We start from the raw sequence: 70,067 nt of genomic DNA, 5'->3' as shown, positions 1-70,067 counted from the left end.
GCAAACCCAGAGTGCAGGTCGCGGATTTTATGGAGTATAAATATACCTTTTTAACACACACACAGACACACACACACACACACTCTCACTGGAGCAGCAAAGCCTTAGGCATGCTTTGCTGTCTAGGAATAAAATTCAGAGCACGCGAGGATTCACTTACACCAACACAGAGACCCTCTCCCAGCAATCTGGACTTTAAAACACCTTCATGTCAGGGTCACAACATGTTAAAACCGTTGAGCCGTCATGGTATTTGCAATTCCGCCGGTGGCAGGCAGATGAGAAGGTGGGTCCCTGTCCAGATTCTGGACTAACACAGTTCTTTCTCTGCATTCCTCACCAGCGCGCTCTAAAAAACCCACGTCTGTCTGTCTGTCTGTCTGTCTGTGGGGATAAAAGGCTCCACTGTCCAGGCTGCATCCTTCTAGAAATATTTTAAAAATCAAGTCAACTTGAAGGTTTTTCAGGGGGTTGGAGGTGGACAGACAAAAGGGGGAGTCCCTGTAGTTTCTCCGTGTCTATATACAGCAAAGTGAGGTGCAGCTGGACTGGGTGGTGCTGAATGTGCACACAATCACCTTTTAACACATGGGACTCCTTCATTAGGCAGGGGATGGGGGAAGGGAAGGGGAACTCCTAAGCCCTGCTCTCTCCAGGGTGTTACCTGATTCTTCTGTTGTTCTTAAATCAGAATTGCCCTCGCTGGCCAGCATTAGATGTCTCCGAACTGAGCCCTCCTTACTGCTAAGCCAGCTTCCCCACCGGTCCCCCTTCCTTCTCCACTCTGAGCACTCTTAAGTTTTTTCCTTCCTGTGAATGCTGAGGATTGAACCTCAAGTCACACTAGCTTCAAGCAGGAATCAATGCTGATAGGCAAAGACTGCCCCATGCCTGAGGCTGCTACTTGGGGCTGTGTCTCTCTGTCCTTCCAAACATGGTAACTAGAATCACAATTGGACCAGACAGGTATGGGCTCAGGAAAGAGGAAAAAAATAATTTCCCACTCTTTAGAATGTTGTTACAATACAAAAACATCCCCCCCCCCTCACTTTGTAGGCCTGACTGGTCTTGAGCTCACAAGAGATCTGCCTGCCTCTGTCCTCGGAGTACTGGGATTAAGGGCATGGGCTACAGTACTTGACCTCATTTGCAAAATTTTTTAGAACACTGGAAAAGCTGGATATAGTGGTTCAGTTTGTGATCCCAGCACTTGGCAGAAACAGGAGGGCTGAGGCAAGCGGATCCAGCCTGGGCTATGGTGAGCAAGATCCTGTATTGAACAAATAACCAGACAAGAAACAAATACACAGAACAACAACCAACAAAGACCCACAGTGGAGAAAGGGGGACGTCCTGTTTAAATGAGCTAGCAAGGCCAGCCTTACACTCAGTGCGAGGCTTTCACAGTGAGGTAGAGTCATTTGCTCCAGACCACTCACTCATCCTTTGGTCGTGTTTCAGAAATTAAAAAACAAAAACAAACAAACAAACAAAAACATCTCTTGTCTTTTGGATATAGTGGTGGTGGAAGCCTGTACTCCCAGCACTCCAGGGGGTGAGGCTGGAAAACCCTGAGTTTGAGGTCACCAAGTCTACACACCTAGAGTTCCAGGTTAGCCTAGCAGGGCTATATAACAAGCCTTGTGTTCTCAAACATCAATCTCAATCTCTCCCCTTCCCCTCCCTCCCTCTCTACCCGTCTCCCCCTAACCACCTCTTTCTGCCTCTCACCCTTGAGGACTTAGAAAGGACATTTAGTACATTTTCTCAGCTAGAACCTGTGTTGCTTTTACTTTCAGAAGAATTTCACCATTCCTTTCAAGACCTCTGTTGAACACAGAAAGGCAGGATGGAGTGGCAGGCGATCCAGACTGTGCAACGGGATCCAAAGCATCCCCCTATGGTCTAGGGACTCAGGGGATAGGACCCTAGATCAGCCACCCCACCTACGGCAGCTGAGCAGGACAAGAGGCAACAAGAGCTAGCTAGCGCTGAAGGCGCCACTAGAGAGGCACTAACCACAGCCAGGATCACACAGCCACCCAGAGTGCGCGCTTTAAGCGCGCTTATTTGCGTACGGGGGATGGTATAGAGAGGGAACAGGGGTAGGGTTTTTTCCTGAGCCCAGAACCAGTAAGGCACACAAACCTCCCGTGACACACCCTGCAACGAAAGCGCGCCCGCTATAGCGGGCTAAGGGTTGGAAGGGATACCGGAGAAGGAAGGAAGGAGGTGCGGTCTCTGCGGCCTCACCCTGCACTTGCGTCCGTCCACTGTCTCCTCCTCGAAGCCCTCTCCGACCTTGAAGTTGATCTCCGTGGTGCGCACCGTGGTGGATGTCTTGATGTAGAACTGATCCCCATCCTGGCGGATCTCCACGTGAGGCTTAGACGCAGCCGCCACTGCCACCTTCCTCAGCATGGCGTTCACACCTGCACGAGGAAGCACGGGCTCGGGTCTCAGGTCCTTACCCCTGGCCCCCCAGATTTGTTTGGCATTGCCCAAATCCTATGACTTTAGTCAGGGCTCTTGAATTAGTTCCACTTGTCTCTGTCCTCTCCTGGGCTTTCAAGAAGAGAAACTGAGGTTCAGAGATGGCAAGTGGCATTCCTGAGCTACCCAGCGCTTTCATGGCGAGATCTGGTCTCAAACAGTCCCCAGCTTAAAGTTCCTGCTCCTCACTGTGGTCTAGCATGAGATAAAGATGGAACCGTCGAGAAAAGCACCAAATGTCCAGCAAACGTTAGTTGAACCGGCTGGTTCCAGAGCCAACGCTCCTCTGCGATTCCGGGGACGCAGAGGAAACAGAGAGTTTTATTACTCCACAGACTCCCCCCTGCCTGAACCTCCCCGGACCACCCTCTTTGGGGCAGGGGTACCTCGCGGCTGCCTTCTGGCAGACCGGGCACGCTCTCCGCACCAGCTTACCCAGTGCCTTGAGGAGTTCGTCGAAATTCTCGCTGCTGCGCATCTTCCAGGTACCGGCGAAGTTGGGCATGGTGGCTGTGGCGGGGGCGGCGGCGCGAAGGCAGCGGCAGGCACGGGGACCTCTGCTGAGGAGCGGCAACACACTGCGCTGCAGGGAGAGACTGGCGTTCTGTGCCCAGCCGCACGCGCCTTGAGTCACTAGGGGTAGCGCCCACCCCCCCCCCTTCTGGGGCCCCGCCCTCAGGTCCCGCCCCTGCTCTGCGCGGGAGCGGGGAGGGGTGGCCCCACGAAGGGTGAGCACGACTCCCTGCCCTATGGTGCCCCTCATCATTCATTTCGCATCTTTCCAGCCGCCGGTAAGGCAGCTAGGAACCTGCTCTCCCCGGGTGCCTCCTCCACCACGCCGCCCACATCCTACTTTAAAGTGGGTGGTGGGAGAGGATTAATGAAGCCAGGTCGTCCTGGAGGAGATATATGAAGCTAGCTAGGTAGTGGGGTTTCAGGGATCATGATACCATTTCTCTACTTTTGGCTATGTTTGCAAATGTGCTTTCTGTGAGGTTGCAGTAACTAGTAAGGCCATCGGGATGGGAACCACTTTCTTCCCACCCAGCAGTACTTTCTGGCTGCCACTAGCCAGACCATGGGGTCCCCTCTGCTCTGGCTTTTGAGTTAGCACATACTCTGAGGCCCAATTAGAACAAGTGGCAGGAAAGGCCCAACCCCCACCCCTGCCAGTCGTGGACTCACTGAACTCGGGCTAGCGACTAAGGCTCGCGGGTCTTCTGCTTAAGACCGAAGGAAGTCCAGGCCAACATGGTCCCTTTGTTGTTGGCTTAAGACAGGGTAGCTGTAGAAGAGATTGAACAAGCAAAATGCAGGGAAATGCAGCCGTTTGTTTCGCCTAAAATTGCGGGGTTTGCGCTCTGCAGGCCAACTGGGAAGGCCTAGTGAGGAAGCCTAGCTCCTGCCTTTGCTTTGACAGGGGCAGATCTGAAAAGGAACGCCTGGCCCCAGAGTCTCCACTGAGGGGGTCCACACACTTCAGCCGTGCCTTTCCAGCTTTTCCTTCATACCTCAAAATTTCATTGCAACCTCTCTCTCCTTCCCCTGTTTCACCATTGGTACTCCTCAGCCAAAATGTCCAGGTCAGCACCCTAGAACCAGCCGCACACGGCCCCATCTCAGCCTTTTGAGCGTGGTGTGCTCTCTCCCTGAGTGTGTATGTGGTGGGGAAAGCTCTCCTATTCATCAAAGTGCTGTTGTCATGCTGTATATGTGTAAAATTGTTTCCTAACCAGATCACTTTTCTCTGAACACACAGGGTCCTTTGGGGCCTGCTCTTATTCCTGTCTTGACTGCTGAGCATTGACCATTTAGAGCGTGGTGATCAGCACTGATCAATGCATCCTCATTTCCTCAGGCTCAGCCAGGTGCGGCTCACATGTGAATCGATGTTCAAAAGATGCAAATGTCCCACGGCCTCCAGGAGCTGTGGGGGTGAGCTTGCCCCAAAGACCTGGAGGTGATGAGCACTGGGTGCTCACTGAAGAGGGGGCCCGCACTTCTGGAAGTGGCTGAGACCGGTCTGCCCAGGGACCCTGAGAGGCCATCTAAGACAGCTGAGGACAAGGGGGGCATGGGAGGGGGCAGCTCGGTACATGTGCCATCTGTGCCCTTGTAGGGGTCATAATGCTTAGAAGGACTTGGTAGCTGGATTGGAAAATGGACAGCACTTCTAGCATTGGCATCTTGAAATATTTTATTCTATGTCTTTATGTGTGTGTGGCACGTGCATGTGCACCTATGTGTAGAGGTCAAAGGTGAACATCAGGGGTCATCCTCTAATGCTCATCACCTTGTTCTTTTCAGCAGGGTCTCACTGAATCTGGAGCTCACCAACCGGGCAAGACTGGCCAGCATGCCCCGATGCTGGCCCTAGTGATCCCATCTCCATCTCCCCAGCACCGGGATTCCATGACATTATGCTTGGATTTTCATGAGGACTCGGGCCCTCATATTTGTCTGACAAACACTTTACCACCGGAGCCAGTTTCTCCATCTTGAAATTCTTCATCTTTCAACAAGGGGCTCTGCATTTACATTGTGCTCTGGGATCTACCAGCTAGGTATCCTGTCCTGGCTGTGTCAGCAGAGAAGAAGCTGCCACAGAATCAAACGTGACAAAAAATTTAGTGTCTCTACAGCGATGGGACCGAAAGGAGGATGTCATGAAACGAATGCAGACCTTCACCTCCGTTCAACAAAGATAAGGATGGAGCTGAGGCTGAAGGAGCAGAAGCTGGAGCCAATACCATAGTTTATAGCCCAGGGAAAGTTAGCAAAGACAGCGCTGTGGATGAGGCAGAACAGCAATGGGCAGGTTTTGCAGCAGAGGCATTTCATGGACTAAAGGGAAAGGAGAAAGAGAAAGAAGGAAAGATCCATGATAAAGAGATGGGCGGGGAGGTGGCTCTATTGGTGAAGTGCTTGGTGTGCAAGCATGAGGACCTGAGCTCAGATCCCTAGCACCCATGTAAAAAGTCAGGCGTGGTGGGCATGCTTGTAATGGTAGTGCTGGGGAGGGGTAGATCCCTGGTGCCTACTGGCTGGTCAGTCAGGCTGGCTGTGCTGGTCATCTCCAGGTTCAGTTTGTCGTAAAATAAAACGGAGAGCAAGTGAAGAAGACACTTAACATCAGTCTCTAGCTTCCATGTGCATGTGAACACACGTGCAAATACACATGAACACACACATACACAACACACACACACACACCAAAAAACAGAGAAAGGGAAGCCAGAGTGGGCATAAGGAGTTAAGAGGTGTATGCTCCCAGATTGGCTTTGTCGCAGCTGAAGATCTGGGGCCTGTGCTGAGGGCTTCTTTTCCACCGCAGAGAACCTGGGAATTGTACTTACTGTGTAAGCTAACAGTGCCTGCTGGCAGGGGTGTGGTCCAGTCAGCGGGGAGCATGAAGAGCAGGTCTGAAGGGAATGAGAGTGTAAGTGGTCTGATTATGCAAACCAGAACTCCGTGTTTTCCAGTATGGTTGAACTATATAACCAGAAAGGGGTGAGGCGGAGACCTGAGAAGTAGGCAAAAGTCTTCCACCAAGGACAAAAGGCCACAAATGTAGTAGGGAGTTGTCTGTCTTCTCCTTTCCCCGAAGGACATGATGGGTGTTTTGTAGAAAATGAGGGATAGGTTGCACGATGGGGCACCCCTTGGCAGAGCCTCAGAAGAGCCCCCCTCTATGAATACTAAAAGTAACTGCATACAGAGACCGGACACTGGGTACCATGGAGGCTCCAGCTTAATGAAGAGTATGCTTGTCTCTAACCTCCTTGAGACTCTAACACTTAGGGACATCATGGTGGATGTGCAGCCTGAAGCCCAAAGACAGAAAAGTAGGGCAGCTGAGAATGGTAGCAAGGAAAGTTTAAGGTGGCTGACAAGATAACTCAGCTGGTAAAGTCACTTGTGGACAAGCCCAATAACCTGAATTCAAACTCCAGAGCCCACATAGTAGAAAGAGAGGGCTGGCCCTCACAGGTTACCCTTTGACCTCCACAAGCACACTAGCAATACACCCCACACACCAAACAAATGACCTAATTAAATCTTAAAAATTCCTTTTTAAAAGAGAAAGTATTGAGTTGAAGGGCCAGGAGGCCTGGACAGAAGATGGAAGGCCATGAAGGTGAGATGGGGCATGGGGGCTGGGGAGAAAACAGAGCAGCTGCTAGATATGTGTGTGCTTTGAGGTTGAAGGCCTCTCAGTCGGGGCAGGTGGGCAGTCAGAGCCAGAGATGCTGGGGTCCGTGGCTGGTGATGGTGAACCATCTGCAGGATGCTGAGTGACCTAGGAATCATGAAGCAGAGCAGATGGCATCCTCTAAACGTCTCCATCCTGCAGAGAACCATTTCTGCTAAGGCCACTCAAGAATAGTGAGGGCCGTGTGTGTGTGTGTGTGTGTGTGTGTGTGTGTGTGTGTGTGTTGAGGGGACCAAACTGAGGCTAGGCTATGAAGGCAGAGAGACAAAGAAAGTCACCATTCTGGGCCGTCAAAGTTAGGGACTGGAGCAGGTGACCATCCCTGAGGACCTAGGACTCCAGTTATTCCCCTCGTGCCTCACCCAAGAAATCTTCCCAGCACTGGGGTGCCTGTGACGATGTCTATCTCTCAGGGGCTGGAGCTCAGGCCTGCATCCTTTCTCCAAGGCCTCTTTGTTCCTCGACTGGCCGTTTAGCTGACTTCTGTTGCCAGCCTCTCCCGGGCCACTGACCTGCATCTCTGCGGGGACATTTCTGTTGAGCTTTGCTATTCTTACTTGGAGGCCTGCCAGGCCCCCTGCAACCCCCCTCACTTCCCTATCCCCCACCCCCATCGCTGTCCTGGCCCCTGCCTTCAGGCAGACCCAATTCATGCTGAAAGAATGGGGGTCAGAGTTCAGTCCCCGAAAGCTAGGGGCTCTGGAGCGGCCCCAGGAGGAATCTTCGAGGCAGCTCTCCATAGTGGGGGCTGGGGCCACTATGCTCTGCCCAGGATAGTCTGGGAGTCAGCAAAACAGGACAAAGGGCCGGATTCTGAGGAAGAGTGGCATGCAGGCTGCACACCCTACATGCACAGGGATGCACACCCTACATGCACAGGGCTGCACATCCTGCATGCACAGGACTGCACACCCTGCGTGCACAAGGTTGCACACCCTGTGAGGGGGCTGAAAGGGACACTGCGCTGGGAGGTACAAGGCAGGCAGCTCCAGGGTGAGAGCATCTGGGGACCACGGCATCTGCAGGCAGCATTTACTGAGCTTTTACTTCATGCCAGGCAGCACAGCAAAGATTTCACATGCACTCACATGTTTGTCCAATGAGATGCGCTGGAGAGAAAACCAAGGCAGAGTGGCATGCCATGCCCAAGACCCCTCAGCTAAGAGGCAGAGCTGGAAGAGAAACTGGAGGGCGACAGGGAGCTGACCCCAGATTCACGCTAGTTTACTGCACAGATGGGGTCCTGAAGCCCACATGCCTATTCCTAGGTCACACGGGGAAGCAGGGGGCAGTCTTCACCCCTTCCCTGTCATCCATGATCTCAGGAAATCCTGGGAGATTTCTGGCCAGCTGAATGCTAATGAGAGCATCTCTTCTTAGGGTCAGAAGAGAGTGTGGTACTTCTCTGTCTGGCTGAGACCGCTTCTGGAGCTGACGTGAATTAATAAATGTGAAAACAGGTGGCAATCATCAGTCGCTGTGCTCAACACCACTCTCATTCTTGGCCTGCCCACTAGTGGAAATGGGAGCCAGAAATTCTTTGAGCTCTCATTGATTCATTGAACACTTTTCTTCTGGATGCGCTCTCATCTGAGCCTGCAATCCTCAGGAATTTTGATATCCATCATATACATTAAGAAACTGAGGATTGAGAAAAATTGACCCACGTAAGACCACAGAGAAACAATCAACAAAGTCAGGGCTGGAATCTATGGTAGTCTCAAAGCAGGGTTCATAGGTGAGGTTGGGTCCAGCCTCCACCATGATGGGGACAGAGAGAAAGAAGGAAGGCAGGGCAGCAAGAGACAGAACACAAATCAGTGCAGTGTGGAAAGAGAGATAGAAGACAAGCTGTAGGCCAGCAAGGAGGAGCCCCGGGAAGCCACGACGCCTGCTGGAGGGTGCTGCCTCTCATTGCAAGGCAAGGTCACCTCAGGGATGGCAAACCACCTGGGTACAGACATAACTTTGCAGGGACAATACATGATGTCCACACTGCAGGGACAATGCATGACATCCACGTTGCAGGGACATTGCATGATGTCCACATTATAGGGACAATGCATGACATCCACGTTGCAGGGACAATGTGTGACTTCAATGTTGCAGGGACAGTGCGTGACTTCCACGTTGCAGGAACATTGTGTGATGTCCACGTTGCAGGGACAGTGCGTGACTTCCACGTTGCAGGGACATTGCGTGATGTCCACATTGCAGGGACAATGCGTGATGTCCACGTTGCAGGGACATTGCATGATGTCCACACAGGGGTTCGCTAAAATTGCATACATTGCTGATGTCAAGATGTTAGATTTCAGGGGCTTTGGATATAGCTCACATGTAGAGTGCCTGTCTGTCATGCAGAGGGTTCTGAGCTCCATCTTCAACAGTGCAAAATTAATCCTATTTCAACTCAGACTTTCAACTCCTCTTGGAAATGATTTGATGACCCAGGACCATCTCCAAGCTAATAACCTTTGATGGATTAAATTCTGGCTTTGGGGGCATATGTTGATGTCCTAATCCCTTAGTTTTACAGAATGTAAGCTTAACTTAGAGACAAGCCCTTTAAAGAGGTAATCAGAATCAGATGAGGTATTTGCCATGGGCCCTAATGGTTACTGTTGGTGTCCTTATGAGATGGGAAAACTGGGGTCTAGGAAGATGGCCCAGCTGATAAAGTGCTTGCCACGTGAGTGTGAGACCCCAGTTTGAATCCCCAGCACCCACATTAAAACAATGAAAACAAAAGCTATACATGGTGCCACATGCTTGTAATCCCAGTGCTCAGAGTTGAAGACAGGTGGATCCTTGGGGCTTCTTTACTGGTCAGCCTCGCAGAGTGGGTAAGATCCAATCAATGAGAGATCCTGCTTCAGAAAAATAACATAGTGAGCAATTGGCAAAGTGATCCTAACACACACACACATACAAATACTCCTGTACACACCCATATACATACTGAGAGGAGCAGAGGAAGGGAGAAAGGGGGAGAGGAGAAAGGAAGGAAAGGAGGAAATTTGAACACATAGAGAGCCCAGTTACAGGTCCTGTTCAGAAGGAGCCAGTCCTGCCACTCCCTGATCTCAGACTTCAGCCTCCAGAATTAAGTGCAAGTCTTTCAGGTCATGGTATTTCCTTAGACAGCCCTAGCCAATCAATATACCACCCTTAGCAAGCCAGTCTGGATGCCAGTCAAGGGAGTCCTCTAGATATCCCCTCCTCCAAGCTTTGATCATCCCTCCTGCCGCTAGCTTGTAAAGCCGTAGAGGTAGAACTGCCTTTTCAGGCAGTAGAACTATCCCACTGTGAGGCAGGAATTCTGAGGACCTGCTCCACAAAACCCGGTTAACTGAAGCTACAGAAGGGTGGGAAGAATTCAAGTCCCCTTGGTTGATGGGCTGGTAGCAGGCCGGCCATGGTGGTGAGGTTTGAACTGTCTGCCGTGCAGGGAAAAGAAATGCTCTTCAGTCTGAACTGGGAAAGATGCCTGATGGCTTGCACCCTGTGGGCTATAGCCAGGTGGCATCAACATCGCCTGAGACCATGTTAGAAACATAGAAGTTCGGGTCCCAGCCAGAGCTGCCGTCTGAGAATCCACAGGTACCATACTCGCCAGGATATCTGGATCGTATTCAAGTGACCACATGGCTACACCATGGGATTGCACGGGGCTAGCAATACCTAGATGACTCCCCCAGGAACTCCACTGAAATTATTCTAGGGTTTGATTTAGACACCAGATTTTGAAACATCTTCCAATGATTGTGATGCCAAGGCACGTCTGAGAGCTCGCTCTGCTGTAGGCATTGACAACTTCTGATGGCTGAGCCATAGCCCACAAATACTGGAATAAGGGAGCTCAGAAAGCGAGTGAAGCCGGAAGACACCTGCTTGACCAAGATCCAGTGACTGTTCTTGGCAGAGATGGGACACACGGGTAGGAGCTTGGATGCTCTGTTACTGCTCAAAGTTTTTTCTATCTCTTGGGTCTAGAAAATGCTTCATGGGAGGAGTTTTGTCCTGAAGAATCCAGCTGATTTGAGTCCTTCTTGTGAAATCCAAGATGTGCCCAGTTTCTGAGAAAGCTGGGGAAGGCAACCAGGCTGCTGCTGGTTCTCATGAAGGCTGAAGGGAAAACATTCCTTCCTGGAAACCAGCAAGGGACCTCAGGAAGATGCGGGGGGGCGGGGGGGGGCACGACCCTGCTCCCATGTACTAGTCTTCCTGCCATGCTGTGGTCATCACTCAGTGATCCTTAACTGGGACTTTCAGGACTCAAATGTCGCCTCCCACAGAACTTCTACCCTCATTTTTTCACAGTGACTGGGAAGGTAGAGGATAAGAAAGTGTAAGGACATGATGCCTGGAGTTCTGGAGCCCCATATTTGAGATTCAGCTCCTCATTAACTGACTGTGAACTTTGGGTTAGGTATAAAAGCCCTCTGAGCCTGAGCACATCTGTGGATTGGGGGGATACTGATAGCCATGGATGCACGGATCTGGGACAGTCACAAGGAAGAAGGTATGCGAAAGTGTACCTGGGAACACTGCCCACGCTGGAGAGATGTTCCTGTTCTGTATCCTGGTAAGGGCGGTGCTTGTGTGATACACTCCATGCACACACATGTAACCATGAAATATTAGCCTATAAATGCATGTATGTGCTCACATGTCCACCTTTCCCTACTCAAGTCTGTCAGGGCCAGGTGTGCCTCAGAAACCTAAATTTTGCAGATTCTCCAAGCCAGTATGATATCTCACAGTCAAACACTTTACTATTATAATAGGAAATTCTGTGAACAGTCACATGAGATTGGGTACAGAAAGGCTCCATGTCTGTTCTGATCTGATTTCATTTTCAGAATATTTTTGACTTCAGAGCAAGGAAAGGGACTGTATGCATACCTGTAACCATAATACTTGGGAAGCTGAAGCAGGGGGATCACTGTTCAAGGCACAGCAAGACTCTGTCTCCAAAAAATAAGAGAAGGGTTGGTATGATGGCTCATCAGATAAAGGTGCTTACTGCTAAATCTCATGAGCTGAGTTCAAGATTACCAGAATCTACCTGGTAGATGAGTTGCCCTCTGACCTCCACATGAGTGCTATCACATGCAACACACACACAATTCATACACAAATAAGTATTAAACTAATCTCCTTGTTGGGGAGATGGCTCAGCGGGTACAGTGCTTGCTCTGCAAGGATGAGGACTGAGTTCCACCCTTAGCATCCATTCCTAATCCTGCTTCAGCCTCCCAAGTGCTGGAATACAGACTGGTACCATTATTTCTGGTCCACGTGTGATTTTATATGTTTTGGTACTGAGTTAGAGTGCCCGACTATCTCAGTATGCCTGGGACTAAGGAAAGTTGTAAGGACATAGGATTTCCGTAGTAACATGAGAATGTCATGGGTAAACTGGGGCAAGGAGCTGTCCTGTTTGAATTGTCAGTGCAACTATCTGGTTGTATTCTGTGATTCTCTTTAGTGGGTACCTCCTCTGCGTACCCTGGTATGCACATCTGTGGGTGTGTGATATTTACTGAGTGTGTCTGTGTGTCAGCCTCTGCACCTGTCACATGCTTCTCCTGTGTCATTCTGGTCATGTGTCTATCTGTGTGTCCCATGCCTCCTGCCCTGATTGTATATCTCAGATTCTGCATATTTATGTCTGCAGGATGTAGAATTGTCTCTCTTTGTGTGTTTCTGCATATCACTGCTATTTCTTTGTATGTGTATGTATGAGTATGTATGTGTATGTGTATGTATCCATATGTGTATGTATGAGTATGCATGTGTGTTATGTGTGTGTACATATGTGTTTATGTATGTATGTGTATATGTGTGTGTCTGCAGTACTGAGGACACATCTTCTACCTCTGCCTGTGAGTCTGTATTTAGGTGGCAGAAGCTGTCCAGGGCAGCCCCAGGGTGGTCCTGGGCAGTTTAGCATGTCCTTGATTTCTTCTCTTTCCACAGCTCTCATGTCCACCTCTTTCTGAACCCAGGCCCTGCTCAGCCCCATGCCAGAGCCACTTCACGGTACCCACGCACCCTTTAGGACTCCACAGCATCTTCCTTTACCTCAGCTCTTCACATAACCGTACACCCCAGGTTCTCCTCACTCCACACCTTCCCCTCTCAGCACCCTCTTTGAGAGCTTGCCCCACCTGTCTTTCCGGTGTCCTTATCTTTTTCCTGCTCACCTCCATCTCATTTGCACTGTAAAGCCTCACCCCAACTCCCAGAATCAAGCATCTGTGGCCTCCTGAAACCCTAGATGGGCAGAGGCAGGGAAATAAACAGGGAAGGCTCTGTTTATTGAGTCACCCAGCTACCAGAAACTAGACTGCCTTGTCATACAGTCTGTGTTCTCGTGGCTGCTTGGCGAATGAGGGAATTAAAGCTCAGAGGGGCCGGGATACCAGCCCAAGGTCTCCCAGCTGAGAGGTAAGGAAGCTGGTTCCACAGTCTGAACTCTTTCACCAGGATATCATATCACTCTCTCTTTTGGGTGCCTGCCTGCCTCCTGGGCCTATGGATCCTTTGCGGCCTGAAACTGCCTTCCCAGTGCTCAGCGCCAGCTGGGTACCTCGTAGACACTCCATAAAGGTTTCCTGAATGAATTTCTGCTCTTGGAAACATCCTTAGCTTTCATTAGTGTGATTTACACAAGTGCTGGGATTCTCTAGGCCGCAAGACTGGAGATCGGTTGGCCATAATTTATCAGAAAACGTGGCAGCAGCTCCAGCTCTCCTTTCAGTGCAAAGGGAGAAGGTAAATTGATGGCCAGCAGCCCAGCATGGCAGGCCTGTGCAGTGGCACCCACCCCAGCTAACGCTGTGAAGCTCCAACAGGGATGACCCTCCATCAGTCCCCCATGTGGCTCTGATCACGCAGGCCCTTCCACCTGCTGCCTAAGGGTGGCCACAGTGGGGTCAGCTGCCTCTCATCGATCGCGCTGCTCAGATCGACAAATGGTGCCTTTGAAAGTCCATAAAAAAAGAGAGACACTCATCCGTCCCTGATCGATCACCTCTTGCTGCCCCCTGTGCGGCACGTGCGGATGTGGCACAATGCAAGCTTGTCACGGGTGCTTGATCTCCCCAGCAGGATTAATGGCTTCTCCCATGTGACTCCTACCCACCTCCTTCCCCTCACCCTGAGCCAGGCATTTCCAGACAATACTCAGTGGCTGAAGAAGCCCCAAGCTCCCCGAGGCCCTCCTTAATCAAGATTGACAGATATGGGACACAGCATCTATAGATACCCCCAGGCTTCGGGAGAAGCCTGAGCCTACTCCTCCTGGGGCAGGCAGGCAGGACAGCTGCCTCAGCCTTCCCAGATGTCCAGGGGAATCCATTCTCTTCTGATCTCGGACGCAGCTGGCGGAGCCCTAAGAGGCCTACCTGAAGGGCCTTGGGCCATGCCAGAGCAGGCCATCAGATCAAAGGGCTCCAGCTCCGACAGGCTTTTGAGCATGGAGCTGAGGACACTGGCTTGCTTCTCACTCCAGTCCTGGTGACAAGCTAGCTCAGTGCCCTTTTCCTCCCAAGGCTGCCTCTGCTTGGCCTGTGAGTGATGAAGGAGGTTTCCTGGGCTATGACGGTGATTGCATTAGTGCTGATAACTTCAAAATTAATCATTATAATAAGACCTGCCGGGCTGCTGATGGAGACGGATGGCTGCTCCACCTTCTGGTGGCACCGTGCTCCCTGCCGAGCAGCGAGATCATGTCCCCATCTTCACAGCTCCCCGGGGCCCTGCAGGACGCGAATATTGAATTAACATCCCTCTCTTACTCTCTGGAGCGCTTGTGAATATGATTCCTGGGCTGTACTGTTACCTCAGCAGGACACCCCACAAACCCTTCTGCTTGAGGGCAAACACAGGGAACGGCATGGCAGTTCAGCACCTCATGTCTCACCAGTGCCCACCTATGACTCAGGCCATCTAGGGGCATTGAGTCTGGGCACCGCCCATGGTCCCTTCCATAGGACCCAAAGTAGAAATCAGAGGGCTACCTTGCCTTTAGACCCACCATAGGGCAGGCAGGCAGTGAAGAGACCTTGAAAACGCCCCTTAGGACAGCCCTGTAGTAACTCAGCAGCCCTGTAGGAGAAGGGAAAGACCCCAGGAAAAGGCCTGACTTCTCCCCACCTCCACCTAGAGACAAATTCACATAGCAACGAGGCACCTTGCCCTAGTGTGAACAAGGCACACGCAGGGATCTGAGGGAAAGGCACTAGAGTGGGGGTCAGGATGCAGTTCTTGTCCCTGCGCTGTTGCTATAGTATTTGGGGAGGTGAGCTGGCCTCAGCTTTAACACCTACTTTGTGGATATGCTGATGTCACATCTACTATAGTCCACCATGCACACTGAAGACAGTGCTGGTCTGAACGTGGGCGCAGTTGAGGGGATAAACTGAACTCTCTCACAGTACAGGTGAGGAAACTGAGTCCCTGAGATGAAAAGAACCCTGCTCAGAAGCTCAGCCTAGAAGATAGCTTGTCTAGACATTCTTCTCCAGCAGAAGTTGAAAAGGAGCTATTCTCGGCCAGCAAGGTCACTCAGCAGTGTTTGCCACTGAGCCTGACTTCCTAAGTTCGATCCCCATGGCCCACAGAGGGGAAGGAGGATGCTGATGACTGAGAGCTGTCTCTGGGCACCATGTACACATGCGCTTGTGCATACTTCCAAGCACACACGCTCTCTCTCTCTTAATTAATTGATCGATGAATAAAACATGTTTTTAAAACGAGCTATTAAATCATTTTTGTTTGCTCAGTGGTTATCACCACAGGGAGCCACGAGAGGGCTTTCCTCCCTCTGATAAAGTGCGAGCTGGGGCCAAGAGTAGATTTTACCAGGAGCCTAGAGCCATGCTGTTGTCACCGGTGATCAAGCCACTGGGCCATCCTCCATGCAGGGAGTTTTCTGCAGGAGACCATGTCCAGCTGCCCTGCATCCCCCACGCAACCCAGGCAAGCCTGGTCTTGGAAAGCATCCACCTGAAGTCCACCACAGGCCCTGAGAGACCTGCAGGGGACTGGACCTTTTGGGGCCTCTCAGTTTCAACACCAGCCTTCATAAGGCAGCTCACAGCCTTGACTACAGCCTCCCCTGCCTAGCTAGGCTCTTGTGCAGAGCTCCAGTATCTGTGTCTCACTCTCTCCGGCTTCAAAGGCGGTGATGATCTATTTCCCCTTCGGCTTCCTCCTTAGACCACAGACAGCATCTACTTCTTTTGCTTGGCACCGCTCTTCCCTCTGCGCCTGGCAAAGCTCCCTTCCTACAATCCAGAATCCAGCTCACAGATCTTCAACCCTGGAAGTGTTCCCCACCTTCTTGTGGCTCCACCCCACAACATTCACCCTAGGTGGGGGTTCACCTGCCACATGCACAAAACTAGGCTCGGGGTCAAGTCTGTGCATCTCTGTGTTCAGGGGGTGGCACAGGGTGGGCACAGTGACGTCAATGGCTAGATGGTGAGTGGCGAGATTTTCCAGACAAGCTTGCCAGCTGGCCCTACACGTATGCACGTCCCTCCACACAGCAGCTGGTCTAGGAGGGCTGCGCTCGTTCTCCCTCCCCCAGGCCTTTGTCTGCACTACTCCGCAGGGCCAGGAGCCAGGAGTCCCTGGCAGATGGAGTAGATGGGAGTGGGAAGGAGAAGGAGAGGTTGAGGCTGAAGCCACCACGCATCTGTAGCCTGTCTAAAAAATGGAGCTCCTTGGGGGTCCAATGGGAGGCCCTGTGATCTGACCAGCTTAGCAGGCCCTTTATCTTCCTCTCCCCTGAGGGCAGGGCAGGGGCTTTTGTCTGAAGTCTTTGATCAGACTGTGTGTCCTTCCCCCACCATGAAAGGAAGCAAAAAATATGATCCCATGATGGTCCTGTGAGGAAGCAGCTGGCTTTGGGAGGTGAGGTAGATATGGAGGGTGTGCCTGCCTTCGCTGGAAGGCTCTTCTGGGCCTAGGTAACTCCATAACTGTCCCTGCCTTTTGCCTGCTTTGTGATGTCACCATTATCGGCTCTACCTTTACCTTACTGGAGAAGCTCCGAGAACTCTTCCTACCTGGCATGAGCTCCTCAAGACGGGAAGAGTCACTGTCCAAGGGGAGGGGGTCTCCCTGCCACACTCATTTGAGGAACACAGATGAAAGATAGCCATGGTAGGGCTGCCAGTCTTTAGGGAGGTCAAACCCAGTGGTCATTAGCACCCTCCGCTCCAGCCAAGGAGGAGGGTTCAGACTTTCTTAACCCATTAACGAAGGTCCATCCGTCTTGTCTCTCTGTGCTGACACGTCCATTGCCCCAGCAGCTGACACATTACCCTCTGCGAAGGGGTGGGGGTCGGTGAGCTAGAGAAGGAAGAATCTGGAAAATTTCCTTATTGTTTCACCCGCTTTGAAATCCCAGAATGCTCTGGGCTGGGTTTGATGTGAATTGCAACACTTCCCTCTGTAGGACCTTAGGCAAGCCACTTCTCCTCTTGTGGGACTTCAGCTTCTGCCCGTGTATAATTGGGACACCAATCTAATCCCTTGATCGGGTGTTTTTAAGGTAAGGTAAGACAATGGAAGGGAACTGTCTACCCTCAAGACACCAGGATTATTACTTGTGTGTATAATTGGTGTATGTGTGTGTCCATGTTTCTGTGTGTGCATATGTGCATGGCTCTCAATACTGGAATTACAGACTCACCACCATGCCTGGTTTTGATATGGATGCTGAAGATCCAGCTCTAGCTCAGGCTGACCTGGAATTCACTTGTAATCCAATCTGCCCTCAGTCTGGGCCACTCTCTACCTCCGCCTCCTAAGTGCTGGCCTTATAGGTGTGAGCCATCATGCCCAACATAAGCACGTATTTTTAAGTAAAAACATGTTGTAGAAAATTAAACAAAGGAAGAACCCACTATTTGCATGTTTATATTTCCCTCTGGCTTCCTCCACATCTGTTCCAGATGCTCACACGGCGACATATTTCTGAAGATTTTTCCTCCGTTTAATGACATAAACAGTTTCTATGCTGCTGTATAATATTCACTTCACCTTTTTTTCATCTGTTTATTTTACACCCTGGCTGGAGCCTCCCCCAACTTTACTTTTTAAAATAAAATTTCAAAACTCATACGTTGAGACTGGCTGTGGTAGTACACAGCTCTTCTTCCAGCTGCTCTTGGAATGCAGTTTAAGAATCTTGTTAGCCCAAGAGTTTGAAGCAGTTTGGGCAACAGTGGTGAGTCTTCATTTCAATAACAATAACACATTATGATGATTAGGAAAACTCGCTATTGTGAAACTTCACATTCTCTCCTAAAACACTCTATTAATTCAATTCAAAACCAATCAAAATGCTAATAAGATTTTTCTATTTGGCAGATTGGCACTAAAATTTTTATGGGTGAATAAATGCATAAGGATAGCTAAGGCAATTATGAAAAGGAAGAATAAAGAGAAGGAAATTGCCTCAAGATGTGGAAAACTGTGTTAATGGTTTAGCGGCTTATTTTTTATTTATTTATTTTTGAATCAGGGGCTCTCTGTTATGTTCTGGATGTCCTGGAACTCACTATGTAGACCAGGCTGGCCCTTAACTCACAGAGATCCATCTGTTCTGCCTCTCAAGTGCTGGGATCAAGGGTGTGTGCCACCATGCCCAGCACTTTAGTAGTTTAAAGCCATAGGAATTGACACATAACAAAACAGATCAATAAAATAAAGAGTTCAGAGATGTATCGTGCAAACATATGTAAAAATGAAGTGTATAAAAAGGAGTTCTTCAGAAATAGTCTGTTTAGAGGCTAGAGAGACGGCTCTAGGGGTAAATGGATTGCTGTGTGAGTGATGAGGGCCAGAGTTTAGATCCCCAGCTCCCACATGATCCTCTATCATCCACGATGGCCCTCCTGTAATCTCAGGTTCAGACAGGATCCCTGGAGTGAGATGGCTAGCTGGACTAGCCAAGTCAGGATGCTCTGGGGTCAAGTGAGAGACTTTGCCTCAATAGAGGAGGTGGAGAGAGATTGAGGAAGACACCTTACATGTACATGCATGCTCATGCACATGTGCACATATATGCAAACACACACATGCATTCAGCACCACGTATACATGCAAAAATTAATAATGTGTTTATACAATGGCCAAATATTCTAGAACTACACTAATTCCTCTGCCTCTCCTGCTGGCTTAGGTGTGGACCATGACATTATTATGAATGGGTACAAAGCCATTGTTCCCTGCTATGGTATGTTCAGGAGTCTCCCATTTATTTATTTGTGTGTGTGTGTGTGTGTGTGTGTGTGTGTGTGTGAGAGAGAGAGAGAGAGAGAGAGAGAGAGAGAGAGAGATGGAGGTGGGAATGCATATGTCATACCATGCATTTAGAGGTCAGAGGATAGATTTGTAGAGCCATTCCTCTTTTTCCACTTTTACATGTGTTCTGGGATCAAATCAGGTCATCAGGTTTCAAGGCAAGTGCTCTGATCTGCTGAGCCATCTCACCAGCCCAATTTACCTATAAAACAAAATAAAAAAAACTATTAAAGACCTTGCATAGAGCAGCTATGCCTCTAAATAACTCCCCACCACACTCCCTCATTACACACACACACACACACCACCTGATTTTAGATTGTCTCCTTAAGACTGGGATTGCTGGGCCGGAGGGTATGGCCATGAAAAGGCTCTTAGCAAGTAACCCTGAACTGTTTCCCCAAAGGCACGGCTAGGAGCCCCCCCCCCCCTTCATCATTCCCTGCCTCCCTCTTTCCTTCCTTCCATTGAACGCATGTGCTAGGCTGCATTTTAGAGGTAGGGATCAAGGTCAGGAGTAGAACTTCAAATTGATCAGCGGAGAGACCTGGAAATGATGATCCTAATGTCAGCAGAGTCCCAAGGAAGGCATCTGAGGGTCAGGGACATTTCCACTGGCTTGCCTTTCAGAGTTGGGCATGGAAAGTGGGCAGAGGCAGATCACAGAGGGCCTTGAATGCCAGACCAAGGAACTAGAACTGCGCCTGTGGCCATGGAGAGCCACAGAGGGTGGAGGAGCTGCTGAATGAATTCTCACCACATCATAGGACACCAACTGGGGCTGCCGGGAGCAGCTCCTCTAAATGGAGGGCCTGCCTGGCATGTGTGCGTACCACTGTACCTACCTGACACTCTGCAGCAAGACATCCTCCTGCACCCAGAGGCCAGCTTGGCTTCAGGCTCAACTCTGCAAGTCTAGAAAAGGACAAGAGCCCTCTCTGGCCCTTTCTTACACCCTGCCCCTACCTCTGAACCTTGTCTCAGAGTCATCATTGTGTTTGGCTGGATGTGTGCCAGGAGAGTATGGTGTCCGTGGGGTTCATCACGTCAGTTCTCAGCCTAGTCCTGCTACTATTTGGAACTGGCCGTATCATGGGCTGAGTCTGAATGAACCAGTCTGAGCAGCATTTGCCTGCATTTACACCCTAAATCCGAGCATCATCTTTAGCGGGGCAGCCACTGCCATGGGGCAGGCTGAGACCCACCTGACTTGTACCACTTTCTGGGACTCCTCATCCCCACTGCTTCCTCCCAGCTGCTCTGGAGCTATCTGCGCAGGTGGGCACAGGCTGCTTTCTTCCCAACACCCGGCCCGAAGTCTGTTCTGGGGCCCACATGTCCCCCAGGCTGCAGAGGCCTAACGACAAGCCTCATTCATCTTCCCCACTCACCCCATAGACAAAGGGCCCGATGTGTGTGCAGATGGGCCTGCCCCTCCATCATCCCTTACAACCAGGAGTCGATAATGTGCCTTCAATGAGTCCCACGTGGCCACTGGCTGACCAAGGGTTGGCCAGGCAACGAGGCATGCAAACTCAGGGACTGGATGACAAAGCGAGCCTCCAGGGGAGGGGAGGGGAGGGAAGGGGAGGGAAGGAGAAGGAGGATCACAACCCCATGGCTGATCCCATAACTCATTTCTGACTTGGATACATTAGGCCTCTCAAAGACCACTTGCCCCTGGACACTTAGCTGCCAAATTAATTGACAAGGAACCCTTGGAGGCAGCGCTTACAGAGCAGGAACCCCTGTGCCCAGAGGCCTGGCTCAAGCAGCCATCATTTCCTGGGAAGGCCAGATTATGACTTGCCAGGCCAAAGCCCATGGCCCTCCTAAGCTAACTGAGACCATGGTCACTGCAGGGGCCTCACACATGTGATCAAGAAAACTGGATCTCAGGGACCGCAATGCACTTCAAGTGCACAGGGCTTGGACGCTGGAGCTGAGGCCGGAGCCCAAGGCTTTTTCACCCCCTGGTGGCCAAGCTGGCCAGGCCTCTCCGTCCTCTGAGGCGGTACCACCGTGTTCAGCCCATTCCATCCCGCAAAGGCAGCGAGTCCCTGGTCTTGGTGCAGACATGGGGTGGCCTCTTAAAAGATGTATATTCGGGGAGGATAGGTAGGGAAACCATGGATGTGTTCCAGAGTTTTAGGGTCAGGGCCTGGGCCCTAACAACTGGTGCCCAATTAAAACATAGTTGTGAATCAGAAAGAATGGAGGTTCATTCACTGGGAGGAGAAACAGTTTAAAATGTCTAAATATTAGCTTCATTTGAGTCTGTTTTTGGGGTTCTGACATGATGGTTAGCTTTAAATAGAGAGCAAGTGGTGTACCTAGCTAAGCTGTCCTGGTGAAGGTGTGGTCTCAGCCATGGGGACCCATCCTTATCTCTGCTCCAGTCTTTCCTGCAAGTGGTCTGGGAAGTGGTCAGAACTGTATAAATCCTCTCCCTGGGGAACAAGCTAGTCCTGTTTGACACCAGGGTCCTGGTGTTTCTTTCCCAGCATAAGATTCTTGGGGGAATTTTAAGAAACCCCTGAGGTCCATTGTCTCAATATCTGAAGGCTGCAGAGACGTGAGTACCTCTTTCTGGAGACTCTCCACTCCTGCCAGGATGCTTGCAGAGGGAATGCCAAAAACTGGGAAATCACAGCTTGAAGGTCACTGAGCCAGGGCCCAGGCTGGAGGGTGAAGAGGGAAGGAGAGATGCTTGGTCACATTCCTGCCCTGTTGTTGGCAGGCTCTCCCATCAGCCACACCTTCTCTTTAGAACTGGGTTTGCATTTAGCAAAATGAAAGATCCCAGACAGGAGCCAGAGACGCCACCACTAAGCCTCCTCTCATGGAGTACTTTCTGTGACCCAAGTGCTGAGCAACATACTATGGATTCTGGGGAACGAAATCTCACCAGCACCCCTGGGAAAGGAGCTCTCCATTATACAGTGGAGGGAACAGGCTCAAAGAGGTGAAACCACCTGTAAGAGGGCAGGTCAGAAGGCAGCTTTTCTTCCGGCTTATGGACAAAGGTAAGAGAAGACCAGAGAAGAGGGGCCCAGGTCCAGCAAGAGAAGGAAAAGTCAGGTGAGTTCCAGAGTGGGGATGCTATTTGGTTAGCCGGCTGTGGAATACAGCGCAAAGAGGAAGCTCATAGCTTCACCAATTCAGAACTGCCAAACTCACTTCCTGCTGGGACACATAGCCCCCCCCCCCCATTGCAAGCTCCTCCTATAGGGCTACACTTTCCCAGGTAGCCTCTGTCTGGTTGCCATAGAAAACTGAACAGAGCTGGGCCCAGAGACCAGCTTTTTCCGGCCCTGCTCTACTTTCCCCATGAGTCCTTTCCTAGTTGCTTGTTTTGGATCCATGTCATGAGGCCAGGTTGCCTACCTTAGGGATCTTCTTCACCCAAAGCCCTTGTTGGTTATCATATGAGGGCTTCAAATGGAAGACTGGGGCTAGGGATTCAAGGATTCCTGGCACTACCTGAGCAGAATAGCAGCCTGGATTTGGAGGCTCGGAAGGAAGGCCAAGCATGAAGGGGCCGTGTTAGGAAGTCTGAGCCAGAGAGAAGGGCCTCATTCCAGACCATAGTCTCGGCTCTGGAATGTTGTCCTCTGAACAGTCAGACTACCTCCTTTGGCAGAGCAACTAGGACTACATGCAAGGGAGCCTCAAGATTGATCTGACCTGTTGACCTCCCCTCATAGAAGGAGGGGCTAGGGAGGGTCATTAGCCCCTACCCGAAGTTCCAGCTCTTTCTTCCTATGCCTCTCTGCAGGCTGCATATAATTCTGCCCAGTTACAAGTCTTGTGGTCTCAGTACTGAAGTATATGAAGTGTGGTAGGAAAACTGAGGGGAACCCTATTTATGCAGCTATAGCAAGAGCCTCATCCACACTGGGATGAGACTTCTTGATGATGCAGCTATTTTGGGGTCACTCACATTCATGTATAACCATTCTCCCATGCTCGTGTAAGTAAGCCAAACAAACTCTTTGGTTCACCAAGTGTCACTGGGGTGGAGCTGTTCTTTTGATTTGTTGCTGGTGTCTGTTTGTGGGGACAAGGGACAGACATGCATCTCCGAGGATATATATGCCACCGTCCTCACGCTCCAGGGGTAGCTCCCTGATTTTAACAGTAGTGCCCAGCAGGAGGCCCCAGGGCTGGTTGCCGATGGGGAAGGTTATAGGCGAGAGCCTGGTGTGGGCTTGGCGACTGTTCTAAGATGGAATCCAAAGCCCAGAGCCTGTCTGATTCTGAGGCTCCTGCTGTCTTTTGCAGTCCTCATGACAACAGCTTAGCAATGGGAGCAATCTGAAAGCCATGGCAGGAAGTGGTGCCGTGGCAGGAAGGCCATCTGTACTAGTGTCCACCCTGCTGGTCCTGTGCTTAAGTGTTCAGACACTGCACATACATTCATCAGGACAAAGTACGGATGAGGCAGCCCCACCCTGGGTAATGCTCCCGCCTGTATTCCTGCACGCCAACGACCTGCTGTGGCTGGTCCCTTGGTCTTGGCCTGCACTGAAGTCAGAGCCCTTATGTCCCACATCCCTCCAGCTAGGATCTCTGTGAGGAGGCTCAACCCCCATTCAGTCCTGCTTCCTAGGCTCCTGCAAGCAGAGACACTGTAGCTGGTTGGTCTTGGTTTTTCAGTCATTTCTTGGGACTCAACTGTCTTGCCCACATACTGACTTTCTTCTGGGCATACATAGACAGGTTCTTATCTCCTTGTTGAGCAGTCTGGACAGATGCCTGCAGGCTGGGGGCCTCTCTCCCTATTCCCTGGTCCCCATAAACTCTGCAGAGGTCTAGAACAAGGTCAGTGGAGGACGTAGGTCCGTCCCTTCACATCCAGCTCTGTTCAGGAGAACTTGTTCAGCAGGTCCCCAGTGACAGCAGGGAAAACCAGGGTCAGCCTGCCCCACTTGATCTGCTTTCCCACCTCAGTTAATCCAAAGCAGAAAATCCCTCGCAGGCGTGCCCGGCAGTCTGGGCAACTAAAACAGCTGATTCCAAATGGAGTCAGGTTGATGACCAAGATCAGCCATCACAGATACAGAGGCTGCCACTGAGCCAAGAAGTGAAGCTGAAAGGCCACAGAAAGCATCCTGTACCGTGAAGAATAATTAATTGACTATCAGGTGACATGGTCCAGGTGACTATTCTAGTTTGGTTTATATTGCTGTGAAAAGACTGATCAAAAGTAACTTGTGGAGAAAAGCGTGTATTTGGCTTATGTCCGGTCACAATCACTGAGGGAAGTCAGGCAGGAACTGAAGTAGAAACCATGCTGCTAGTTGGTTTGTTCACAGGCTCATGCTCAGCTTTCTTCCTTTTTCTTTTCCTTCTCTTCCCTTCCTTCCCCTTCCCTTCCCTTCCCTCCCTCTGCCCCCAGCCCTTTTTTGGTTTTCAAGACAGGATTTCCCCATGTGTAGTTCTGACTGTCCTGGAGACCAGGCTGGTCTAGAACTCAGAGATCTGCCTGTTTTTGCCAGCCAAGCGCTAGGATTAAGGTGTACACCACCACTGTTCTTCCCAGCCAGCTTTCTTATATAACCAAACCCACCTGCCGAGGGATGGTGCTGCCCACAGTGGGCTGGGCCCTCTCTCACCCACATCCTTCACTCATCAAGACAATCTATCACAGATGTGGCCACAGGCTAATCTGATCTGAGCAATTCCTCAACTGAGGTTCTTTCTTCCCAGGTGACTCTAAGTTGTGTCAAACTGACAAAAAAATAAAGCCGAGTGGGGGGTGGCATATGCAGGGGGATCTCTGTGACTTTGAGGACAGCCTGGTCTACAAAGCAAGTTCCAGAACAGCCAGGGCTACATAGAGAGCCCCGGTTTCAAAATAATAATAATGATAATGATAATAATAAATTAGAAAACCACTATTCAGGCTATTGACATACCAGTGGAAACATACAGCTCAGGTGAATTGGATGAAAACCAGAAAGAGCTCAGAGCCCAGGGCCTCTCACTAGACAAAGAACTGAGGAAGCTGAGGCCCACAGAGGGCTCACGTTAAGGCTATCTGCTCCCTTCCAAATCCATGCAGGGCTCACAGTTAGGGCTCAGAAGTGGAGTGATAGGTGACAGCTCTTACAGTTGACTGGCTGCCCTGCCACACAGCCTCCTGGGCTAGCTGGGTGTCACTGAGTCACAGGATTCCCTGGCCCCATGGCAGCCCAGGAGGGAGGGGGAGGGGCTTTCAGCTCGTGGCACCAGCTAAGCTCACCTGCCACCAGCCTCCCCTGGGTTAGGGTGGGGCTGGGGGGAGCTTTGTGCGGCTCTTTTAAAGCTACCTTTGGTGTCTTAAATTCCCTTTGTCTTTCAGGAGTGCATTTGATATGGTGCTGTGGAACTTTCCCAGGCTTGTTGGCTTGGGGCTGGCAGGAAGGACTACTCAGGAGACGGATTCTCTTCCCAGAGCTTGCTTTGGCCACGGTTGCTTGTTCCAGGCTCCTCTGCTCAGTGTCACAGCCCCGTTGTCCCCACTCTGTCCTTCCTTCCCCAACTGACCCAGACTCTGCGAATAAAACACCCTACTTTTTCCAGCTCTCAACCTCTTTTCCCAACCTTGTGGTCCTCACACCCAGTCTCCTCAGAACACACTACTTCCCAGCAGGCTCCTGAGGGCTGCAGCAGGGTCTGAACATTCTGGGTCAACAGGAACACCCCAGGGGTGTGGGAGAAACCACTCAGAGGTGTGCACGAGCCAGCATGTACAGCTCACTGGACCTCCCTGTCGAAATCCATCAGCAGCATCACTGCAGACTCGTCCAAAGGAGCAGTGTTTACACCACAGGAATGGGCAAATACTAGTAACTGGTTTTAAAGTGGTTATTATTGCTGCTGTTGCCCCCTTCCCCAAAGCCTATTCAACATCTGCCAGCCTACTACAGGAACTCTTGCCTCTTTCTCTGTAGCTTTGCGACTCTCATCACTCAGGTAGATCTCTCTCTCTACTTCCCTCTTCAGATGCGACTAGCAAGGTCTCCTAACTCATCCCTGGTAGAGTCTGGTACAGGTTCATAGCTTCAATTCGGGGCTGGCAGGCTCATCATGCTGGCTCCCTTGGCCACTTTCCTAGTCTCAGATTCTTATGCAGCTTGGCTTTATTGCTTCCTGTGTTTGTAGATAAATGGTGTGGGCCCCGTTACAGCAGAACTTGACACATTTCAGGGACACCTTCTGCCAACACAAGGCCTGGTCCCTCTAGCTGCACTTGGGCTCCCAGCAAGGGTGAATCCATTCCTGATTGTTGTTCTTTGCTTGTTTGTTTAAGTTTACGTGCATTGGTGTTTTGTCGGCATGGTTGTGTTTTATGTGCGCAGGTGTTTTGACTGCGTGTTTGTGTACCACATGCATGTCTGGTACCTGCAGAGGTCAGAAGAGAGCATCTGGTCCCCTGGAGCTGGAGTCTCACACTTTTGTGAGCTTGCATGTGAATGCTAGGAATCAAACCAGGCCTTCTGGAAGAACAACTGGTACTCTTAACCACTGAGTCATCTCTCGGGACCCTGTTGCTCATTTTTGAAGGGTATGGACAATGCAGGCTGCGGAGGAAGGGCACAGATCCCAATTTCCTGTCCTGTCTTAGTGGGCTATGCCCACTTCATGCCCAGGAACGGAAAGCCAAACTGTAAGGATACTTAGGGACATGAGTTCTAGTCTCCCCTCTGCGCTGGATTTACTTCCTTCTGTTGTGTTCCAGTTTTACCACATTCTTTTGCTTTTCTATAGAGCAGTGATATATAATTCACAGACCCTGGGTACAATGTGAATCAGGTGAGTGCAACTTTTCCAATCAGACAGTTGATGTCTGTTGAAGATAGCCTGGAATCCTGGATAGGCGGAGCCACCGTGAACTCCTTGGGGACAGGAGTTTTAATTCCTTTGAATGTCCCCAGCTAGCCTTGTATAGGCAGGCCTAGTTAGAAAACAGTGGTCGAGCAGCCATGGGCAGCAGTGAACCTTGAGCCTCTGGCCAGTAATAGATGAATCTAAAGAATGTGGGGGCTTTGTGGAGAGTCCTCCACATTCCAGAGCTGAGCAAAACTTCTCAGTGGTGCCAGAGAAACTTCTTCCTTTGGTCCAGAGAAATGGTCCTCACATATTGGCCTGTATCATACGCCCCTCATGGGGCCCTCCAACACAGATGACTGGGCCTGCCCCTGCATCTCCTTCCAGGTCTTGAACACCACCTGAGAGTTGGGCCTGGGGTGATGTTTAGACTTTGGTCTAGGACTTTCACACTGGAAACCCCCAGGAGCTAAGCTATGGGATAATGATCTTCCTTTGAAAGTGGGGAACTGAAGCCTGAGAGGCTCTGCTCACGGTCCACGATGACGTGGTAGGAGGCCCTCATTGTATGTCATGGAGGAAGAGGAAAAGGGCAAATTCCCTGCTACTCCTTTAGCGCTCACCAGCTTTCCACAGGCGGTTACTGCCACCCTCTGGCAAATGGTGGCAAAGCTCCTGGCAGTGATCCCCAGACTAGGTCCTGCAGTCCAGGGATCCTGGCAGCAAACTAGAAGCCAGTCCTAGGAGGTTCCCTAGAGAAAGAATCGATGTATTTTTATGGACTTGGATTTGTGCACAGACCCCTTTCTCTAGCTCCATGACAGACATGTTCTCAACTTCGTCCACTCCCTTCCCATCTACGACCTCCCTCTCTCCAGCATTGCAATGAGAAGTGAACACTCTCGTGAAGACAAGAGATGGTAAATCCTTTCTGTATGACCCTAGAGGTCAATGGTAGGGGTCTCAGCTATATGTAATCCCAGTGGTCCTGGCAGTAAGTTACAGAGAAGGCGAACACAGAGAAAGCCCTTGCAGGGGCAGTTGAGGCCTCTTGCCCACTGCACACATAGGGGACCTGGGAACTTTGGTAGAAAAACAATTATGTTTTTTATTTCTCTTAACTACTAGTAGAAATGTAATGTTTTCTGGATCCATATGTACACAATAAATCATGAAATATTAGCAGTAACTGACTTGATCACTCATACAAACCACAATTTTTTTTCTATCCTGTTAAAGCCATTGAAGATAATTTAAAACATTGTATATGCTCATTGCTACTTTGAAATCACAGAAGGTATTAGATCTGCTGAGTTTATAAAGGTGCATGTATTATTATTTCACAGATATTTTATGGCTATTTTGATGGAATTCTTTTCCTTTAATCCGATGTGGATTTTGAGCCATTTATAAAATATTACGCTGAGACAGGATTCGTGTCTTGATAGCATGGTAAAGACATCATGGCCCATAAGAGCCCAGTTATTCTTGTTTCACAGTCCCCATGCTAAGACCATGCTAATGATCTCATGTGCTTGGTGCTCAGGGGAGAGGAAAATCAGGGGGTTAATATACCCTTTGAAAATGCAGATCGGAATTCTTTTTTAAAAAATAATTTATTTTTATTTGTATTGGTGTTTTGCCTATGTATAAGTCTGTGTGAGTGTGTCAGATCTTGAAGTTACAGACAGTTGTTAGCTGCCATGTGTGTGCTGGGAATTGAACCTGGGTCCTCTGGAAGATGTGCTCTTAACTGCTGAGCCCTGAGATCCGGAATTCTTATCATAACTGTAGGGAGCCTTGCTTCCCAGTCAATCACTGAACAGCGCATGAGTAGTCAAATGTTCAGACTCCACTGAAATTCTCTGGGTTCTTTCTTTGGCATCTTAAAACAACATTATGGGGTTTTCCTTAGGCTTTATGTTTGAATAACAGAGTTATAGCCAGGCCTGGTAGTACATGCCTGCCATTCTAGCTATACTGGAGGCCGAGGCAAGAGAAACAGGAATTCAAGGACTATCTTTAACAGAGTAAGTTAAAGATCAGCCTAGGCAACTCAATGAGACCGCGTTTCTAAATAAATAAGTAGATGGCTGGGGATGTAGGTCAATGGTAGAATATGCCTGGCATATGCAAGGTCCTAGGCTTGATTTTCAGATAGGGGATGGCTTAGAGCCTGCCTCCAAGCCTGATGACCTGGGTTCCATTCTGGGGTCCCACAGGATAGAAAGAGAGCCGAGACCCTCAAGTTGTCTTGTTACCTCTGCTCCCACTCCATGGCATGTGTGCACACCCATACAGGCACACAATTGTTTTTCAAGACAGGGTTTCTCTGTGCAGACCTGACTGTCCTGGAATTCACTCTGACAACCAGGCTGACCTCGAACTCACAGAGATCCTCCTGTCTCTGCCTCCTGAGTACTGGGATTAAAGGCGTGTGTCACCGCCACCTGGCTAGATTTTTTAAATTAAAAATGTAGCATTTGAAAAATTACAGAGCTAGAAAGTTTTTAGAAAACCTTTATTGTCACGATTTTCAAACTTCCATCCATGACTCACAGCAGGAAACATTAATCTTTATGTGGTTAAAACACAATTTCATAAAACACTCTATAATGTACAAGGCACAATCCATGCTTCTCTATCCTCTTCTAGTTTCTGAATTCAATCTATTCCGCTTTTATTTTTAGTTATCTCACAAGTTAATTTGGAAATTAATAGACGTTAATTTGGAAGCAAGAGCGGCCCAAGAAAGCCCGCTACAGATGTCTAGAACACACATTTAAAAAGGAAGATAACAAAAGACAGAACGGTGGGGATCAGCGAGGTGGCTGAGCAGCAGTTCTCAGCCTTCCTCACGCTGTGACCCTTAATAGCTCCTCATGCTGTGGTGACCCCAACAATAAAATTATTTTAGTTGCTACTTCATAACTGTAATTTTGCTACTGTTGTGAATCGTAATGTAAATATTTGATATGGGACCCCTGAGAACCACTCACTTAGAGGATAAAGGTGCTTGCTGCCATGCCTGATAGCCTACATTTGACCCCAGGACCCACATGAGGGAAGGAAAGAATAAATTCCTGCAAGCCGTCGTCTGACCTCCACATTCACGTACCTGACCATCTGAGTTCAATCTCTACCAGCCTGATGGAGTAGAAACCCAACTCCAAAGGGTTGTCCTTTGACCTCCACATTATTGCTGTGCTGCACATGAAATACACACACAATGTAATAAACAAGAACACTTAAAGAAAAGAGCAAGATGTAGTGGTGTATGAATCTGAGTGCTTCTGGAGGTAAAGGCAAACAGATCTCTGTTTGAAAACAACATGGTCTACATAAGCAAGATCCTGGTGAGTCAGGGCTATGCAGTAAGGCCCTATCTCAGAAACAAACAAACAAACAAACAAAACAAAAGAAAGAAAGAAATTTATCAGGACCAAATACCTTCTGACTACATACGTTCAAAATGGTTAGAATTGTGACAATCCACTCTGCTCACCTTGCCACAAGTGTTCTGTTTTTTTTTTTTTTATTTTATTTTCGGCTTGGGAGGTTTTTTTCTGGGGGGGGGGTGGCTGTTTTGTTTCCCTTTTTGCATAGCACTGGCGTTCAAATTCAGAACTTTGCATATGCTAAGCAAGCAATCTACCACTGAGTTACATCCCCCTAGCCCCACTAAATTTTTCTAAGCCAGTAACACAAGGGTGACCCACTCAGATCCTTACTTAGGACCACAGAATGGGCCTGGGAGATTTGTGATTATGTTGGTAAAATTTATCCAGTTGCTTAACAAAGTTATCTAGCCATTTAATAGCTTTTTGAAATTGCTACCAACTTTTGAGTGGCTCCACTTCCCCTCTTGGAATTGAGGAACCAGCAAGACCAGGTACCAAGTGAACACTGAAAGGGACTGATTCCGGCCAAAAATAGAGGAAACAGGAGACAAGCCCTAACTCCTTCAGCTGTTGAGGGCCATCAGGCTATCCACACCTGGTAAAAGGGGAAGCATGGGCTCACAATACTTCAGGGACACTCACATGTTTTCTGGGATTGGACAGAGAATTTCCCTAGAAATTTGGGTCCTGACTCTTCTTGTTCCTTTTGTGGTTCTTTTCCATCCTCAGCACACAATTGCCAACTGCCGTGGTCTAGGGTGACACTTAGCATGCAGATGGAATTACAATGAAGGTAGCCTTAGTCTTGCTGTCTTTCTGAGTCAGCTCAGAGAACCAGTTCCCACTGGCCTACCTGAAAAACAACATCAGGATTGTAGAAATTCAGTAGGTCAAGTACTCCCTTGCATCTCTTTCCTTAACAGTGTTGCTTAACACGGCTCATTCATAGGTCCTAAATGGAGTTTAAGAACCAGCGCAGGGCTGGAGAGATGGCTCAGTGGTTAAGAGCATTGCCTGCTCTTCCAAAGGTCCTGAGTTCAATTCCCAGCAACCACATGGTGGCCCACAACCATCTGTAATGAGATCTGGTGCCCTCTTCTGGCCTGCAGGCATACACGCAGACAGAATATTGTATACATAATAAATAAATAAATATTTAAAAAAAAAAAGAATCAGCACAGCCGGGTGCTGACCTGTAATCCCAGTACTTGGGAGGCTGAGGCAGGAGAATTTACAGCAGTTTAAGGCCAATTTGAGGCTACAGAGTAAGATCTTATCTCAAGAAGAAAGGAGAGGGAAGAAGGGGGACCAGAAAGGGAAGGGAAAAGAGAAAATAGAGGAAAAAGAAAAACAAAGAAGAAGAAAAGAAAAAAAAAACAGAAAAAGAAAAGGAAAAAAAAAACATTAAGTCATCAGAGAAACTTTCTGAAGCTGATTAGCAGGTGGCCATCCTGGGTACGGCTCCCGGAGCGTGGCTTCTCCCCTCCCCGCCCACTCTCCAAACAGCTGCCCGAGTGTAGAGGTAGCCGGAGGGAAGGGGCGGGCGCTGTGCCTGCGGGGCCTGGATCAGCAGAGAGGCCACGCCCCTCCATTAGCTCATCCTTGAGCGCCACGGTCGCGCCCCACTGACGTCAGACGTGCTGTGCCGCCGGCTGTGCAGTGGTGAGTTGGGGTGCTCGGCAGTTGGGATGGTGGTCGTTGGAGCTGCTGCCTGCCGGGGCGGGAAGGCGGGCGAACAAGGGAGGCTTGGAGGCCACTGCAGCAGGTTTATTCACGGAGGCTCCAGGGGCCCCGGGGTGACTTCCGTGACTGTTTACCCTGGCTATCCTGCGAGGCTCGAGTCTCGAGGACAAACCGAAGGCCTGTTGGTGAACTCCTTTCGCATCCAGATAATGTTTTGTGCACCCCGGAAACGAGGGCCGGCTTTTTTGCGGGAGAGGCCGTTTTCCTCTAGATAGAGGACTGTCTTAACACGAATTCTCCAGTATTTATTTATCCACGCTGTTAGGTAGCAAGCTTCACGTCAAGGCACACTTAGACGTAGAGACTGAGTTACTTTTATTTCAAGTACCGCACGGTATTGTGCGTTACTTACATGCCTGAGGAACTTTTACAGAGATAAAAGTTAGTCTCTGAGAACACCGGGGAATGAGCATTTAATTCTAACTGGGAATTTTTCCTAAAGAGAGAAGGTGGCATAAGAGGCCTCTTAGGGTCTCTTAGTTCTGAAATCACCTGTCATGAGATGTGTCTTAGCATGAACTATATAGCTTGTATTGACCTTCTAAGGGACGCTGCCCTCAACTGCTCTAAGCCTCTCTTACCTTGCAAGGGAAAGAAGCTGGTAAGAATGCCGACTAGGTTAACGAAGGTTCCGCGACTAATCTGTATAATTTTTAAAATGGACCGGTGCAGTACATCCTCAAAGGCTCTGCCTGACAGAACTGCACACCCTGTTTGGAGGGTAGCTTTTCCAAAGTTGGTTCCCTAGGCTGAGCAAAGTCTGTTCTTGACTCACAAGCTAGCCCACCTGATTCAGGTCTCTTAGGACTGTTTAGGAATCGTGTTTTCCTTTCTTGAAAAGCCTTTGGCAGCCTTTTTGGTTTGCCAGTTTGAGCCTGGATGCCTGAGGGGTGTGGCCTGTTAGGCTGTCTGATAATGGAGCTGAAGGGATGGTGAATTTGGATTAAAAGAAAACTTGCACCCTTGTCTTTCTTAACTTCTCATTGAAAATTTAGCATATAATCTCATTGTGAGTGCACACAATGAACATACAACATTAAGCTTTAAAGATCATGGCATTTCCATGTCAGGGTGTTGTGGTGGGATTTTCTTTTGTTGTTGTTCTTTGTTTTGAAACAGGATTTTGGCCGGGCGGTGGTGGCACACACCTTTAATCCCAGCACTCCGGAGGCAGAGGCAGGCGGATCTCTGTGAGTGTGAGGCCAGCCTGGTCTACAAGAGCTAGTTCCAGGACAGGCTCCAAAGCTACAGAGAAACCCTGTCTCGAAAAAGAAACAGGGTTTTGTCACACCCAGGATTTGTACTCCAAAGCCAGGATTGCAGCACACCCAGCAGGGTGTGTTTCAGTTTGTCACCATATGGCATCACGGCATCTCAGACTCTGCCGGCTCTTATCACATAATGTACCTATGAAGAGCCGTGTGTGTTTTGCTGTCACAGTTTCCTTTTCATGTTTTGACGGAGTTATTTTCCATGTGTAGACTCTGCCTGGGCTCTGTTGTGACCTCCTCACTCAATAATGTCTATTTGTAATCTTCAGAGGACCTGTGCAGGGCGGTCAGTCTCTCGAGTCCCCTGACAGTGTTTTCCGTCTACACTCGGCCTAGTGTCTACTACTCTCAGTCTACAAGAAAGCGGGCTTTGGTGCCGTGCCTTCTGTTTCTGTGTTGTCTGTCTGTCTGTCAGAGACCCAGTGGTGAAGGTAACCTTCCGGCATGTTGGGGGAGTGTTATGCCGGGTTATCCAGTGCAGGAAAGCTGTGCTGAGTCCTACAGAGAAAATACGGATGTTAGGTAGTCTTTCTTTAGACTGAGTTCAATAGTAGTGAATTATTAATGTATGGTCATTCAAACAAAATCACACAGAAAACATGGCTACATATTGAGCAGTTCACAAAAATGTGCCCCAGGGGCTTTCAGCGGCCCGCTTCTGTGTCTCTAGAGGAATGGTTCGTTATTGCCCGTTTGATGGTTTGTTCCATTGGTGGTGACCGAGAGCATAGCTGCTACAGAGAGTGAGAACATGCGGGGTTTTCTCCTGGAAAACAGCCAGAGAGAGGATTTACAGGTTTAACAAGTCTGCTAGCCATAGTGCTCAAAAATTGTTCAGACCTTGGGCAGGCAGCTCAGTGAGTAAATGCACTACTGCTAAGCCTGACACCCGAGTGCAGTACCTGAGAAAGAACTGATCTCAGCTCTTCTGTCCCTTGGCCTCTACAGGCGAATGCACACATGCACACATACATGCAGATACAATGTGTGTATATAATGTTTAATCTTTAAAACTTTAGAACTTTAATGAAATTAAATCTTCATAAAGTAAGTTAGGCCCATGTTTAGCTAAGTCTTTGAAAACTTTGACCTGTCCGTCTGTTCCAGTGTTATTTACATATCTGTAGGCTCTTCATGGCATTTTTGATTGAGACCACCCTGTGTCCATGCACATAAGAACGTTGGACTTCTGTGTTTGCTTTCTATGTTGAACAAAATTAAAATGAAGTGGGCCAATAATTCTGTCTCTGAGAAGTAGAAAGGAACATATTTGTCGCCCTCTGTAGTCAGAATTGGGGGAAAAAAATCCATGGCTGGAGGCAATGCGTATTACTTGGCTCCCTGGGAGAAAGATCACACACCACATGTTAGTGCTTATGATGGGACCCCAGGGACTGATCCATAGAGAGGTGTCACAACCTTGGTGAAGGAGAACCCCTGTAGCCCCCTTGTGCTGATAGCATCATCTTACCAAAACCCTGGCATTCTTTTCACAGGGCTGACTGGCCTTCAGATCTTCATCCTTGGTTAAGGAAATGACCAACCAGGTAAGGTCTGAGAGGAAAAACTATAGTTAGTCACTGGCAAGTTCAAGCCCAGTAGATTGCCTGGGTGTATGGTTAGGGAAACTAGTGTTTAATTTTTGTTCTGTTCCCAAAGACGTGGATGACTTTGTGTACCTGCTCCTCTCAGGGTTGGTGCATTAGTAAAATGTACCACATTAAGATTAGTTTATGCGCCCTTGCCACAGTTTAGAGGGGACTGAGGAAGTTTAACAGAATTTATACGTAAAAGTAAAAGTTGAAATAGGAGCTAGGACAGTCGGAAAGCACCGTTAGGATTAGGGACAAAGCTAACTACATGTATGGGCTGTATAGTCTCCTACAACTGTGAAAAGCAGGCTGCAAACAGAACTCAGCTTCCTCCTGATCAGAGCTGAAGAAAGCGTAACTTACTGGTCTTACACTGGGTTTGGGCTGGGGAGGGGCTGGTCTGTAGTCGGGTGTGATGCTGCACACCTATAGTGGCAACACTAAGGAGGGTGAAGCAGGAAGACCAATGCAAGTTTAGTGTGAGCTTAGGCTTCCTAGAGTTTGAAGCCAGTCCTGGCTACCTAGGAAGCCCCCACCTCAACAAACAAGATGAGAACTGAGTCTTCTCTGCTGTAGCTATACAAGTCTTTCATGAGTAGTACCAAGGATTGTGTAGGTGGTCGGGGAAGTAGTGCCGGTCTCACTGGAGTGCTGGAGGGAGGGGCTGCAAGAGAATGGAAGTCTCAGTATCCCTGTTCTGCTCTTTTGTAGTACAGTATTCTCTTCAAGCAAGAGCAAGGTAAGGAGGCCACCTCTTCAAGCAAATTCTTTTGTGGGGGAAAAAATGTATCCTTTTTGGTTTAAGATTTTATCATACCAACTAGACAGAGATCTTTGCAGAATTTGCTATGGTAGCCAAAAACAAATAAATTCAATCAAAAAGTAAAATAATTATTTGGGTCTGTTGGAGCAGTCCTGTAATCCCAGATACTAAGGAAGTTAGATGGGAGGATTGTGAGTTCAAGGCCAATGTAGACAGTGTAGTGAGACCTTGTCCTAACGTAAAAAGTGAGAAGAAGGCTGGAGTACGGCTTGGTGGTATAGCACTCGCCTCACGTGTACAGGCCAATCCCAGTATAAAGACATAACTAAATATATGAAAAGGAGCTGCAAAAAAAGGGAGGAGTCAGAGGGCATAATGGAGAACTTCTACCCGTGCATGGTGTGATGCTGAGCTTCCCGGCTGCCAGGGTAGAAAAGGCAATATTTTGAACCTCAGAACCCTTTTGGTGTCTACACTGCTGGGGAGCTGGGCTTGAACCTGGCTCTAACTCAGAATTCATTGTGGAGCCTCTGCATAGCTTCCTCCACCTACAGGTGCAGGCGCTCTTTTAGAGGGCATTTGTCTCTCTGTAAAAGCAGGGGGTGGGACAGTGATAGCTCTGTTCAGGCACCTGAGTGCATGATGAGGCAGTGGTGGAAACGGGGGCAGGGGGCAGGTCGGAGGCCAGCTTGAGGACTGGCTCCCTAGTGAGACAGACCTGCACAGGAGCAGCATCTGTGCGTGGATGAGGTGACCCTGTCCAATCTGATGGGTCGGAGACAGCCTTGGGGGCTTATAAGTATCTAATAGAAAAACTCTTCCACTCCAAATCGGTGACATTTAGGTTGTTGTAATAAGAGCGGCAGGGCTGCGTCCCCAGCACCCCGGCTGCCTGCTAGCTTATGCCCAAAATAACAACACACAAACTGTATTCATTTAAACACTGCTTGGCCCATTTTTATCTAGCCTCTTCTAGGCTAATTCTCACATATTAATTTAGCCCATTTCTAATCATCTGTGTAGCACCACTAGGTGCGCTTACCGGGAAGATTCTAGCCTACGTCCGTCCTGAGTCGAAGCTTTATCGCGTGTGCCTCTGCCCAGGAGAAGGGAGCATGGCGTCTCTGCTCCAGAGAGCAGAGCTGTTGAGTCTGACCTCACTTCCTCTTCCTCCCAGCATTCTGTTCTGTTTACTCCACCCACCTATGTTTTAACCTATGAGGCCAAGCAGTTTCTTTATTATAATTAACCAATGACCTTCCTCCATCATTAGGTAGTCTGAAGTTTCAGCCTGAAACATTCCCCGCTAGTTAACTAGTCAGCTGTTGAGGTGTGTCTGGCAATAGCTCTGCATGAAGCTGGAGTCATCCAGGTGGCAATCTTAGCAGGTGTGGGTCTAGTGAGGATTATAAGGAAGCTGTGACAACATGTGTAACTCAGCAGATGTTTAAATTTAATCCCTTTAGATTCGTAGTTTGGAAAGGTAGCCTTTAAGAATTGTAACCAGGCATAGATAAAGCTTCTGTGTATACTTATCCTGTTTAATAGATGCATTCCAGCCTTGCAGATTCCATAGTATAGCTCACAAAATATGTAGCTCCCAGACTTAGACTGAATGTGGACTTCAGTTAATATCTTGAGTTTGAATCCTAGCCCTGCCCCCTCTTGGCTTCTTGCCTTTGGGTGAGCTACAAGGCAACTCCAAGCCTCCCATTCCTTATTTGTGAAATGAAAATTATCTTTTGGGGGAGTTGGGGGAAGTTCAATACTGGGGATCAAGTCCAGGGCCCTGCCCATTCTAGGCAAGTACTCCACCATTGAGCTGTGTCCAAAGCTCTTGTTTTTTGAAAAAGGATTTCACTGGTAACTCAGGTTGGCCTTGAACTCACTGCCTAGCCTCCTGATTCTCCTGCCTCTGTCTAAGTGCTGCAGTTATGGTCATAGGTCACCACCACAGGTATGAGCTTGGCAGGACTTCATAAAGGCAGTTGTAATTAAGACAACACTTAGGGAAGGATTAATGCAATAAGTGATTCATTAAGTTTATGGTAAGTGACACCTCATACATTTTTAGACCAGTACTGTTTGTAGAACTCTCTTGGTTTTCAAAGGCCTCTGAGCACAGCTCCAGTCAAATTGAGGTCCTCAGGAAGGGGAGATTCCCCACTCACTTATGTACTTTGGTCAACTGATTGCTGTTCTAGTCTGATTGATGGGTCAGACTGATGTGTTTGGAGTCTTGCCCTGCTTTCCTTCTTGAAAACTTGGGATTTAAGGTAAGAGGCCAAAACGAAACAAGAACCACTAGTTTTCATAGTTTCCCGCACAAGACAGTAAACACTTTATGGGGAGTGCCTGGTGGGTGTGTGAAGAGAAAGGCAGAAGTGGACGTTGCTTCAGAGTTACCAGCTTGCTTTATCACATTGATTGTCGGAGTTGTGTGGAAACTAACTGAAGCCCTTTCCGTTCTAGCCCACGATGATGCCATTTGGTCAGTTGCCTGGGGGACAAACAAGAAGGAAAACACTGAAACTGTGGTCACAGGATCCCTGGATGACCTGGTGAAGGTTTGGAAGTGGTGAGCACCTCTCCCTTTTCAAAGTTTGGGACAAGGATTTTGCTTCTGGGCTCCCAGTTGCTATAAGGAAAGCATTGATTTTCTGGGCAAGAAAGCAATAGCAACATAGTAGCTTCAAAACAACAGCTTATTTTTTCTTGTTTGGTTTCCTGTTATTGGAATTAAAACTCTGTGTGGTGGGGGTCCCCAGAGTTAAACCTGACTACCTTCTGTGTTCAATTCTCAGGTTTCTGCATCTCATTGACCATTAGTTGGTAATATCCAGGGACTGATGCCAGTATAGTATGTGGTGTGTAAAGAATCATTTCTGCCCCTCTCTAGGCGTGAAGAGAGGCTGGAGCTACAGTGGAGCCTGGAGGGACATCAGCTGGGCGTGGTGTCTGTGGACATCAGTCACACCCTTCCCATTGCTGCATCCAGCTCTCTTGATGCTCATATTCGTCTCTGGGACTTGGAGAATGGCAAACAGATAAAGTCTATAGATGCAGGACCCGGTAAGAACTTTACTTTAGGGAAATCAGACCTTTTAGGGATAGAGTGTCTCTAGTTCAGGACTGTAGTCACTAATCCAACCCTAATGTCATTGTAATCATGCAGGGGTATTATACTAAGTGATAAGCATATGCCGAAAACAACCTTACATTATTTCAGGCCAAGTTTTGCTGCCAAATGAGTTGTAGTGCTTTACTTAGGGAAAAACCAAACGAAACCGCTTTCTGGATTTCAGAATTGACAGTTTGGGGTTGTGGTGCTGTGGCGGCTCTGCCAGTGCTTCTTACTGCCTCATGGAAGCCTTAGGTCTGAAGAGTAGTTATCTTTGTTAATTGTGGTCAAAGTGCTTGGGCTCTAGGGTGGTACATAGAGAGGAAGAGAAACAAGTTATTTTTTTTGTTTGTTTGTTTGTTTGTTTTTTATTTTCGAGACAGGGTTTCTCTGTAGCTTTTGGTTCCTGTCCTGTAACTAGCTCTTCTAGACCAGGCTGGCTTTGAACTCACAGAGATCCACCTGCCTCTGCCTCCCCGAGTGCTGGGATTAAAGGCGTGCGCCACCACCGCCCGGCTTGTTTTGTTTTTTTAGAGTATTGTGGAGCAGTGCTCTCAGCCTTGTTGAGCATTATCTGAGTTGGTAAGGGACGGTTTTACTGGACTAGATTTGGGAAGAACAAACAGTATGACATTTCAGGATTCTTTTTAGCCTCCTGTTCACTTAAAATGCCTGTGTGGTTCTCATAGCAAAGCCTGTTCTGTGCGGTGGGCAGTGATCTCCAGACATGTAGAGAGCTTGGCATCGCTCCACGCACTCCTTTGTGGGTGGATTATGAAAGAGCTGCTCAGATTCTTGGGGGAACTGATTCCCAACAGACTTGCTCATCTCCTAACTGCTGTAGACCCTTATATTGCATAGAATGGAGGCTCCAGGGCTCGTAAGGGGGCACTGCAGTCTAGGGACTGGGTGCCTTTCTCCTTTCTGCATCACGGTGTAAGAGGGTGAGGCTGGAGCTGGAGGGATGATTCAGCTGTTAAAGGCTAGGCTCACAACCACAAATACAAGAGTGTGAGGCTGGGGGACTGGGGAGATGGCTCAGAGGTTAAGAGCACTGACTGTTCTTTTAGAGGTCCTGAGTTCGATTCGCAGCAGCCATGGTGGCTCACAGTCATCTGTAATGAGATCTGGTGCCCTCTTCTGGTGTGCAGGCATACATGTGTACAGAGTACTGTATATATAACAATAAATAAATCTTAAAAAAATAAGAGTGTGAGACTAAAATGTGTACCTGGAAAAAGCCACTCCGATACTTTCTGATTTCCAAGATGGCTGTCCATACTCTTCTCTGCTTGCAGTATTTGTGGAGAACAGGGATCTCCAGCCGTCCTGCAAAACCTGTTAGCACCCTGAACATAGGGAGCATTAGAAAGAGAGAATTGGATCTATTGCTGCTTTTAAAGAATATTTTTATTACGTTATTTATTTTGTGTGTGTGAAAGTCAGAGGCTTACTTGTGGGAGTCAGTTCTCCCATGTGGGCCTGGGACTCGAGCTTGGTGGGGTGCCTTTGCCCTGGGACTCGAGCTTGGTGGGGTGCCTTTGCCCTTGGGACTCAAGCTTGGTGGTGGTGCCTTTGCCCTGCTGCCACTCTCTCATCCTGGGTGCCTGCACCCCCTCAGGACAGTGACGCTGGCTACTGTGTAATTGCTGTGTCCTTATGTACATCACATGTGAAGAAACGAGTCTGCATCAGTTCCAAGTAAAACGTTCTATATGTGTCCAGCTTGCTTTTTCTTCTACTGAGTTATTTTTGTTACATCTTAGGGGTTGCCTTTTTTTGCGTTTTGGTGTTTCACGTTTTTGAGACAAAGTCTTACCATGTAACTCAGACTGGCCTCAAAGGCATGGCTGCTGCTTCTGCTCAGCTTCCCAAGTGGCAGAGTGACAAGCAAAAGATAACTGTTATGACAGATATTGAAAAGAATAAAGAGGGTGGATGTGCTTTGGGGTGGGGGATTGAGTCAGAACTAGTTCTGTTCAAAACTAGCTGAGTTCCTCAGCTAAGCCTGGGTTTACTGAACCTAGGGAAAGCAGACTTCCTTGAAAATGTACCACCACAAACGGTACAGAAAGAGTGGAGAGAAGAAGTCCTGGTCTTGAAGAAGAAAGTGAAAATGGAAAAAGTGAAGCTGGAGAAAGGACCCCGTGATTGGCATTCCACCAAGCTGTGGCTGTTCAGTCACTGACATGAAGAAGAGCAAAGATGACAGTGTAGAGACCCTGTGTATCACACCCAAAATGCTCACGGGAAGAGGAAAGCAACCCTTGGTGAGGAGGAACTCAGGGTTTGGAATAGACATTCACTCTGCGAGTATTAAGGTTAAGGCTTAGAGTGCAGGTTTTGATGCGGGATAAACATGGTTCCTGTTTTGTGCCTGAAGATATCTGGTATTAAAGGATCTGTATTGCAAAGCAGTTAATAGAAATGTGTCCAAATAACTTGAAAGAATTTTTTTATGAAGCTTTGAGAAATAAAAGTAGGGGTTTCTGCTAACCATTTTCTCTGTAAATAGCTAATTATAATTGGATTTTTAAAAACATACTTCTTGGGGCTGGAGAGATGTCTAGGCAGCTAAGAGCACTGACTGTTCTTCCAGAGGACCCACATGGCACCCATATGGCAGCTCACAACTGTCTGTAACTCCAGTTCCAGGGGACCTGACACCTTCACACAGACATACATGCAGGCAAGACATCAATGCACATAAAATAAAAATACAGTTTTAAAAATTATCTTTTTTTAAAAAACCGTACTTCTTCTTGGACCTGACATAAGCTGGTGTGTTAGGGTTGTCTAAAGGATATAGTCTTCATTGTTTTTTTTTTTCCAGAGAGTATCTTAGTTTTATTTTATTTTTGTATTTATGTCTAAATTTATTTTATTTATTTATTTATTTTATTATTGAAATTTTCCACCTCCCTGCATCCCTTTTCCCTCCCCCTTCCCCCACTTTCCACCCCCCCTCCCCCTCCCTCTCCAGTCCAAAGAGCAGTCAGGGTTCCCTGCCCTGTGGAGTTTTCATTGTTTTTAAAGTGTTTGGAGCCAGGCGTTGGTGGCGCACGCCTTTAATCCCAGCACTTGGGAGGCAGAGGCAGGTGGATCTCTGTGAGTTCGAGACCAGCCTGGTCTACAAGAGCTAGTTCCAGGACAGGCTCCAAAACCACAGAGAAACCCTGTCTCGAAAAACCAAAAGAAAAAGTGTTTGGAGTTTCATCCATGTTGTAGCAGAGATTGTTCCCTTTTGTTGACAAGCAGTATTCTCTTATTAGGATGTACCACATCCCCCTCCGCGTTGGCCAGTTGACGTCGTTTGGCTGTTTACACTCGGAGCTGTGTATGATAAAGCTGCTGTGGAGATAGTGTGTGAGTCTGTGTGCGTGTGTGTGCTTTCACTCCTCCTGGGGAGCTCCCAGGAGTGGACTTGAGTATCGTGCTGTTTGTTTCTTCCTAAGAAACCGTCAGACTGGGTTTCAGAGTGGCTGTCCCATTTTCCGTTGCCACCAGAGTATGGAGGGTCTGATTTCTCACGTCCTTGTCAGTTGTGGGTGTTGTTCAGCTGGTTTTATTTTTAAAAAATATTTAAGAATTTCTTTTTTTTTAATATTTATTTATTTATTATGTATACAATATTCTGTCTGTGTGTATGTCTGCAGGCCAGAAGAGGGCACCAGACCTCTTTACAGATGGTTGTGAGCCACCATGTGGTTGCCGGGAATTGAACTCAGGACCTTTGGAAGAGCAGGCAATGCTCTTAACCACTGAGCCATCTCTCCAGCCCCCTATTTAAGAATTTCTTAAACTTGGTAAAAGAATTAGAATCTTTACAGCATGGTTTCCTGACTCAGAACACTTTCTCAAGTTTAAAGACTGGCGTTTGATCCCACTGTAGTCTGTGAAACTCAGGTCGAATTCTTTCTCACCAGGCATTCTTCCTTGCTTCTTTTCCAGTGGACGCCTGGACTTTGGCCTTCTCCCCTGACTCCCAGTATCTGGCCACCGGAACGCATGTGGGGAAAGTGAACATTTTTGGTGTGGAAAGTGGGAAAAAAGAATATTCTTTGGACACTAGAGGAAAATTCATCCTCAGTATTGCATATGTAAGGAAAACTCACTGTTGGGTCTTTAGCGGTGGTGCTATGCTCAGACCCTTCCGTGCCCGCTGGGCTGCTGTCTATTGCTGGGCTTTGCTGGGGAGAATTGAGACCAGCAGGATGGCTTGTGTGCAGAAGGGACAGGTTAACCGAATCGTCTCAAACCACCCATCTCTCCTCAACAGAGTCCTGATGGAAAATACCTGGCCAGTGGAGCCATAGACGGAATCATCAATATTTTTGATATTGCAACTGGAAAGCTTCTGCATACGCTGGAAGGTATCCACAACTCCTCATTCTCTTTTGCGCTCACTAGATGGATTATCAGGTCACAAAGCAAGAATGCTCCTTTTGTTAAAATATTAATCTAAATTATTTTGATCTCTATTGGCAAAATGAAGTGCCACCACGTGTTAGACTTAGCACTGTGGTTTCAATCTGGAAACAATAGTTCTTAATACTTTTTAGTGACGTAGGTTACTTTTTATTTATGTGTGTGTGTTCTCCTTTTTCCTTATGAGCTTTATGATTGGAAAGCTGCTGCTTTTTTGTGCTCATGTGATGTCATGATGACAACATTTGTGCCCATCTCTACACTGCGGGGAGGACAGGAGACAGAGACTAGAGACTGTTCCTCTCATGTCTGATTTTGAATTATAACTAAGTGCATCTGTTGCCTCAATTTACCTTTTACCCAACGGCAAAAGATTTGGTAGAGAAATAATGTTACTTTTATTTGTTGGACCTTACAAATCAGATCCAGCCTGTATTTCCATATATGGCCATGTTTGTAGCAGAGGGTTTCTGTTGTTTTGTTTTGAGACAGGGTTTCTCTGTGTGGCCCCGAATGTCCAGAAATTCACTATGTAGACCAGGCTGGCCTCAATTTGGAGATCTGCTTGCCTCTGCCTCCCAAGTGCTGGGACGGAAGGCACGCGCCACCACCCAGCTAGTTTTGTTTTTTAAGGTGTGTATGTGTGTGTGCACGTGTGCACACACACACTTGTGTACATACAAGCGTACATACTTACAGTGGCAAGATTTCAGATCCCTTGGAGCCAGAGTTACAAGTAGTTGTGAGCTGCCGCTGTGGGTGCTAGGAACTGAGCTTAGGTTCTCCGAGAGTACATGAGCATACATGCTCTTAACCACAGAGACCTCCCTCCAGTCCCCCAAGGATTTTTGTTTTGTTTTTTAGCAGTGTATATTGAGGCTCATCTGATTAGAGAAGGGAACTAAGAAGAGATGACTCCAGGAAAGAGGTTGGAGTCCTGTGGGAGTGCAAGAAGGGTCTAGTCAGTACCTTTTTTTCTGACTGAAGCCTCAGGGTCATTCCAGCTCAGTGACCAGTGGTCATGAAAAGGGCACAGTTAGCAGGAAGCTAACAGCTTTTCTGAATTTCAGGCCATGCGATGCCCATTCGCTCCTTGACCTTTTCCCCCGACTCCCAGCTCCTCGTCACGGCTTCCGATGATGGCTACATCAAGATCTATGATGTGTGAGTTACCTTTTCAAGAGTAAAGATCTCAGCAACAGTGACAGGAGCCAGTCCTGTCCCCTTACTGATAGGAGCCACTCTAGGAATTTGCTGCCTGCTCTCATGGCCATAAGTCAGCTCTGATGCTTTGGACTTCCCAGTCATTCCTCTCCCAGCCAAGCTCCTCCTGCTGGAGCCTTAGAGTGTGTCCCCAAGGTTTCTGTGGATGAAGTGTACATCTGTCTAATCCTAGCAGGACTAGACACTGCTGCTCTCTGTCAAGCAGCCAGATGTTCTGGCTCCCTGGGATACAATTTTCTGGGTAGATATGTAGTATACAGCTGAGGAAATGGAGCTCTGGCTGTAGCTGGCCTAGAGTGATGGTCCTGCTTTTAGCAGATATGCAGGCTGGCTTCTGGTTAGGGAAGTCCCCAGCTGTCCCATAGGTCTAGGTGGGGAGCCTTTTGAGATATGCTCTGGACTGATGGCATAGGACTGGGCAGATTGCTTGTGTGCCCAGCTCCACATTGAGGGCCTGTGCGCCCGTCTGTTGTGCCCCCCCCCCATTCTTATCCCACAGCTGTTGCCAGTATGTGCCTTGCACTGCCCTGGGTTTCATAATTAGCCTCCTGCTAAGTGTGCCTCTAGTTGATCGTTCTCCAGTTCCTTACACACTTCTCACCCCAACATGTGCTTTGTCATAATTCTATATTCATGTCCTTCCTGGGCCTCCATGAGCTGTTTGAGTTTTAATTCTGCAATCAGAAGAGCGTGCTGCTTTTGACATTGCTGATGGGAGCATGCTAGGGCCATGAGAAGAGACTGAAAGTCACGTGTGCTTGTTGGCAGTATAGTCAGCATAGGAGCAGCACTTTTGGGGTATCTCCCTCTGCTAGCTTTCACTGCTGCTCTTCCATGACCTCCCAAGAGCTGTTGAGACAGCATGACGTAGTACCTCCCTAGTAATAATGAACCTCAGGATTTCTTACGCTCTTGGGGGTCCACTGAATTCTGCAAGGGCTGCCTCTGCTCTCTGTAACCAAGGCTTGTTTCTAGGGGCGGAATTGCTGGCTTCGGGCCCAGGTCTCCTGTCATAGGCATTGGTTTCCCAGGAGAGGTGGATGGCTCAGAAGTTACGAGCACTTGCCAGTCTTCCAGAATTTGTTCCCAGCACCCACACACCAGTGTTCACAATTCCTTCTAACTCCAACCCCAGGGGTTTATGTCTCCTTTTGGACTCCATGGGCACCTGCACACAGATGGAACACCCACATAAATTTTTTTTTTCCAAAATAAAAGAAACATAAAAATGGTTGTAGGAATTGGGCCTAGCTTGGATTTTTTGTTTGTTTGGCTTTTTAAGGTTTTTTTTTTTGTTTTATTTTGTTTTGATGGGGTTTTGTCACCTTATTTTTGGTTTTGACAGGGTCTCGCTATATAGTCCTAACTGGCCTGGAACTTGATATGTATAACAGGATGGCCTCTAAATCACAGAGCTCTACCTTTTTCTGCCTCTCGAATGCTGGGATTAAAGGCATGTGTCACCATGGCCAGCTGCCTGCCTTGTTCTTGACTAGGTCACAAGTGTTCTATGGAGCCACATGCATTATGTGCTTGCTGCTTTCCTGGCACATGGGAAAGGTCCTATTGCAGAGGCTCCTATGGCTGATCACCTCTGCTGCTCAGAGTCCGCATCTGGGAACTGGCTGAGCCATTTCTAGCCTCCAGGCTCTAGATATTTGTAACTTAATGCTGCTGTAGAAATGTGTCTGGTGTTTGATGCTACTTGACTGAAAATGGAATTTATTACATATGGTCATCCTGTTTTCATACCCAGCCATGTGAGCAGAGCCAATAGCTCACTAACCAGTTCAGCAATCAGAGCAAATTAACATCTCCTTTCTGTTTGAATCTTTCTTCTTCCAGACAACATGCCAACTTGGCTGGCACACTGAGTGGCCACGCATCCTGGGTGCTGAATGTTGCCTTCTGCCCTGATGACACTCACTTTGTCTCCAGGTACGTAGGAATCTTACGTTTCTAAAATGCTTGCTGGGGAAGGCAGTCTTCTGGTAATGTATCTTAACACCGAGAGAGTACATTACATGACTTTTTAACGTCGGGGCTGGAGGGATGACTCAGCAGTTTAAGAGCACTGACCCTTTGGTTTCCAGCTCACAATGATCTGAAACTCCAGTTCCAAGTGATCCCATGCCCTGTTCTGGCCTACTAACATACATTCAGACAAAATACGCAAAGAAAATTTAAACCTATTTAAAATAACAAAGTAAAATTCAAGTTTCCCAGGCCAGGCATGGAGGCACAGTCCTTAATCCCAGCCCTGGAGAGGCCAGAGGCAGGTGGATCTGTCTTGGTGAATTCAAGGCTAGACTAGTCTACATAGTAAACTCATAGACAGCTAGAATTACAGTGGTAAGGTGCTGTCCAAAAGTTGTCTTTGTTTACTTTAGCTTTTAAAGGGCTTCTCTGTTGTTTTTAAGCCATGAATAAAGATGCTCTTTTAAACTATTGAAATCTTAGATTTTTTTTAAAAAAGTCTAGATTCTACTTACTGTCTTGACATATCCCTGTGTTCCAAGAGGAACTTAGAATCTGCTAATCTGCCTATAAAATGTGTTTATGGATGCCAGTAATATCTAGGGCCCTAGAGGCCGAGGAGGTTCAGAAGGGTATTTGATACTTCACCAGACCTCCCTCTTATCCAGAAAAGGGTAGATAACCTTGAAGCACCTAACAGTGGTGAGGAGACAGTCATCTGGCCGCACCTGTACTGAGCTCTTGTCTAGCAGTAAGGGGTCCTCTAAAGGCAGAGGTGTTGGTCTGCAAAAGAGTGTAGACTACGGCAGTTTCTGATTCTAACATTTGCTTTCCAAACAGTTCATCTGACAAAAGTGTAAAGGTTTGGGATGTTGGAACAAGGACCTGTGTTCACACCTTCTTTGATCACCAGGATCAGGTATGGAATAAGAAGCGTGTCAGTGCCCTTGTGTTCTGCTTACTGGCCACACTCCTTTACTAGCCTTTCTGTTGGAGTTAAGACTGGTAGAACCCTGGGACATATTAGCCTTGTGACCATCAGGCATGTCTGCTACACATACATGGTAAACACAGAACTGACCACACCCCTTCTTTGAAATTATACACCTAAGCCTGGAATCCTTTTCTGGGCGCTTCTAAAAGAGCCTCTCTCTTTGGAAAGTTCCATTGCTTAACATAATCATCATTTACATTTTTAGGATTATCCAGGGATGTAATTTTTTTTTAAATATAGAGGCTACAGCTTGTAATGATAGTGTTAAGCCTGGTTTCCATCTTTATCTTTGTAAGGTGAATGGGAAATAGTAACATTGCTGTAGGTCCTTCTTGATCCTTACTTTTCCTAAGACTGCCCTGGGGAAGCTTAAAATGCCACTGGTGAGCTGAGGGCCGTGATCCATGCCTGTCATCCACTGGCAGCTTCCTTGCCTGGTCAGTCTCAACTGTGAAAGAAGTGGATTCTGATTTAGTCGGTGTCACGTGGGCCTGAGACTCCTTTCCTTTTTCCCTTTCTTGAACAAGGGGAAGGGAGTTTTTAAACAATCTCGCACTTTAGCCCAGACTGGCCTTGCACTTTCTGCAGTTCTCCTGCTGGGACACAGGTGTGAACCACCTTGCCTGGCTAAGAGTACTTTTCTCTCCTGCATGCTGTCATCATTGCTGTCTCAGCAGCTCCAAGTAGCAAGGGTTTAGACTCTAGAGGAAAGAGGAACTACTAGGCAACATGAGAATTCAAATGCTCTGAGCAACAAATCAGCCTTTAATATATTTGAATGCTTTTAGAGGTCTTACAGTCTTTCTTTTTGAGTACATCTTATGGTTAACTAACAATTATTCGTGCTGCTTTGTATTTATCTTAAATTATTGTAGTGAAGCCAGGTGGTGGTGGCGCACGCCATTAATCCCAGCACCTGGGAGGCAGAGGCATGTGGATCTCTGAGTTTAAGGCCAGCCTGGTCTACAAGAGCTAGTTTCCAGGACAGGCTCCAAAGCTACAGAGAAACCTTGTCTCAAAAAAAACCCATATATATATATTATATCTTAGTGAGGTTAAAGAGTTGAGTCTCAGTAGTCCACTATTGACTTTAAGCATTTTAAGTCCTAACTCTGTTGCTTATTGTGTGAGGTTCTTGTTATGGTGTTTCTGAGAAAGATGTTTGGAATGGAAGTGAGGCCCTTCTATGGACCGAAACCAAGGCTAGCCTCCAATCTCAAGGTGAGGATGACAGTCTGAGCACACAGGCTGTGATTCCTAGTAATCACAAAGTTAACTCACCACATCCATTCTAAGAGGAAATATGAAGCTTGAAAAGACAGCAGATTGTCGCATTTTAGAGAGGGAGGCTAGGCTAGGCTCCATCACTGCTGGCCTCGTGCTAGTCTAGATGCAGAAGAGAACAGTGTCCATCCTTTTAGCATTCCTTAACAAAATTACAGGAATTAGAATGCTTTTTGTTTCTATTTGCAGGTTTGGGGAGTAAAATATAGTGGAAACGGATCAAAAATTGTGTCTGTTGGAGATGACCAGGAAATTCACGTCTATGACTGCCCAATTTAAACACCAGCATCTTCAGGGCCAGTGCCAGAGTATGCAGGGTTGATTGTGACATTCCTTGCCTTCTTAGGCACACTTAAAATACAGCATATATTGTAGTAAATTTTGTAGCTACAGTATAAAGTTTTTCCTGTTTTATTGGAAATGTTGCTCATATTTTAATGTAAATAAAGCATTCTTAATGCAAACACCTGCATTTGTGAACACGCTGTTTGCTCTTTTCCTGCCCCTGTCCCTGGAGAAGAGTGTGAACCGGCATTGTTAGTGACAGGAGCAGAGATCCAGGTGCTCGCTGTTCCTGGGTGACTCGTGATGTGCCACGAGCTTCCTCAGGCTGTCCTAAACACGCCACCCTGCATCAGAATGGAGTTCTGCCTGCCTGGGGATCCTTCTGTGTGACAGACTTAAAATGCTCTCTTGGCCACACCCTCATTTCCCCGTTCTTCCCGAGAGGTCTGCCCTACTGGCAGCCTGCCTTCACCACTGCAGGCTCAAGACTGGCAGAAGGCTGAACACTGCCCTGCCTCAGACTAGAGTTCCAGCACCTTTGCTGCTTCTGCAGTCTCATCCAGACGGGGTCTGCGGGGTAATGGGAAGGCTAAAGGGTGAACATCCTGGTGAAACTGCCTGCTCGCTCTGTGCTCATCCTCAGGTCCAGCTCTCTAGACCAGTCTATGATTATTATAATGCTTGATTATTTCCCATCTCCACCCTGCTCACCCTCTTATAGCTACTGTCCTGTGTCCTCAGACAGCTCTCACCCTCACGGTTCGGAGGCTCCTCAGAGCCCTTGTCCCCCATGCCCTTCTGCTCTTCCCCACTTCTCTAGCCCTCCATTGCAGTTTACCCCGACTTCTGCACTCATCCCATTCCCCAAATGAAAGTTCCCCAGGAGAAAGATCATTCCTTCTGTCTACCAGTGTGAGTCAGGCTGGCACTTAATACTGTTGATAGTCAAGAAAAGAAAAAGCAAAGCCATTTGTCTCTCATAGCAGCTCAATTTTAATTTTAAAAGTGACAAATGTCCAGGTGGGAAGGTTAAGCGACACCCTGCAGATCTGAACAAGGGAGAGCTGAACACAGTTGTGTCCCATCGCTAGCTAAACAAGCTCTCCAGCAGTGACTAGGGCTCACAGCACAGGAACGGCAGCCGGAGTTGTGGTCTGGTTATAAATTGGATTAGCTGAATTCAATTTTAAGTCTGTCCTGGCCAGTGGTCAAGTGGGCATAGGTGGACTTTCTGTGCTTTGAACAAATTATGTTCCCCTAGCCAGCAAAGTTTTGGGGAGCCTGGTCCGGCTAGCTGGCTTCCCAACCAGCCACAGGTCTGGTTTGTCATTGGACCCTCCTAGGGGAGGTGCTCGGTCTGCATCCAACTCTCTGGTGACATAGAAACAAAATAAGGGTGGATCTGTCAGGTTAACCCAGCAGCTTCAGAAGCAGGGTGTTTAACGTTTGTAGAAAAGAAAGGAGTAGTAACGGCTAGAGGCTGAGGTAGCCTTATTTAAAGTGCAGTCTGCCTGCCAGGAACAAAGGAGTAACTACCTGTTCCAAGCAGCTGTCACTGTCAGTGGTATTCATGCCAGCTAACTAGAAGAACTTGGTTAGTTCCGTTCTCACCAAGCATCGCAAACAGGAAGCCCTTTGTAGTATGGCTGTGCAGTGAGTGGAACGGGCCTCGAGGAAGGAGCGGTCTGGAGAAGGTGAAAATACTGAGGGTTCTGTGCTATTGCATACCCTTACGTCATCCGGAGACCCCAGACGGCTGTGCTGGGGGCTGAGCCTTCAGCATTCTCCCTTGGGTACTTCTACATAGAGGCTGCCAGGAACACGGGAGGGTTTAGCCTTCTGAGGGTAAGCACTTTGGTGGGACAACATTGCAAAGGTTGTCAGCAGATACTCATTAAAACCACAACGAACAAGGTGTGGGGTCACAGGCAGATGGCTTTATTGGCTTATTTAAATGGGTTTGTCATCACAAGGCTTGGAAAGTTCAGAAAACTTCCTAGACAGATGGTTAGACAAACCCCTTTGTAACCACTCACGGGACAGACAGTGGGAGCTAGACTGGCCCTGCAGCTCTGAGTGCAGCCTACTCAGTATGAACAGGCATGCTGGGCCAAGTGCAAGCCATGTATGTGCTTTGTATTGTCTAAGAGTGCTAGAGTCTAGATTCAGAAATATTAGCAGACCTGAGCTCATACTTCGGTGACTTTGCCAAGGGAGGAAAGGGAGAAAAACCACAGTTTAGAGATGGACCAGACCTTCTTGGCCTTTGTTAGGGGCCAAGCGTTGCTCTCTGGGCCGACTGTGGAACTGAACCATGGCAAAGCCACTAAGAAGCACAAAGGGTCAATGTGGTACTAGCATCTCCAGAGTATGTCCTGGAAGTACAAATGAACAGATTCCATATGCAGACTAGACATGATTGAACTTAAAACATTTAAATATAAATCAGGCTATAACTTAAGTTACAACTAGAAGAGAAACAAGAAAACCCAAAGACAACTCAGCAATGAGGACTGCTGAACACATACACAGGACACCCCAAACATGAGGCTATTAAAGCGATGCCATTTTCATTGTGCCATGTTTACATTCATCGTGTACTAGTCCGAGCAGGCCATGCCACACTGCGCCATCATGCCGTCTGGCACTGCACACCAGCGCGGGGCCCTTCATCATCCTCCTCATAGGCCTCCCTGTGCTGGCGCCAGTTCTGCTCATTGGGATTGAACTCCTTCAGCTCCACCTGATCCATGTCCTCCGTGATCCTCACCTTCTGCCGCGCGGGGAGCAGAGCCTCCAGCTGAGAAAGCTTCTCCTGAGGAAGCCAGTGTTTCTCGGGGAAGACGACCTGCGGAGGTGAGCACACAGGGACGTGGGGTTTCTTTGCTTTCCGTCGAGGTAGTTGATGGTGTAACTCAGAGAAAAGGATGCACTTACTAAAAACTGTATGATCAGCATCCCTTTCTCCAGTGGGGCCTTGTAGATGGGCATTCCCTCGTTGCGCACACACTTCAGGTCTCCATGCTTTATCACCTCACCTGCACAGAGAAGATTCCTTTATGAGAAAGGAAGACAGGGAGCCTGGAGAGGCTGACTCCTCAGGACAGTGACGGTGGGCTCTACTGGCTCCGCACTGATGATGGGCAGACTACCCGGCTGGCCCACATCAGGAAGGCAGCAAGCACACTAAGACCTCTACCATGATGTGGACTGGTTTAAAGTCAGGCCCCCTCACCTGGCCTCCAATAGGGCCAGAACCTGCCCAGCTGTTTCTTCAAGCGATTGTGGATGTCCCTAACACAGAGAGGGTGTCTGTGCTGCTCACAGGTTCAGGCAGAGCTTAGAAAGGGATTCACAGGAGCCTCCCAGCTCCCTGCTCAAGGAACAGCTTCCTGACTGACTTGCCTGCTTACAAAGCATGTGCTCTGCTTCAGGCTGGTGAGCTGGGATATCCCGCACCACACGCTCTGCTTCAGGCTGGTGAGCTGGGATATCCCGCACCACACGCTCTGCTTCAGGCTGGTGAGCTGGGATATCCCGCACCACACGCTCTGCTTCAGGCTGGTGAGCTGGGATATCCCGCACCACACGCTCTGCTTCAAGCTGGGGAGCTGGGATATCCCGCACCACATGCTCTGCTTCAAGCTGGGGAGCTGGAATATCCTGCACCACATGCTCTGCTTCAAGCTGGGGAGCTGGGATATCCTGCACCACATGCTCTGCTTCAGGCTGGTGAGCTGGAATATCCCACACCACACGCTCTGCCTTGTCCATGCTGGCAATATCTCTAAAGGCAACATGGGAGCTTAGAACCTGGGGCACTTAAGATGCTCCCCTAAGACTAAAAGTGTCATCTCCCGGCAGGCATGGAAGACATCCGGGACAGAGAGGTGTCTGGAAAATGTGCCCATGAAAATGGACAAAGGCTGGGCTGTAGCTCAGTTGTCCAGGGCCTTCCTAGTATGCACAAGAGCCTATGTTCAGTCTGCAGTACCACAAAACGTAAGAGATAAAAACGGACAAGAAAAAGGAATGTTGAGAGAAAAAGGGGAAGGGATAAAGGAAGCTAAGGACATCTTTATTCAGCAGTTCCTCTCCAGGGGAACAGCGCTCTACAGAAAGTGGTGCGTCTTTCACAGTAGTTTTAAAATCTACAGTGTGCCAGTGCACTCTCCTTGGGGTCATCCCTGCCCATGGAGGATGGTAAGGTGACCGCGTGGCTGAACAGGCCAGGTTGTTGAGCTTTTGTGCTGTTAGCAGGGATGTCTTCTGCACCCTTTCTGTTTGTTTCCTCAGGTGCCACTTAATACTGTCCCCAGCCCAGCTCCCAAGAGCTGGGAGCTGGGAACCCTGAGGCCAAGAGTGGAAAACCATAAGGGAGAAAAGGGAAAAGCCCTGGCCACCTCTGCCAGAGGTAACCCCTGCTTTAATCAACCTTGAGTCCTCAAGAGATTCAACAGTGAAGGAAGGGGGAGAGAAACCAATACCAAAGGAGAAAGGAAAAGAGCATCACACACACACATGCACACACAAAATCCCCCAAAGAAATTCCTATCAGGTTTTTTAGATGCCCTGCCCTTTTCCTACCTGAGCAAGGAAATGGATTTCTAAGAGTTTGTTTCCCCTCCCTTTGGGATTCCTTCCCCATATCCCTACTTCTATCCTTGACTCCCACCTTCCCCAGGCTGGGGGCAGGAAAGGCAGAGGGAGGCCCTGCCTCAGGGAATTCTACCAGGATGCCCTGAACTTGTCATATTCTCCACCCTTGGTGAAGAACGAACTTTTCCAAAGAAGCCATTCAAATGCTGCAAGCCCTGGCTCTAAGAATGGCTACAGTCTGGGGTCTGAGACACACAACCAGGCTGGTCCTGTTCATAGCAATGACCTGAGGCCTTGTGTGAGCCACAGGTCCTTAAACTTTCTACTTCAAGTGACAGGAGGAACTGGGCAGCTGGGAGGGTCGTGGCGCAGAGCCTGTAGAAAGGCATCGGCTTTTAAAACGGTACAGACTGCATCACGGTGCAGTGCTTGCCAATGACCCTGGATGAAGTACGCATGCACACCACAAACAGAAGAGCAAATGGGGTAAAAGGTTAGTGACAAATCTCATACTGGTGGACCTTGTATGTTTTTATCTCTACAACGTTTTGTAAGCTTGAGAAATGTTTTGTTTTTGAGACAGTCTCATTCTTACAGCTTTTTCTAAGTCTGATCCTCTTGCTCAAGCTCTCCCCGCTGAGCTTACAAGCCTGCTCCAGCACACCTGGTCTGTGTGGAGCTGGGGACTGAACCTAGAGCTTTGCTCTATCCACTGAGCTACATCCCTGCACATACACACATTGTCTCCACCGAAAGAGCATCTTTCAGACTCAGCCCAGGCTGGCTTCAGTCTTGCAATCTCTGACTCCAGCATACTGAGTACTAGGATTATGTGCATATACCAACATGCATGTAAGTTTGAAACTCAGATTTTTAAAAATCACCATAAATTGATGAGTTTAGAAACGCAATCTCATTTCCCATCACCTCCAGCAAAGGAGTCAGAGGGAGGCAGCAGACAAGACTGGGAAGAAGGGAAGGCAGGAAGGGATTTGGGCAGAGTCAGGAGTGGTCCTGGAGGCTGGCCACAGACGCAGGTGCTCGCCTGCCCCACAGGACTTGGGTCTTATCACCAGCTCCCACCGCCTGTGCTGCAGGCTTTTTACAACCCCCCAACCTCCTTATTGGAAACCCCTGCCTGTGCCAAGACCCCAGAGCACCTAAATTGCTCAGCTTCTTCCATATTATGCAGACACCTTGGCTGTGCACAGCTGCCTTTGCCATTAGCCCAGCCTCAACCTCAGTCCCTTCTAGGCAGGTGCTCTAGAGCCTGCATGGATCCATGACGTGTGTAAATCAGCCTTCCTGGATGCTGAGAGCCTGGGGTCCCAGGACCCCTTTTCAGCCCAGAGACAGCTCCCATGGGTGTGTGCAGTCAGTTCCTGTGGAAGCCTCTGAAGAGAAGCTCACAGCTAATGTCTTCCCCCCCCCCCCCCCCACTGCAGGAAAATGCTATTTGAAAACGTTCTCATAGGTAACAGCTCAGAAACCAGAGGAACATACAAGAATCAGCACAGACCCTACTTGATAGAAAAGGCTTGTGATCAGCTGTGGTCCACTACCAAATGTGTAAATTTTAAGCAGATCTGGAAGAGTCTATATAAAACTTCAGGCTCAGAAGATTCTTACTTGGGGGCTGGAGAGATGGCTCAGTGGTTAAAAGCATTGCCTACTCTTCCAAAGGTCCTGAGTTCAATTCCCGGCAACCACATGGTGGCTCACAACCATCTGTAATAAGGTCTGGTGCAGACATACAGACAGAATATTGTATACATAATAAATAAATATTTAAAAAAAAAAAAAAAAAAAAAAAAAAAAAAAAGAAGATTCTTACTTAAGAGCCCCTTCCTACCCCAGGAGAATAGTAAAGAAATTCATCACATTCTCCAGTCATGCATGGTAACTTCATAGCGTGAGGCTGACGAGATGCGCAGCGGGTAAAGGCTCTGGCTGCACAAACGGCGACCAGAGTGGACCCAGAACCTGCAGCAGAGGACAGGATCAACTCCCCAAAGTTGTCCTCTGACCTACACACACACACAGTATATTGTAAGAAATTAAATTTAGGGGTTTGAAAGATTGTTTAGCAATTAAGAATAGGTTCTGTTCTTATAGTTCAGGAGCAGAGTTCAGGTCCCACGTCAGGTGACTGCTTGTATGTAACGCTAGCTCCAGGAAGATCCTCTGGCCTTCACAGGTACACTTACACTGCGCACACACCCACACAAGGGCATATACACATATGCATAATTAAAAATAAAATATATCCTTAAAAGAATAAGATGACTTCATTATTTTAAAATATTTAGAGTATGGGGAGGGCGGTACCTACCTGACCTGGATGTGATAACAAGGACTCGATCATCCAGTGTTTTTATTGTCTTCTTGAAGCCACAAAGAGCTTCAGAAAGCTGAATTTTCATTTTCATGATCAAATCATGGCCTCGTCTCTGAAAGACACTATGATCCTTCTGATCAAGCACAATTATGACATCACCAGGCTCCAGCTCAGGCTCCTGATCTCCTTCTCCATGAAACAGTATCTTTTGCCCATCCTTCATACCTATGAAACATCACCCTTCGGATTAGCCACTTCTCACAGCAGAGCTCAGCGCTGTTGAAGGGACCGAGATCTTTGGGGCTCTTAACTCATTAAACCTCCACCTCCCGTGGGCACGGTGTTGGAGGAGTAGCTGGGATAACTGCCTAGCAAAAGCTTTACTTCCACCACTGGCTGAGTCAAAGGCGAAGCAGGAAAAGGGCGAATAAGATCCCACATCTGACCAGATCACACTCCTAGGCCACGTGCACTCAAGTGTGAGGAGGTCACAACCCACTTCAGGATCTGTGGCCTGAAGCCAAGAGAATGCTGGTTACAGACACAAGGTCAAGGCAGGTTTAAGTTCTTCTAGCAGCTCATGGCTTGACTTGGTCTCATCTGATAGATGACATATTTGCTGGATCAGAAATTCAGAATCAGGATCTTTGGAAAAACAGAAGGGACTGAAATGTGCCTTAAGACGATGGTACCAGATGAGACAGCAAGGAGAGGCACTGCATTTGGGAGAATCTGGAGCAGCAGCGGGGAAGGGATGGGGGTGTGTGGGGTGTGTGTGTGTGTGTGTGGTGTGTGTGTGTGTGTGTGTGTGTGTGTGTGTAGGGGGAGACAGGTCCAAAAACCTTAACAAGCTCTGGCACCCAGTAAGCACTAAAAGCTGTTGGGAAGAATACTTTAAAAGATTCTAAAGGACACTGAGAAGGACAGGTGAGGGCAGTTGAACAATCCTGAAGTCAAGGCTTCATTGGGAAAACTTTTAAAAGTTTTTCTGTGACCTCATTGGTCCTTCCTCAGGCCAGGGAAGGTCATAGGAAGATGCCCTGGAAAGGGACTCCTGGCAGTCCTTGTCTGGTAAACATGCTGCCACAGAGCCACATCCCTGACACCCCATGGATGCCATGACTAGCATGTGAGCCCTACAGCGCTAAGCGCGCAGCCTCACCTTTCTCCACGTGTACCTCGATAATCTTCTTCTCGCGGATAACTTTGGCACCGCTGCAGTTCTCACAACGGTCCTTGGGGTTGATGCGCTCGCCCTGGCCCTTGCACTCGATGCACACAGTCTGGATCTGCTGCACCATGCCCGGCCCGATCTGCTGAATATGGATCTGCATCCCTCGCCCCTTGCACAGGGGGCACTTCTCCACGGACCCCTTCTTCCCGCCAATGCCTGCGGAGGGAGGTGGGAGACAACAAGCAGGAGAGCTGCATTCCTTTCAGCAGGGAGCCGCCTATCCTGCTGGGCACCGCCTTGGGGCTGTGTGGAAGGGAACAGGCAGGCAGAGCCTCTCCAGATGTTAACTTCTAAACCCCAGGGCGCTCACACCCACGCCACAGGTGCATGGCATGCAGGGAACTACAGGACCCAAGTCATCAGTGCAGGCTGTCACAGTTGGACTAGCTCTCTGTGGGACATTTGTGTGAATTATATTAACCTAAATAAGGCTTTACTGGGGCACAGGCACATTCCCTCACGCGCTGTGATGGCAGAAGAAAGCTGATGTTTGCTGCTGCACCCTTCACAGGGAAACCGCCAACCCCCACATTAGGAGAAATGTCCAGACTTTGAAACTTTTAGGATAAATATCAACACACTGAATAGCTGTTCAACCCAGAAAAATAGAAACATTCAAACAGGTGCAGTCCCAGGTGGGACTGCAGGGTTCCCTGTTTCCAAACCCTGTTTGGCCCCCATATTTGAAAAGATCAATTATTTTTCCCTGAGCTAGGAAACAAGTAGAAACAAGAGATCTGAGTGTGAGAGTCGTTCCAAAATTAGTTTTTACCTTCACATTTCTCACAGATTATATTTTTCTGGAGGGCCAGTTTCTTAGTGATTCCATTATATAAGTCTTCCAGAGTTACCGACAGCTGGTGCACGACATTCTTGCCTGCCGAGGGAGAGAGAGCCAGTTACGGACTGATCCGACCTCGGCCTTACTATACATCATGACCCTTGCGGAGTCCCTATTGCACAATATTAGTTGAAGATGTGTTACATTTGTTTATGCTGTGGAACATTTGTTTAATGATGCAAAGATGTGTTGCATTCTTTGTGCTGTATTTGTTTAACTCAGTGAAGCTGTGTTACTTTGCCTGTCTAACACTGATTGGTCTAATAAAGAGCTGAATGGCCAATAGTGGGGCTGGATGGCAGAGAAAATAAATAGGAGAACTATGAGAAGATCAAGGAGCAAGAAAAGAGGAGGCCTGCTACCTAGCCAGCCTCTGAGTAAGAAGTAAAACAAGCTAGGCAGAAATAGAGGAAAGTAAAAGTCCAAAGGCAAAAGGTAGATGGGATAATTTAAGTTTAAAAAAAGCTGGCTAGAAACAAGCCAAGCTAAGGCCAGGCATTCATAAGAAAGAAATAGACTGTGTGTGTGATTTATTTGGGACCTGGGTGGTGGGCCCGAAAAGAGCCCAGAGAGTAAAAAACAAGTCCCCAATACTCAGAGCTGGGGCCAAGCCCCTCCTCCCCCAGAGAAGTAAGGCTTCAGCATCCAACCAACCCATCCTCCAGGTGCCCTGCCAAGATGGAGAACTTCCACCTGTCAAAAAGCCTCCACCTGTTTTCTGAGAGCACATCTGAGGGCAGGGAGACATGAAGTCCTCCACGGGAAAAGCCCTTTTCTCAGACGAAGGTCTGAGTCTCCTCCACTGACTCTTGCACGGGCACCAGGCCACTTACTCTCCAAGCCTTCCTGCATACATGGCCAAGCAGCAGTGCTTTCTGACCAAATCTTATACCTGCATGCAGGATGGGGTGGGGGGCCTAGCCCGCAGGGTGCAGTACACCTGCTCCCGGAGACCAACACAGCAACACCTTCCTTGCTGCCCAGGTGTTCTGGGTGTCACTAGGACAAGGTGTCCTGGTTTATTGGCTGCCAACTTTGAGAGATGACTTAATTAAGGGCGTGAAGCTTTTTATTTCAGGACAGCTAGGGAGCTGGGCAAGAGAATGCCAGGAGTTTTAATCATGTCCACACTGTCAATTACACGAGCAGGCAGAACACCCAGAGGCGGGGACAGATTTTCCCTCATAAACACTGTGATTTTCAGAACACTGTGTGCAAAGAATTGACTGACACCCATGCTTTTTAAAGTTCAAGGCCAATTATAATGTGAGAACAAATACACTCACCCAGGTCACACATCTTAAAACTAATGAAGGACACATTTCTCCTGATTTTATCTAGCAGTGTAGTCAGCCTGCTGTATATATGGCTTTAGGATCCAAAGTGGATTATCAGCAGTGAACTGGCAGGGGAGGGGCTGTGGGCCAGGGAGAATTCGACAACACAGCAGGCACTGCTGGTAGGCAGCGGGTGGGGAGGAGAGAATGACGAGGATGGAGCACGGTGGGCAGGGTGATTTATCTAGCGTGCACCAAGCTCTGGGAGGCAGAAGCAGGAGGATCATAAGTTCAAGATCATCCCCCAGCTACATAGGGAATTTGAGGGCAGCCCAGGACACATGGAACCCTAACTCAAAAAGAAAGGAGGTATGGGGGAGGAAGAGGGTAAGGGGAAGATGAACCCAAGGCAGCAGGGGGTTGGGCTCATTTACCTCCCGGGGTTGAAGCTGTTAACCAGAATGGATTTTGAAACGGTTATTTATTTTACAAAGATTTTAAAACAGAGGTCAACTCTGTCTCTTAGAAAACCTGATGTTGGCTGGGTATGAGGCCACCCTGAACAGGGCAGTGTCCCATCACAGTAATGAGAGAGCCTACAGGCCCTGGCTGGGATGGGGCCCAAGAGTTGGTGAGAAGTGGTGGGGGGAGGGAAGAGGGCCACTCTTGACAGAAGATTTGTTAAGCATTGAGGGGTCAATTTTGTCCCTTTGGACACTTTGGTGCCCGATCCAAAACAGATTGACTTGACCTTCCAAGGGTATCACTATGCAACTCCAGCTGGCCTAGAACTCAGTAATACTCCTACCCCGGCCTCCTGGATGCTAGCAGTACACATGTTCCTCTATTCTGTCTATAATCCCATCCCCTCTTTTTATGTGGAACACTGGAAAGGTACACAAAGAGCTTCCAGCAGCCTGAATACTAAAATTCAGAACTATTTTAAAAATCCCCAAATACCACAAGCACACCCTTTTAAAGCATACATCTCAATTCCTGCAGCATGTACAATATAAAGCTTGCTTACATGTTCACAAACATTACAGGCTGGGAAGACAGCTCAGAGGGTGAGGGCATTTACCACCAAGCCTGAGAACCTGAGTTCCGAAGGAGAGAAGCAACTCTTGCAAGTTGTCTCTGTCTTACACACACCGCTGCTCGTGCATGCACGCACGCACACACACACACACACACACACACACACACAAATAAATGGGAAAAATTAAGTTAAAACCATTTACCTCTTCTCTCTCTAGTCATCCGTCCTCCACCACCAAAGAACATGTCAAAGATATCCATGGGCGAAGAGAAGCTGGGGCTACCCGAGCCCCCTTCTTTAATTGCCTGTTCTCCACCTTGGTCATAGATGTCTCTTTTCTTTGGATCTGAAAGTACTTCATATGCCTGGGATATAAGTTTAAACTTTGGGGAAAAAATGAGAGATTTAAAATGAGTCCCAGAGAGGTTTGAGATATTTTCCTATATGCAAGCCTACCTCCAAATGTAATCACAAAAGCCTGTCCCTCCAGCCATTAGTCTACATATTTGCTGTCTTTTTTAAGTGGGACGTAAGGGACAAACATCATAAAGAAATTTGTTCCGAGAACAGGGTTAGAAATAGGAAGGGGGAAAAAACTTGTCTCCACGCAGGCAGAACCAGCTAGAAGACATGGGGTACCCCTGGAGATAGGAGACCCAGCAAGGCTTCACCTATAAATGGCTGCAGCCCAGGGCTCCAGGTGCCTCAGGGTTTCCAGCTACAGGGACCACTTTCCTAGTTTACAGGTGTGAAATTCAACCACAGCCATCTGTGAGCACCTGCTGGCATGCCAGCTGCTGCGTGTCGACCTACACTGCCCCTCGCGGTCCTGCCCGACAATCCTGGCGGGCATGGGGGAGATGTCCACCTGCCTCACCTGTCAACAATTCCTGTGGCACTATTCCCCCAGCCGCCACTCCTGAACTTGGTGACAGACATAGTACCCCATGTGTGGCACACCTGCCAAAAATTTATCACCAGAAGCCAACTGTAAGGAAAGAACTAGTAGATGGGCAGTGGTGGGGAACGCCTTTAATCTCAGCACTAGGGAGGCAGAGAGGCAAGAGGATCTCTGAGTTCGAGGCCAACCTGGTCTACAGAGTGAGTTCCAGGACAGCCAGGGCTACACAGAGAAACCCTGTCTCAAAACCCAAAAAATAAACAACAAAAAGAACTAGGAAACCCAAATTGAGGGAGAGACATTCTGTAAATCTAAAAGACAGGACAACTAAATAAACCAAACACAGAGGTTCATTCTGGGATGTATTACACACGGGGAAAAATGGCTAGAAAGGATGCTCTTGGAACAAATGGGGAAATATTAAACATGTTCCCATGTGAAAGTCATACATTTGCTAATTCCTGTGGTGTCCTTCTCCCAGGGAGAGTATGCTGCATGCAGTATTTAACTGCATATTATTCACAAAAGCTCAAATAGGACAACTATGTGACCATTTATTTGTCGTTGTGGAGGGTATGTTTCCAGTCACGGTCTTCTCTTAAGTATACGCACCTTCCTAAAATAAGACATACACTGAAACATGCAGTTCTGTCCTCTGCCACCTTGTGGCTGGCTCCTTTCAGCCTGTTCCGCACCAAGCCTGTGAACTGTGACCCTACCAGGCCACCATCCTCGCTGCGACCTACAACCCAACTCTGCCTTCCTCTCCTCTCCGGCCTCTGCTGTTTTTGTTTTGTTTTTATAGATGGTCTCACTTTGTAGCACAGGCTGGCCTAGAACTAACTCACTGTCACCCAGGATGATTTCAAACTCACAAGTCTTCCTGCCTCCATCTTCCAAGTTCCTGATTCCAATTCTGGCTCTGGTCCACAGCCTCGTTGCTCTTTCTGAAACTGAACCATGTGCCCCCGGGGTCCCTGTGACAAGCACAGGTCTTCCTGTCTCTGCTGGAAGCCTCCTTTCCCAGCCCAACCCCACAAGTCCCAGCTTTCACGCTGCAAGCCCACCTGCGGTCTCTCAGCCCTACCAAGGCAATATTTTCTATCAAGCTATACCATCTATTTTTTATTTTGTTTTATTTTGGTTTGGTTTTTTTGAGACTGGGTTTCTCTGTGTAACAGTTCTGAATATCCTGGAACTCTCTTTGTAGACCAGGCTGGCCTCTAACTCACAGAGATCCGCTGCCTCTGCCTCCTGGGTGCTGGGATTAAAGGCGTGCGCCACCACCGCCCGGGCTCACTGTACCATCTACTACTCTTGCTATGGCCCACTGTGAGAGAAACCCCATGAAGACAGGGTTTCTGTCAACTTGGGAGTACTAAGGGCATCCCTAAGCCTACAACTGTGTCTGCCATTTGGATGATATTTGGCAAATATTTACTAAATGAAGAGCTCAATTCTGGAAGTTCAGAGATGAATAAATGAGGTTGGCTCTTGACCCTCCTGAGGCTGATTTTTACTCTGAAGGACAGACGTGTGTGTGTGTGTGTGTGTGTGTGTGTGTGTGTGTGTGTTAGATATCCCTATGTGCATGTAGGCTCCCTTGGAGGACAGAAGGGGACATAAGGATCCCCCTGGTGCTGGAGTTACAGGGGGCTGTGAGCCACCTGACCTGGGTGCCAGGGACCCGTGCATGGTAAGCGCTCTTCACCTCTCAGCCATTTCTGCAGCCCCCAGGAGGGAGTGCTTACCATGCAAACCTGATGACCCAAGTTCAGATCTCCAGAGCACACACAAAAGCTGTTGTGGTGTGCATCTGTAACCTCCAGTACTATGGGAGGAGACAGGGGTTGCTCTAGGGCCAACTAGCCTGGAGTACTCTGCAGAGTAGCAGAAACAAGAAAGACGCGGCTTCAAAAGCAAGGCAGAAGGCAAGTACTGACTCCAAAAATTGTCTCCCCTCCACCAGAGGCTGTGGCATGCTTGCACCTCCATGCTAACACACAAAACCATCAGCATCATACACCCGGCAGTTAGATCTTTAGACAAATTAATTCCTATAATTTTTTTTCAAGGAAGTATCACCCACTACCATTGCTTTCCTCAGCAAAACAAAACCATAAAATCACACCAACCTGAGACAGGGGTTCTGTAAACAGTTTGGAAGGTCAGGAAGTAACTAGGCTGCCTGCCCCTGGGGCTTCTGGTCTCTTTGAAAGCAAGGATGCTCCAGGAGAGGGCCTACTAAAACACTCACCAAATACCCAGAATGCCCCAAAGAGGCTAGGATCTTACAGACAGACTGAAGAATGAACAGAACTGCCCTGTCACTTGGTGGATTCAACTGCAGGTCAGACCTGATGGGACAGAGGCCCCAAATGCTGGTAAGAGGTCCTCCTACCTCTGGGGACCCCGTACTCCAGAGTCTAACTCAGCTTCTACGAAGGTCTCCTTTCTTCCCAGTTGGGACTAGGGTTCTCTGATCTTTACCATAGACTCTTCATGTAATTCAGCTAAGAAATGGCTCTGAGAGCCACATAGCTTATGATAAGTTATTAAGTGAAGAAAAAAGAAAGCCAGGTATATTAGCTCATCCTATAGTCCCTGCACCCGAGGAGGCTGAGGCAGGAGGGTTGCCATGAAGTCACCTGCACTGCTGGATGAGACTGTAACAAAGTGAGATCAGAAACAAAAGGAAGGGTGAGTGGGGGTGGGGGTGATTGGAGAGACACCCAGTCGGACCAGGCATGCTCTGAGTGGCTTTTCTTCTATACTCTGAAACTTCCTAGATTTTCCTTTTTCTTTAAGACAGCATCTAACAAATCCCAGGTTGCCCAAGAACTTACTATATAGCAAAAATAGCCTTGAACTTCAGATCCACTTACTTTTATCTCCCAAATACTAGGATTGCAGGCATATACCATGACACCTGGCTGTTGTGGCACTGGGCACCAAACCCTGGGGCCCTGTGCATGCTGGATAAGCACTTTACCAACTGAGCTATAGCCCAGCTCCTACTCTGAAAACTCTGTACTGTTACAGTCTGCCAAGAGCTTTATCTTGAAAACCTGTCACTCAAACTAAAATTTACAATGGAACTGGCCAAAGGACCAGACACGTCTCAATAAATGATGTCCTCTCGCCACCCCTGAAAGGGACTATTGCTGGCCTGCCCCTCTGGGTCTTGCAGAAAACCAACTGCAGCTAGAACAAGCACAGACTCCATGCAGGGCAGAGTGACGACAAACACAGACTGCCCACTGCTTAGCAACACAGGACAACAGAGCAGAAAACAAAGACCAACACTGAGGGCTTCCCAGCTGTCCCAGGACAAGGTGGGAAAGCACAGACTCAGTCTAGTTTTGAGGACGACCTTAATAATCTAGTGACAAACTTAGGTGAAAAAAAACCCAGCAAATTCCCACCCACAGCATATAAAGGAGTCCAAAACTACACACAAAATCCTCACAAAAACTTGGGGAAAAGACCTGGAAAAGTCGGCATGGTGTGCCCAGCACATCCCAGGACAGGAGAAGCTGTTTGATGAGTGATGGAGTGAAGGAGCCTCCTGGGATCTCTCCAGCAGTTTCTACAGATTGCGTCCCCAGTCTCCTCACCCCCACTGCTTCGCAATCCACAGTTCCCCCCAGTCCTCCTCCACTCTGGCTTTCCCCCTACTTCTGAAAACGCTTCTGCATACATGTGGAATTACAGAATTAAAAAGTCTTTCTTCTCCTGACCTCAGGCATGAATAGACCCCCACCCACCCACTCATGTGGAACATGCACAAGACTAATAAGGTCCATCACGGTAGGATAGGGATGAGGGTTGGTCAGCCAGTCTGTGGTCAGGAGCAACCTCTGCCAAGATGTCTTAGAAAAGAAGTAAAAAAAAAAATGGATCACCCCCTCATGGGAAGTAAAGAGGGAGATGCATTTCCAAAAGTGGGTACACACTGCCCCACTCCCGGCAAAAAAGATGGACCTGCCCCTTCTCACTGTGTAAAAGATTTATTTAATACTAACTTGGATACCTGGCTATAAACAAATATTCGTTTCAAACAAAGGGCAAATGACCTGCCCAGGCAGGTAGGTACTATGTGAAGAAGGCAAATGTAACCACACCAAATGCACCCTCATCTCAAACAGTATGCAAATGGGGAACTGCTTGGTGAACGTGATGTGACTGGAGCCAGAGTGGAAGGCTTTCCTCCAAGCTGCCTGCTGAACATGATGTCAGAAGCCTAAAAGCTCTCCTTAAAGGAGACAGTCAGCAGGGCTGGAGAGATGGCTCAGCAGTTAAGAGCACTGGCCACTCTTGCAGAGAACTAGGGTTCAATTCCCAGCACCAATATGGTAGGCTCACAACCGTCTATAACTCCAGTTCCAGAGGACCCAACACCTGACCTCCAAGGGCACCACAGGCAGGCACGTGGTGCACAAATACACACTCAGGCCAAGCACCCATACACAGAGAAATATAAAAAAGAAAATGGCAGAGACAGACAACCAGGAACTGAGGGAATACATGTGCGAATCACTGACACAATGCCGGTGATGTTAAAAGCTACAGTAAGCCACCTAAATATAGACCGGAGCACACAAACGGGTGGAACGGGCTTACAGCGAAGTGCCTGAAACTTGTGACAGCCACGTTCGGCACATGTGGCTAAATATAAATATTCTATCATTGCCGCCACCAGCCAGCCTTCCTTAAGTAGCTTGCCTGCTCCAGCTTGGAATTACAAAGACAGACAGGCATTTTGATCCAAGTGTCATTTCCACAGATCTAAATGCTAGATGGGATGATGACTGTGACTCCAAAAGCGGTCCAGACGCCACTGCTCTCAGCTTCTACCACGGCACTCACCCCAAAACTCATCTGGGACATCCAAAAGTTTTTTGCTCCCCCCTTTGGTTTGCTTGTTTTCTTTTTTAAATAGCAAATGTGAAGGGGAAAAAAAAAACGGGATAGCTAGCCAGCTCTCCTTACAATGGCTGGTACACTTAGTCGCCTATTCAGGTGGGGCATGTCCTCTTTGGGAACAAAATGAATGTTTTATTTCTGTAAACAGGATGAAAGGTTTAATTTAGGTCATTAATACGCAGGGCATTTCAGCCTATTATCTGTAGGTACTTATGGTCAACTGCGGGTCATTTGTCACAGGAAACCCGGAGTTCTCACTATAAACAGATGTGTCAGGTTACAGACTTCTGCATCCCTGTTTAACAACAACCAAAAAAGTGACAATTCAGTGTCCTAAAACTGGATACAGGCAGGAGGTGGCCTCACAGATCACATCCACTCATTTCCTCTCAAAAGGGACACTGGGTTTGTCTAGGGTACAACTGAGATCACAGAAACTCATCCCTAGGGCTTATGCAACAAATGGAATATAAACACAAAAGTAGTTCGCTGCCAGCCGTGCCCACCAAGCACGCAGCTTCTGTTCACCCGTGCCGGGGTTTCTGGTTTGCTGGCGTCCTCTCCCACAGGAATGCCAGCAGGAGTTGTGAGAGCTGGGCTCGCACAGGTCAGTGCCGGAGCCCACCAGGGTCCTCACAGCCGGGAGGCAGAGGCTCCCAAAACACTTGTAGAGTGGCTGCTGGGGCTCGCAGCCCGCACCAGTCGCAGCCGGCTAGGTGTCCCCCACTGACCGCGCCCCGTGGCCTCCCTCAGACTGGCGCGGCGCCTGCAGACAGCCTCCGCGTCGCCGTCAATAATTCACAGCCCGGGTCCTCCCGTGACCCCGGCGCCCCGCGCAGCCCCGCACCTTCTCGCCCTCATCTGGGTTCTTGTCCGGGTGGTACTTGAGCGCCAGCTTCCTATAGGCCTTCTTGATCTCCTCCGGGGACGCGCTGGGCTTTACCCCCAGGATGTCATAGTACTCGGTTTCCTTCACCATCTTGTTTCTGCGGGGTGGGGCGGGCGAGGCGGGTCAGCGCGTCCCCGACGCCCCCGGGGCCCCCGGCCCGCGCCCCCGCCGCCGGCCTGCGCGTCACCGTCTCGGTCGCCGCCGCTCCCGGGGCTCCGTCCCGAGCGTGCGCCCGGGACCCACTTGCGCGCCCGGCACAGCCGCACTCGAGCCGCCGGCGCCTCCGCCGCGGGCTTTTATTCGGCGCCGGCGGAAGGTTCCGCTAGGAGGCGTGACGCCACAAAGACCCAGAACCTTCGCGGAGGTTCCGGCGGCTCCTGGGCTCGGTTCTCGGGCCAGCCCGGCGCGCGCGCGCTCACCCGCTCTCCTCGGATGTCTGCTCCTCCGGCTGGCCGTCCGACTCCCCGGAGCTCCAGTTCTGACCGCCGCGGGCCATGGTGGGGGGCTCGGGCTTCGTGGCGGAGGGCTCCGGTTTCGGGGTGGAGGGTGCCCGCTGCCGACTGTCACGCCGCCCCGAGGCCGGCCCCTTGCCCTTGCGTGGGTCCGCGGGGTTGACCCTCTCTGGGATCCGCTGGCCTGCAGGAGGACCTCGTGTGCGCGAACCCTGGGCGGGGAGCTTGGACTGGGAGGGATGTGAGAGTGCTGCCGGCTCCACCCGGCCTCTGCCCCGGGGTGTGGCTGCCTTCTGTTCGGTCACTGCAGGGGTGTGCTCTGGGGCCTGCCTCGGATTGTTGCATTTTTGAGGGGGTTGGGGATGGCCGCCCTCTGTGGTGGTGTCGAGATCCTGCGGTTGCTGTTTCCCCCTAGGCATCTTGAAGGCTGGATGACCCTTAGCTTTGCAGGTGTGAACAGTGGTCTTCAAGTGGCCTGAGTTTGGGCACTGGTCTTTCTACTGCCCACAGCTGGAAACCTCATAAGTACCCCAAGGGTGAGGAGTGACGTCTCCCAGCTGTGAGCAGTGTTGACGTCTGTCACGTGTGAGCAGTGACATCTCCCAAGTCTCTCAAGGATGGGCAGTGATCTTTCTTTTCTCAGGAGTGGGTATCCCCTTCCCCAACATATCAGTGCACAAAACGACCGAGGTAGAACCACACTTAGTGGGGCCAGTAGTCCTGATGTAACGGGTGCCGAAGAGGACAAGGAAGGCCAGGCGGTCCAATCTTCCACTTCTCTAGGCTGCTCTCAATGGGTGTCATGATCGTGACTACTAAAATTTGTGGGCGTGGAACGGCCGTTGCAGCGCCATCAGAAGACTGCAGGCCCCTCTGGGCTAAGCTACCTAGGGTTCTGTTGGTGCTACACTACCTAGGAGAGGAAGCCGCCCTTCCAGCTCCCTGGAATCCTCTGACCTAGGTTTTGATCTGGCAGCTGAAGCTCCTCTTACATGCGTGCCATAGGGATACAAACGACTTAATACCCATGAAAAATTAAGCCAGGCCACCAGCTTCTGTTCCTAGGAACATGGCTCAGGAACATGGCTTTTCTCCCTCTCGATCTTGCTCCTGGAGAGCAGTAGCTGCCTTTGGCCAGTTTCAGAGCTGGAGGTCAGGAATGTGGGGAGCCAGTCCCATATCTTCTCTCCTACACAAACCTCTGCCTCTGGGCTTAGTTCTCCACTACTGGGACGTGTTCATTGTCGAGTTCTCAAATCCCTCAAGGACACCTACAAGGATCAAACAAGATGATGTCTATAGAGCTAGCCAGAACCTGCCTGGCTCATAGGGATCACTTGGAAACTTTTCCTCCTGTATTTTTCTTTTTTTCCTGTTTTTTGTTACTGCTGTTGCTTTTGAGACAGGGTCTTACAACATAGCCTAGACCACCCTTAAACTCAGAATCCTCCAACCTCAGTCTCCAGTGCTGGGATTACAGGCATGAGGCATTATGTTAGCTCATCTGAAAACTTCTAAAACTCTAACCTACATCCCAGACATTGCAGAGCTTCCAGGTGCAGGTGCCCTGTCAGTGGGCCCAGGGTTGAAGCCAGAGCTGGGAACAGACAGCCTCACATCCTTGTGTGGACGAATGGTGTTGGTAGGATGGGTATGGGTGGAAGGTGTCTCACTGAGCAGAACTTGGGCACGGAACTGGACTGCGAATTCGGGTAGCAGGGATGTCTGGTTACAAATCCAGCATTACTTTCTTTTTGTCTTTTTTAAGACAGGGTCTTAGTTTATCTTAGTTTATAGCCCAGACTGGTCTCAAACTTGTGGTCTTAAGCTTCCAAGTCTTGAGATTACAGGTGTGTGCTGCCTCGCCGGCTACCCAGCACCTTCCCAACTGTGTTCTTAGGCAGGCGAGTCTTTCTGAGCTTACCACTCACCTGCTTCAGCCATTACGTGCTGATCTCTTTTTTTTTTTTTGGACAAGGTTTTTCACTCTGTATCCCTGACTGTCCCAGAACTCATCATGTAGACCAGGCTGGTCTTGAACTCACAGAGATCCACCTGTCTTTTTTCCTCTCAAGTTCTGTTTAAAACTTGGACTTTTTTTTTAATCTAAGCTAAATGCAGATAAAAATGTTCTTTATGAACCTCTAGACTTTCCTCTGAGCCTAGATCTGAAAAGGCTATGTCTCTAAGATGACCCCAGCCACCCTTAAAATTCCTGCCTGAAAAACTCAGGCTAGCAGAGAAGCATTAGCCCACATCTGTGATTAGGGTCCCAGTCTCCATCAGAGGGTGGACTCCTGACTGGTCCCTGTGCACACAGCCACCCAGGCTCCTTTACACCACCCAACCCTTTAAAATCTCTTACTCCCTGGCCCCGAAGAAGCCCTTCTCGTCCCTCTCCCTCCACCCTCATCCTTTCTGTAAAAGTCCAGGTACTTTCATGCAAATAGAAGTTAAAATCTATTCCCACAGGATTCTTGCAAAAATTATTACTGACCAAAATCTGTCCTTAACACATTTTTGAACGTTAGCTTTGTTTATCTTGGTTTTGGCCTTTGTCTTTTGAGATGAAGTCTCATGGAGTCCAGCTGAAACTGGCTGTAATACCAGAAATGACATTGAACACCCTGATCCTTC

The 70,067-nt window shown here is 48.7% G+C and overlaps 3 protein-coding genes across 4 annotated transcripts in view; 1 reads left to right on the top strand and 2 right to left on the bottom strand.

The window, feature by feature from the left end:
* Nucleotides 1-3,095, bottom strand: part of Crabp1 (cellular retinoic acid binding protein 1) — a 7,805-nt gene extending 4,710 nt beyond the window's left edge. The window contains exons 1-2 of the mRNA XM_041638674.1: nt 2,929-3,095; nt 2,254-2,432 (exon numbers count right to left, since the gene is read on the bottom strand). Coding sequence (XP_041494608.1) covers nt 2,254-2,432; nt 2,929-2,998 — 249 coding nt within the window. The 5' untranslated portion in view covers nt 2,999-3,095. The remainder of the gene's footprint in view (nt 1-2,253; nt 2,433-2,928) is intronic.
* A 28,786-nt stretch (nt 3,096-31,881) lies between these two features.
* Nucleotides 31,882-49,129, top strand: Wdr61 (WD repeat domain 61). Of its 2 annotated transcripts, none has more exons than XM_041638575.1 (11): nt 31,882-31,914; nt 34,763-34,813; nt 35,570-35,597; nt 38,094-38,199; nt 38,521-38,693; nt 42,694-42,842; nt 43,022-43,115; nt 44,241-44,334; nt 46,240-46,332; nt 47,212-47,290; nt 48,839-49,129. In XM_041638575.1, the coding sequence occupies exons 2-11, from the start codon at nt 34,802-34,804 to the stop codon at nt 48,926-48,928; spliced, it is 918 nt and encodes a 305-aa protein (XP_041494509.1). In that variant the 5' UTR covers nt 31,882-31,914; nt 34,763-34,801; the 3' UTR covers nt 48,929-49,129. The 2 variants fall into 2 exon arrangements, with proteins under 2 accessions (XP_041494509.1, XP_041494511.1); XM_041638577.1 differs by lacking the exon at nt 31,882-31,914 and adding an exon at nt 33,167-33,185.
* A 798-nt stretch (nt 49,130-49,927) lies between these two features.
* Nucleotides 49,928-67,849, bottom strand: Dnaja4 (DnaJ heat shock protein family (Hsp40) member A4). Its single transcript, XM_041638663.1, has 8 exons — nt 67,398-67,849; nt 66,937-67,075; nt 60,465-60,645; nt 57,878-57,982; nt 57,034-57,261; nt 55,866-56,096; nt 51,872-51,972; nt 49,928-51,782 (listed from the first exon to the last, which is right to left on the bottom strand). The coding sequence occupies exons 1-8, from the start codon at nt 67,847-67,849 to the stop codon at nt 51,567-51,569; spliced, it is 1,653 nt and encodes a 550-aa protein (XP_041494597.1). The 3' UTR covers nt 49,928-51,566.
* Between the last annotated feature and the right edge of the window lie 2,218 nt (nt 67,850-70,067).

This window comes from Microtus oregoni, unplaced genomic scaffold (genome assembly GCF_018167655.1).
Source record: "Microtus oregoni isolate MIOR12 unplaced genomic scaffold, Mior012 000055F_ref0000237, whole genome shotgun sequence".
Lineage (NCBI taxonomy): Eukaryota > Metazoa > Chordata > Mammalia > Rodentia > Cricetidae > Microtus > Microtus oregoni.
The sequence above is the reverse complement of the archived record's forward strand: the minus strand, read 5'-3'. Positions and strand labels throughout refer to the sequence as shown.

Excerpts from the sequence above, each read along its gene's own strand:
- Dnaja4 (XM_041638663.1), bottom strand. The coding sequence starts at position 67,849 with ATGCCTAGGGGGAAACAGCAACCGCAGGATCTCGACACCACCACAGAG. Across the intron at positions 67,076-67,397 it reads CAGACATCCGAGGAGAGCGG|AAACAAGATGGTGAAGGAAA; the intron begins GTGAGCGCGCGC and ends CCCACCCCGCAG. Across the intron at positions 51,783-51,871 it reads TGCTGATCATACAGTTTTTA|GTCGTCTTCCCCGAGAAACA; the intron begins GTAAGTGCATCC and ends TCACCTCCGCAG.
- Wdr61 (XM_041638575.1), top strand. Across the intron at positions 42,843-43,021 it reads TCATCCTCAGTATTGCATAT|AGTCCTGATGGAAAATACCT; the intron begins GTAAGGAAAACT and ends TCTCCTCAACAG. Across the intron at positions 46,333-47,211 it reads GACACTCACTTTGTCTCCAG|TTCATCTGACAAAAGTGTAA; the intron begins GTACGTAGGAAT and ends CTTTCCAAACAG.